Source organism: Stegodyphus dumicola, chromosome 1 (genome assembly GCF_044657685.1).
Source record: "Stegodyphus dumicola isolate Sdum_Otavi_A_Nest chromosome 1, ASM4465768v1".
In the NCBI taxonomy this organism is placed as follows: Eukaryota; Metazoa; Arthropoda; class Arachnida; order Araneae; family Eresidae; genus Stegodyphus; species Stegodyphus dumicola.
The window spans coordinates 119,878,885-119,950,973 of NC_140768.1; the positions used below are offsets into that span (position 1 = coordinate 119,878,885).

At 33.4% G+C, this 72,089-nt stretch overlaps 1 protein-coding gene and 2 long non-coding RNA genes across 3 annotated transcripts; 1 reads left to right on the plus strand and 2 right to left on the minus strand.

The window, feature by feature from the left end:
* Positions 1–4,370: 4,370 nt before the first annotated feature.
* On the minus strand, positions 4,371–8,055 carry LOC118203621 (uncharacterized). The gene has a single exon (XM_035375903.2). It carries the CDS (start codon positions 7,382–7,384, stop codon positions 6,338–6,340), a length of 1,047 nt encoding a protein of 348 aa, XP_035231794.2. The 5' UTR covers positions 7,385–8,055; the 3' UTR covers positions 4,371–6,337.
* A 10,122-nt stretch (positions 8,056–18,177) lies between these two features.
* On the minus strand, positions 18,178–25,186 carry LOC146999227 (uncharacterized). The gene is made up of 3 exons (XR_015039542.1): positions 25,007–25,186; positions 24,276–24,322; positions 18,178–18,904 (listed from the first exon to the last, which is right to left on the minus strand). It is a non-coding gene; the product is annotated as an uncharacterized LOC146999227 (long non-coding RNA).
* A 472-nt stretch (positions 25,187–25,658) lies between these two features.
* LOC146999228 (uncharacterized) lies at positions 25,659–32,451 on the plus strand. The gene is made up of 2 exons (XR_015039550.1): positions 25,659–25,755; positions 31,805–32,451. It is a non-coding gene; the product is annotated as an uncharacterized LOC146999228 (long non-coding RNA).
* Positions 32,452–72,089: the final 39,638 nt, after the last annotated feature.

Sequence of the window (72,089 nt, forward strand, 5' to 3'; positions counted from 1 at the left end):
ACCCTGGGAATACATAAAAGTATTTTGTCATCTCAGAGAACCAATAATTTTTTTTTTCATTCTAATCATCTTTTGTATATAAACACCTAGCATCCTCTGAAAAGTAATTTTTAAAAATGCATTAAAAATATATCAAATTTTTAAGCATGAAAACTGATTTAATTCTTATTATTTTAGGTAAAAATAACAGTAATAAAAATAAAAACTTAATTTAAACTTAATCCAAGTTAATCATAATATTTTAGGAGCCCTGTGGTTCTGCGTGTTTAAAGTCTTTTAAAAATTACGTAAGAACACAGCCATACTATTCTACAAAGCCGTATTATATTCCCCCCCCCCACCTCCAGCGATTTTCACCACCTAACCCGGTACTCACGCATCGTTAGCCAGCGGCAAAACGAAGCCCCGAACACATGGCAAATATTCCCTTTCTAAAAGCGAACCAGGTTGCCTATTCGCCGGGTTACCAGCTTTGAACGCTTATTGCCATTTTTGGCGATGTTTACATTTAACGGTTCCTTTGCGGAAGTGCTTCCTTTTATTTCTTTAATACATCATATAATATACTTAATAATAAAAATGGTACAACTCTAATATACGCCCTAATTTCACCAAATGTGGCGATATGTGTTCTGCGCTGGTTTTTGGCGTGATTGCGTGTTCTATGGCAACCCTGTTGACGTTGAAAAATCTTTCGTTGGAGCTCGTTGGTTCGCCTCTGTGTCTGAGAAGATGGGAGGGAAAGATAAAATGGTAGTTATTGAATTGAAGTTTGGCAAAGGGAAATATGATTGTGGCTATCCTGTTGAGGGGTAGCGGGTATTTTGAAGTGTGGAAAGAGGGTCTGGGAGATTATTTTTAATGGCAGTGCATGATAGAAGTAGGGATTTGTGATTTTATTTATTTGTGAACCTAGTATAAATTTTCTGGATAGTGTGTCTGGCTGTCATGTAAATACGATAGCGATTACGTGGCGGTATGAAATTTATATTTCTGCTTTTCGAAAACGCAATAATTCATGGTAAGTGCATTTTATTTTATCCTTGTTCTTATTTTGTAGAATGTTATGTTCATTGGTTCTTTAGTATGAATTTCTGTCGTTATTGTTGTTTTTTTAAATTGTTTGAAATTTATTTTAGTTTATTTTGTTATTTAGTGTCTAGACTGTACAATTCGTAGATGTTTTTTAAAGTTGAAACAGAACTCTGTGTACATGGTATTATTTGAAATTTATTGTTGTTATGTTATTTTATTAAAGCGAGGAGTGCAAAGATCGTAGATTCCTTCCTTGCCTAAATTGTGCAATTCGTAGAATTTTTTTAAAGTTTAAACAGGATGCTGTGTACATGGTATTCTTTGAAATTTATTGTTGTTATGTTAATTTATTAAAGCGAGGTCTGCGTAGTTTGTAGATTCATTCGTTGCCTACATTGTGCAATTCGTAGATGTTTTTTTAAGTTAAAACATGTCGATGTGTACATGGATTCTTGTCAAATATTTTTGGTTAGAAACTTTACGTTTTTGCTATCTAAATTTTTTGTTTTTGTTTCGGATTTTTAGCTAAATTGTGTGTTCAAAACGTAGTTTTTGCATGTACAAAAACCGTGTTTTTGGAGACATTTTAGGCTAAAAGTTCAAGATGTAGACAAAAAATTTAGATAGTAATATGGCAGCGTGAAGTTTCTCGCCAAAAATATTTGGCGACTTGAGGGCGCATATCATAGTAGTTCCATAAAAATCAGTATTTAAAATCACTGAAGTATTGCTTTGTTAATAACATTTGCATGTTTATGGTAAACATAGATGGTTTGGCAATCTTTTGCCAACATTGCACCTGATCAGTAATTTTTATTGTTATGCTCAGTACTTTTCAGATGTAATTTTATAACTGTGTTAACACGCATATGCATATATAAAACAGAAGCATGCAAATATAAATCATAAAACAAGGCAAGATTTTTTAATCAGATGCAAAACAGAGGAAGAATGATCTTGCAATAGTCTTCTTCAAAGAAATGAAATACAGTCAAAAGTCGTTAATTCGGACTCACATAATCCGGAATGATCTATAATCCGGACCTCAAAGCTAAAAACTTTCTGCGCATGCGACGCGTTGGCACAGGCGTTTTACGCGTGCGCGTAAGACCTTGACTACTGCGCATATGCGTGTGCGCAAGTGCAGAATACGTTTTCGCCTGCACGTTTAATGTATAACGGACGGTGTAAGCTAAAATTATCTAATTATCTATTTCAGTTAATGTTAATGATTGTGTTGTTCCTTAATCTTCGAATTGGATCCCGCTTATTATTTTTTGCAGACTGTAAGAGCAATTTTATAAAAGTAAACTTGAACTTTTGATTATGTCAAATAGAATTTCCAATGCTGGAACTTCCAAAGGATCTACAAAACGAAAGTATGTTTCGATGTCCAACAAACAAAAAGTGGAATTGCTGCATAAAATGGATAAAGACATGAAGAATGTGACAGAGAGGTTAGTGAAAATGAAAAAATTTCGATTGACAAGTTAGTCGGTATTCTCGGCACAGCAATTAACGGGACTTGAACAGCGGAACTTTGTAACTGAACAAGAAATTATGTCTTTTTATAGAATTAAAGAGAAAGTATTATCACATAAAATGAAGCAACTTAAACAACTTACATTGAGAGAAATGTTTATAAGTAAACAAATAAATATTAAGCTTTTTTTTTTTTTTTTTTGGTTGATCTTTACATTATGGTAACTTGGTGATTTTTTTGGCGAAAATTTGGCGACCAACTCTCCTACAGCAACCCTCTATTTTTTTTCCCCGTCGCCATTTTGTCTTCACGAAGTAAAGACATGTTTCTTTTCTTTTTATCTACTGAACACTTCTTCCAACAATCTACTAGCCGAATTACACTTATGCTAGAAATTTTATCAAACAAAACTGCTTAATCATGACAAATATTCACTGCAAAATTGGGAAAAAGTGCACAATACCATCCTCCTTACGCGTTTTTCAAAATAACACATACACATAAACCATGTACACGCCGACTTATTTTTACTTTAAAAAAATCCCAGAATTGCACAAAAATGGCATTGTGCACACTCTTCACTATATCCATGTACACTGCTTTTTTCTCATAAATTAGAAAAATTTCACGAAAATGACACTTTTCTCAATCTTTAAACCCGGTAAAAAGAACATACATGAAATTACCTGATCGCGAAAAAGTATTTACCCTTTCCAAATATGAGCATTTCCACATATAAAATAAATAAAATATCCAAAAACTTTTACCTCTAAATCACCTATTATATTATAAATGTCACCAACGAATTCATACCGCAACCATTACAAATACTTAGTGTCAGATATTTAATTTGTTTCCATGCACGTTTACTTCACCTAAAACATATACCAAATTCCTACAAACATAAAATTCACAAAATAACTATCATTTAATTAAAATATAATTAAATTCAAAAACACTACTTAAAATATAAATGAGCACATACATTAAATTAATAAAAATTACCTTACAATCCTAATTACTTTAAACTAAATCATTGCTAATAACAATTTTCCCAATAATACCAAATTCCTTTACTTCCTCCTTACATTTAGAACAATGCATAAAAATAATATCCTCAAATAATTAAAAATACTAACTTACCTAATCTTCTTCAGAATCTTGATTACGTGTCTGATACACTTTTCTTCTTTCTGTTTCAGTATCTTTAAAATCATACTTATATTTCACAGCGAGATACCAGGTAAAATAAATAACATAATAAAACATCTTTATTTCTCTCTCGCACAACCTTAAAGAAACATTTATTACTACCCTTTTCAATACCACTAAATAGCCATTTCGAATTCACTTTAGTTACGGCCATGGGATCCAAAAATTAACAAACACTGTTTCACACAACACAGAATAAAGCCAAATACAAAATTTCCAGATTTTTTCCTGATTAAAGAACAGTAATTCGTCCATTAATATCACATGACATATCCCATGATCTCTCATTTCCCTCACACAAAATAATGCGTAATCGGAACTGAGTACTGCTCACATTATTACCAAAGTCTCACGTAGAAACCTTTATCGCCTCCAAAATGTCGCCAAACTACCAGTTACCATATTGTAAAGATCAACCTTTTTTTTTTTTGTAAATTTTGATACCCTTTAGATCATAATTGTTCTTTATTTCATAAATTACGGTTTCATATTTTTAATTTTAGAATTTCTGCATGCCATCTTACGAGATTTAAACTGATGATCTATAATGCGGAATCGCCGAAGTCCCGACGAGTCCGGATTAACGACTTTTGACTGTATATTAAATAACAAAAACAATAAATATTAAAATAGTAGTAGATACTAAAATTAATATTTTTAATTAAAATGTAGCATCAAAAAATAGAATGATGTTATACAGCAGAAAATATTTTTGGTACTTACATACTATTGCTACGACCTTAGTATAAGTAGGCCTATTTTCATAATGTGCTATATGCTAGTAACCATGCATAAAACAATTCTTCAGTTCAGCTGCCATTTTTATATACTTGAATGATCATGCTGATGTGAAGACTAAGTTTGTGTCTTTTTTTTTTCGGGGGGGGGGAAGTGAAAACAGATCACTGTGTACATGGGAAGAATGTATGTATGTGAAGGAACCTTATTTGATAATCAAAAATTTTAATTGATAAGGTGTATTTTTTGATATGGTGATAACTTCAGATAAATACCTATAGTTTTGCTACTTTTTAAAGGAAAGTCACCAGAATCGCTTCTTTGCACCCGATAAGCAACTTTTACTGAACTAAATAACATGTTAATGTCATAATTTCTTTCTTCTGTCAAAAGTTGCCAAACTGCACGAAGGTTGTTGCCTTAATATATTAAGTACTAAATTTTGGAAGCACTTCCGCAGAGAACAGGGTAAATGTAAATATCGCCAAATTTGGTGATAATAGTTCAAACCTGGTCACCCAGTGGATTCACCCTATTCGCTTGTTCGAAGGTTGCAACCATTCCTCTTGCATTCATTTTGTTGAATTATCACTGTCATTGTTCGCATTTGTAGATTTATATTATTCTTCTCTTATTTATTATTATTTTTTCTGAATTTTTTAACAACAAATAGATAGAAATATTTTCATATAATTAAAGAAGTTTTCGTAGCCGTTTCTTGGTTCGAGATGAAAGGAAGAAAATATGGCGGGAGGGGTGAATGCTAATTTGTAACACGGCTGTTCACATTGTGTTCTTAATTATTAACAGCTGTAAGCACGCAGAACCATGAGGTTTCCAACTTATTTTTTATTATTGGTTATTGTCACCTAAAATTATGAGAATAAATCAATTTTTATAGCATAAAATTTTAACAAGATAATATATTGTTAATGCTTTTCTAACAATAACCTTTCAGAGGATGGCAGGTGTGACAGAAATAGATGATTAAATTGAAATAAAAATATAATATTGATTACCTAAGATGACAGAATAGTTCGATGCATCCCCATGGTCATCAAAATTAGCAAACCACTGCTGGTGTAAGGCATATATTGTTTTCTGTGCTACCTTGGAATTTAAGACAAATTTTTTTCTGTATATTACGTTTAACCTGTTAATTTCAGTATATTAATACTACCTTATATTTTTTAATGAATTTTTATTTCCGCTATAAATGCTTATATATTGTCTTATCCTTAATATATTCTTTTCTGTGCTAACTTGAATTTAATACAAATTAATTTTTGCATATCACATTTAAACGGTTAGTTTGACATCTACATGCCTATTATCTGTGAATTTTTACTACCATATGCTTAATATATTGTTTTGTCTGCTAACTTGAATTTGCATGCACTAAAAATCATGTTTACGGCTCGGCTCGAGCTTGGTGAGCTAAAATGCAACGGTGCCAAAGGGTTCTTTCCTGAAGTGCCAACAGGTTCTCTGTGGATGAAAACTCTAAATTTTCAAAAACATTTAATTAATTACTTTTTTATTTAAATATTTTAGGGTAGAAACTTTTTACATTTATCAAAAACCAAAATGAAAGTCATTTCAGTAAAAATAATAAAAATAAGCAATGAAATTTCTGAATATAATTCAATGTTCCTTAATTAAAAATCATGAAAAAATCAGTACTTAAATACTGCTGCAGCTTAAATATTACTGTAGCTTGTCTAAACTGAAGTTATTTTAACTTAGATTACATTACAATATTTACAAAATGGTTAATTTTATATCATTTCAATTTAAAATAAAATTAAAAAAAAAAACATTCAACTATCAAAAAACTGGAAACACTCTACAATTCCATCACCTATTTAGTTAACCACATAAAGAAGTCTTAAAGCCGAGTAAAAGGCTCTGGTGTGCCCAATATTGAGCACTTGTCCAATCTTGTGCATTATCTTTCTTATCAGTATGGATATGCATATGCGATTTCAAATAAGCTTTCTGTGAAAATGATTTACTACATACATCACATTTAAATGGTTTCTCACCAGTGTGAGTACGCATATGTAAAGTTAAGTAACTTTTACACGTGAATGTCTTATCACATATATTACACTGATGCGTTTTCTCACCAGAATGAATAAGCTTATGCTGCTTTAAATGGCATTTGCGAGCAAAGGACTTAAGACAAATGTCGCATTCGAATGGCTTCTCACCACTGTGGATAAGCATGTGACGCTCAAGGTGACCTTTCTGTGAAAAGGACTTATTGCATGTATTGCATTCATATGGCTTCACATTGGTGTGAGCAAGCATGTGCACCCTTAACTGACTCTTTAGTTTAAATGACTTGCTACATATATTACATGCATGTAATTTCTCACCCCCAAGTTTGTCATCCTCATGGATAATCATGTGCTTGTTTAAGTAATTTCTCGTCGAAAACGACTCATTGCATACATCACATGCATGTGGTTTTTCTCCAGTGTGAATACGCATGTGCCCTCTTAAGTGAGTTTTTCGAGCAAACGATTTACTGCATATTACACAGGCATGTGGTTTCTCACCTGTGTGTGTCAGCATGTGTGCTGTTAAGTCATTTTTGACTGCAAATGCCTTGATGCACATACCACATTTATGCGGTCTTTCTCCAGTATGTGAAAACATGTGAATTTTTAAGTGATGTTTCCAGACATACGATTTGCTGCATAGTTCACATTTGTGAGGTTTCTCACCAGTGTGGATAAACAGATGATTTTTTAATGCACTTTTGCTTGCAACAGATATGCTGCATATTTCACATTTATATGGCTTCTCACCAGTGTGGAAAAATGCATGTTTTTTTAATGCACTCACCTGTGCAAAGGGTTTGCTACACACAAAACATTTATATGGTTTCTCATCTCTGTTGCTATGCATGTTTTCCGAAGTTAATATTTATAGAAAAATGACTTATATATACAATATAATAGTTGCTTCTTCAATTCACTAATTGCATATGCATCACACACTGTTTGATTCGCTACAAAGAACTTCTCTATATAATAAAACGATGATGTACCTTGCAGATACATCGCTAATACAAATATATATATACTTTATTGTAGTTTTCTGTTATAAATATTAATAGTGGCTGGCTACCAGACACTTACATAAGTATCCATATACTTCTTAATCATATGTTTTCTATATTCTATGGATCTGTTATTTACTTCGCATTAGTCATTTATGGAAGTACGCATTTTTCAATACTTCATGCATATACATAAAAGGATTCAATTTTCTCACGCATTGAGAATCAGATTGCTTCTATACAGCTCTTGACTTGTCGGAACTTTTCAGAAATATTACTAACACGCAGAAACTGATTATTTACGACATTTTCAGGGCCTACATTTTACCACTTGTACGGTGAATATATGATATATAACTTTTCGATCATCTTTTACGTTGATTGGATGCACTAATGGAAGTTTTCACCAAAAATATTTCATATAAACTTCACACTCGTACAAAGCTCACTTTCATGGTAAAATCATAACAATCACGGCCAACTGCCACCACTCACCATAACAAAGGGAACAAGTGAATGTCTTATTTTGCACCTCTAAAGTCTTTTTTACTATAGTATGCACAAAAATGTATATTTTATGTTATCAAATTTTAAGAATGCTTATATTTTTAAAAACGGCTTTAAATATTCCGCGCAGGGGCAGAATGAATATTCCGTGGTCTTATGTTAAATCAAAGACATTAATATAAAGACATGCATAGATATTAATGTCAAAATCTATAATACTGCTTACTTAGAAACACGGCTTCTCTAAGTTTACTTTTTGGAGTAATTAAAACACGAACTGATAAATTAGTTGATAATTACTCACCTTATTAATGAATTAAAAAAATAGCTCTAATTAATAGCAGTTTTTTCCAATAAAAATTATCATTACTAGAAAAATATTTAAAAAGTAATCATCGAATAAAAGATTCTCACAGCAAATGAAATTAGAAATCTGAGTGTATATGCATAAAATTATATAATTTATTCATAGAGGAGATTAAGCATATTTGTATGATTTGTTTTCATTTTATTCCACAAGCTATAAAAGCTCAGATTCCTCTATTTTTTTATTGTCCACACTGGTGAGATACCTCACAAATGTGAATTATGCAGAAAATCATACATCTGGAAACATCCTTTAAAATTTCACATACTGGAGAAAGATCGCATGAATGTGGTACGTGCATGATTTATCTCCTAAGTAATAAGGTCGCCGCTTTTTCAGATGGCCCAGACTTTCCTTTTACTTTCGATAGGCAGACGCTTGTCATCGATAATGAAATGGCCGTCGTTTATCGATTACGAAGGTGTCTACGGCGGCTGTGTCTACCCGTACGACGTCGGACGTTTAGCTGAAACATGGTAAAAATGCTAAACGTACGACTAGTTGCGCAGAGACACTTTCGTGATTTCTGCGCATTCCGACCAGTCGTAAAGAGATGTTTGTTTACATTTGTGTTGATTATCGGAAGGGTGAATTGCTTTTCCGTGTAGTGCTAGAATATCAAGAAAAAGTTATTTTTTATTTCGTTTGATGACTAATTACTATCATTCTTGATAGATATCTAAAACATTAATTAAAATAAAGAACATTGAATATATCTGAATATTATTCTTGTTTTAAATTGCTAATGTTTGATCATTTTATACTGATGAGGAGTTTACACAAATAATCAAAATTTCTTGAAATTCTTATCAACAGATTTAAATAAATCACGCATGCAAACAGTAAAATCACATTCTTACGAAAGGAAATTGAAAAATTGTCTTAAAACCTTGTGTAATTTTTCTGTCATGCATAGCTAAATATTTCTATAAAATTGCATACAGAAGCATTTATATACATAAAGAGTGTGTTCAGGAGATGAATTAGAAATGTATGTGCATATGCTTGTATGTACCGATGTAGGTGTTCATGTAGCATATGTATATGTGTGTACATACGTTTGTGTGTGTGTGCACAGATATACATGCATACATACATTTTTTAGTCTGGTCTCGAAAAATGTCTTGCTGAAAAAGAATGTAAACAAACCACCCAGCTCCTTAAAAGAAAAGTTTAGAAATTTTTTATCATAATTTTGGTTTCTACAGCAAACTTTTGTGTGTGAGTTTGTTTTAAACTCTTAGAAGAACTCAAATTTTAATATAAAGACGTGAAAATTTTTTACCTTTTGATAGTGTACTTGATGATTTATTAAAAACACAATTGACTCTCTTATATTTAATATTGAAAAGAAGGAGGGTGATATGTACAAAATTATAATAAAGATAATTCTAAGGTATTTTTTATAAATATATGTGACTTCTGAATATAGAAAATAATCGCTTACAAATGACTTATGCAGTATTTGTTTTATTATCATATCCTGTCCTCATAAGCTCAAAAATAAAACTTTATACAGGAAAGTCATTTTACCTCCAAATATATTTTATGGTATTGAAGTATGATAACAGATGATTATTTTTGTTAGAAAAATTATTATGTTATGAATATTTTCCTGAAGATAATTATACATCATATTCAAGGATATTTATATGTTAATATATATACATTATATTCAAGTAATAGATGACATATTTATATATTCTATTTAAAAATAAATGGCAGCACTATGTCTTATCATTAACTTTATCAAAAGAACTTATAGGTTTAAAGCACCGAATTTCTAGTATAAGAACTGTACTTCAAATGTCCTTTTCTTTTCCCTTTTTTTTTTTTTTTTCCTGTAAGAGTTTTGCTTTATAATATTTACAGATTTGACATCTAAAAATGCTTGGCCTTTTTATCCAAATATCTAAATATGGAAGTCTGAAATAATGCAATATATTTGTATGTATATAGAGTAAAATATTAGTAAATTCTACATAACTACATTATTATTCTAAGATAATGTAATAAAAATATTCAGTTTAATGCAGATATGTGAATCAATTTATACATATAAATTTTAAGTGTATGACTTCTGTTGGATGTTCTAAGTAAACAATCAAAAAAATTAACCTTTTTACCAACTTATCTTGCACATATATACATTATTACTTTTTTTTCCTATAAGAATAAACTTAATCTAATATAATAATCTAAAAATAAATGATACACAACATCTATTAAGGCAGACCATTTTTAGTACAGTAATAAATAATACAAGCAATATAATTTAATACTTTCAGTTGTCAGAGAATGAAGTGAGTTTTGTGAAGCTATTTAATGAAAAAATCTGAAAACAATTTTTGGTGGTTCTAAAATACAAGTTCTAAAAGAATTAAAATATGTACATGAGATAAATGCCGCTCTTTTTGTTTTAACCCCTTTGAATAAATTTTAACCAATTTGATACTTTTTTTACTTCTTTTCAAAACCTTGAAATAAATGAGAAACTGATTTCAGGACCAACACATTTCAAGAAATATTGCTAACTGCAATGAATCAGCACACATGTATGACTTCATCAGAACCATCAGAATGTCTTGTATTACCTTTATTTATTTATTTAAAGTTACTAATGGATTTATATGTAGAAGAGCTGAGATTTCTAATACAGTTACACACTGGCATTTTTAATGATCTTTTCACTAATGATTTAAAATCTCTATATTTTTTTTATTATTTTTCAAATGAAAAGTTTTTGTTCATTTGTTTCCAAAATAACAGCTACTTCCTTAGTTCAATTATTATTTTTCTTAACTGGTTTGTCTGGTGAACTCCTGTGATTTTTTTTTTTTTTTTTTTTTTTTTTTTTTTTTTTTTGTGAATACATTTATTCTGTAATTTGTTGTTTTCAGTAGTTTTTTAATTTCTCTTTTGAAAAGTTTTCTGCATTTTAACTTAATAGCCTTGAAACTTATGATCAACATTCAAAATCTAACTTCCATTTTAAATTTCAATGTTTACCTGGATTCATAACAAGTGTATTATTTTTAAATTATTCAGACAACTTAAGAGCTCTGTGTCTTACATCTTCAAAGTGGTAGAAATTTCATTGTACAGCCTATGTACATTTTAGTTTTGTCATGTCATGCCATTTGTGAAATATTCCTTCTCTCTGCTTAATTTTATTCCATATATAGAGATATTCAGTAAGTTTAAGCATAATAAATTTGTAGAAGATAAATGTCTAAAATTCCATTTTCAGTTTCCTATGTAGACTTTTACATTTGCATTTAGTACAGCAATCAATTACGCATTGAATTCCAATATAAAAATATTTTTTATGACAGCCTTCAGATCATTCCTGAACATCATTCAAATCATCATCAGACTGCAGTATGAAATATACAAATACTTCTTCTGTTTTTGAAACAAAAAAGAATGATGACAAGGTCTAGTGAACATTGTGCATAGGCTATAAGCTGAAATTATTATTCCTGGAACAGCAATCTGGCAAATTTTAGTCTTGTGTGCTGCAGCGTTTTTATGCATAGCGGAATTTTACTGCTGAGATTGCTACACAATTTTATAGTTAATCGGAATTGTATTGGATTATTACGTCAAAAAAATGTGAGAACTATCTGTATAAGAGAAGATATGCCTTTTCAAAGGAACAATAAAAGGAAAACTGGCTCTGATTCTCTTTATACATGAGGAAAACAGCAAAATCTCCTCTGGAGCCAGCCTATTCGTCAAGATAAAACTCTGAGCGAATTACTAGCATTCAGCGGATTTACCTCTCGGCCGCTGGTGGGCCTAGTACAAGTTGAGTCAACAGGTTAGCGTAATAAACACCTTTTATCATGATATTATGTGACCTATAATCTATAAGCAATGCTCTTCATAAAAAATGTTAATTCCGTTTGCTTTCTGTATTCTGAACTTAGCTCTTGTTTATCTATTCTCTTGTTTTGAGATCTGCTCATCAAAACAGAGCAGCAGGTCAATTAAAGAAGGATATGCATGCAGTGCAATCATCTTCAGTACGATCTCAAGTCATAGTCACGTCTTTAATCCACCTAAAATCCAGTCCCAGTACTTCTCACTATTTGAGCAAAAGTATAATTCCTGTTGGAGTCTAAATTAAGATGAGCTCCGGTATTTCAATTTTCTACTGAACTATTTTCATTAATTAAATTGAATTATCTAATTTTATTTATTAATTTACATTTTATTTTTATTTTTTCTTTATTTTTATCTTTGTTGACGACCTTTCATAGTCCTTCTTCTTTTAGAAATTAAGTACTGACCACAATGCATTGAGGCATAAAATTGAACAGGCACTCGTATAATCCTATGACAAACATTCCACACTTGCTAGATAATGTGTTTCATATTGAGGACATCGAAGCACTGAGCCTACGCAGGCCAGATAGAGCTTAAGACACATTATTTTGATCACTGCAAAGCACGCAAGGGCTTTCTGCCTAAGAACAGGGATGCTTTTGCGGAGCACTTTTTAAAGGTTCGATTTGGTTTGTTTGATTTTAGAAAAGCACTTGAGGGCTATTTGTCTAAAGAAGAGCAAAGATTCTTGATGGCTTCATGATGGACGTTTCGAAGAAAACTAGCTGGCATTCACATTGTGCAAAAGAAAACATCAAAAACTCCCATGCGACCAGTCCGTTCGCTGGAATTTCAAACCAGTCGAACTAACAGTATTCACCAAATTTACTGGTAGGTTTATACTCAACAAGGGACATATTTTTGGAGCAGGTAGGTTGTGTAAGTGTCAGTAAATGACGTAGCCAGTCTTGGGCAATAAGCTATGAGTGGCGTTCTTTATCCTACTGAAATATCGTGCTTGGATTCTTTGTCAGGTATTGGTGTATATTGGTTGAGACAGATAGATTTTCGCATGTTATGTCTCATGTGCAAGCAGTAATTAGAATGGTGCAAAGCATAGTATAACATCGTCAACGTATTAGACAGTGAGAAATGTGACAACACTGACTAAGAAAGGAATGCAAAAGATACAAAAGCAGATTCGAAATGCATCTGTATTCTACTCAAATCAGAAGGTGAATTCCCATATGATAAGGGTAACACAAACGCAATTATCACTAGGGGATATAATCCTACTTAATTGTGATGCAGTCTCTCTACTGTATATTCATGCTCTGTACGAGATCGTCCACGAATTTCTGAGAAATTATGTTCAATTCTTCTTGCAGGGCTGATTACAGCTATGAAGGCACCATATATTAAGTTGGAGCATACGACAGCCTTCAGAATGCCTACGCTAAGACAGGTGCTATATCTTCACTCCTTAACAAGCTAGCGACAGTTGGTATACCCTGAAGTGTAGCATTATTGTTCGCGAAGAATCTTGGAAAAGATGCACGTGAGGAGAAGAACATTAGCACAACTGCAGTCAGTAGTGAATTAATCTTCTTCAGATGTATGGAGCTTCATATAGCGACCAAGCATTTCACTTCCACAAAGGGGCGCCAAATGGTCTCCAAACAAGATTTTCATCATATCACTGTGTTTTTTTCGGGAAGGGGGGCGCCAAAAAGGTATTTTGCCGCGGGCGCCAGTTATGCTCGCCACTCCACTGGAGCTACTCAGATCTTTTGTTTGCAACACTACAGAAGACACTGCCTCCGACGAGAAGGCATGAAAGTCCGCAAAGCGATCAAAACACCATGAGATTGTTTCGTAGTGATATCACTGTTATAGCTAGAGACGGGCGAGGGTGGACAACTGTCCCTGGGCGTAGTGTCACGGAAATGCCAAACTGACGAAGTTTTAGAATGAAACGGTTTCCATACTTAGAAAACAGAAGGGTGTATGAAATCTGCAGCTGTCTTTAGGCGCTGAAAACTATAGCCAAGTCTTTAGCCATATTGGATGTCCAGTAATAGATTGCATGCATCTTAGGATGTCACCCACTTTCACCACCACCAGATGATGAGAGTCATTAGCATAGATATCGCATCATCTAAAGACGGCTCTCCAGTGGCCGAGCGGTAAAGCCGATAAACTCGGGCCGGGCCTCGAATCCCGGCGAGCAGATTGGCTGCTAACTAAGCGTTTTCATGGTTTCCATATGTGTAACCTATATATAGTCCAATTTCCCTTAGAAAGTCTTTCACGAAGCCATCCCTTCCCTTAGACAGGTAGCCCTCGAATGTTTCACCATAACTAAATAAACTGAACCCAACTCATCATCTGTAAGAGAAGATATCAGTTCTTCATATCCTGGCGTGGTTGTTTGTGGAAAACCACTACCAGAGTTGGATTAGCCATTAAGGAAAGTAAGCAGGTGCTTAGGGCATCAGGTAAAGGCGGCGTTACTAAAAGGTGCTTAAAGATTCAAACAAAGAGTGCAAAGGGTCCACAAAAATAAAATTCTCACTGCAGATTTTAGAAGATACCTAGTGCACTTAATCCAAGCCCGAGAAAGAGGGAATGATGAGAAAGAGGCGTTATACTATAGATGTATGTGGAGGCAGCAAAATCTTTGAAGTGCTACGGGCATATAAAAGTCTAATTTGGCAATGAGCATTACTAAACATTCTGATAGCTGCTCCCTTTGTTCGAAATGTAATCCAAACTACTGACATGATGTGTATAGTGGCACTTTGGCCTTCTTTCAAACTTCCAGACAAAGTCGTCCAGATATTGTCTATAGAACTGTCACGCTGAGACTACAAATCGATGTTGTTAAAACCGAGTGTACCGTACAGTAGCTTCCGTTCATGTTTTGAGCATACACCATGCTTTATACCCTCTCCTACACCCCATAGATGTCATGCTACGTATATGTGCATGCTGTACAATACCGGACCCTAAGTGATCTCCTAATTGATCTTTTTGTTGCATCTTCTTGTTTGTACTAACAATACATTAATTTCTCCATTTCATTTGAAATTTTTATTATTTATATAATTGCAGAACTGATCAGCTATCGTGGATGACTTCTTAAATCGCAATATTTTACAGGAGCGGAAGCACGCTGTCCACTAGGAAGGTTGGGATTTATGCTACTGACCGGGAAATTCGCTTAGCTACATATAGGAACTGTGTGCAGCCAAAATAAAATAAGATACTAAGTCACTAATTTTCTCTTTCCTTACCGCTTGGCTTCGTGTTCTAATTAGAACCACGTTCGGCTGGCAATAGGGAAATCCAGAATGCAAATCCTGGGGCGGTCATTCGCTGATATTTTCTATTTCAAATAAATACCTAAAGGCTCAACCAACTAACCAAGTGGTTCCCAAACTAAAATGTGGTAGACGATAATTCTTCACCACCAGCAGGTGGCAATTAGGTTACCACCTCCCCAACTGCCTTTTAAATGGGGAAGAATGTACGGAATTTTCTTTTTTCTCAATGCATGCTTTCATGATGTAATTAGAAGCACTTCTGGATGGCAGTCTTTAAGCCCAGATTTCGAATCCAGGATAGGTCATTCTCAATATTTTTTTTTTTGGCTCCTAAATAAACCTAATATTATACATCACCGTTCTATGGTGCTCTACACTCATCTACAATAGCACAATCTCAAATAGAGCTACCAGTGCTTTAATATCGAGATTAGTGTACATAGTGACTCTGAAATTGCAGTTTCGATGGTAATGGTTCAGAGGCACATGTTCTACTGTAGTGTGGATTAGGTTAACATGTCTTTCTGGAGCTGTTTCCAAAGCAGAAGGGTGCTGATCATTCTACAGATTTAAGGCGAATGATAAGGCCTTTACCGAAGCTTATAAGTTGGGTAAATCAATGTCTACATGATCTTTTTTCTGATTACATACTTTTTGTTTTGTGTCATATGGGGACAAACTGTATACTAGTTTTTATGCCTGCTTTGAATCAGACACTAATTTTTGTTTGCAGCACCACTATAGGGTTTGCAGTCATACCCTGCTACATGACACTTGAACCATTAGCATCTATGTTCACATATTGCTCAATTGATTTATTAGTTATAGCTTATGTGCATACATTTCTTTGTCATATGTGTATGTATTTTAATATGAATCTTTTGTAAAAAATAAATTAGACTTGCATATATGCATAGGCAAGCTAGTTTGCTAAACGAAAATAAAATAAAATTAAAAACCCTGTTCCTTAGACCATATCAACTGGCTGTTTACCCAAGTCTCGTATATTGCTATAGCACCAGATGTTAAATTTAAATCGACCACTTCATTTGAAAGTTATAAAATGGACATTTGTATACTGTGTTATCTTTTAGTACATGCTCAGCTGTTGAAATTTTATGGCAAAGGTCATGAGGGATATCTGCTTAAAAGAAGAGATGCCCTTCTTTGAGCACTTTTTGAATGAAACTGACTTGTATTCATATTAAACATAGGGTAAACTGTAAAAACAGAGATGTAGCTAGCCCATTTGATAGAATTCAAACCTAAATTGTATCACCAGTATTCTGTGTCTTATCTATTCGAGAACCGACACCGGTGGGTATTCTTCTAAAGCAAGATTTTGGTTTATGTTTGCATATAGATATTACTTATGCAGTTGATCATTATCAGACATATAAAAATAGTGATATCATTAAATGAAATTTAAAAAAATAATAATTCCATTTTGCTACAAACTTCATACACAGGAAACAAGAGAAATAATGCTTTGAATTTTGCTCATCAGAAGAAGCATTAAATAATACAGCACTTTTGATGAGCACAGTTAATTGGTGTGTATATGTATTTTAATCAGTGAGCTGTTCTAAAAGATGTTTCATGGAATGGTCAGACTTTCTTAATTTCTCAACCAGACTAGCAGCATTGTTCATCTGACATGAGACAAACTTAAATTAAGATATACATAATTTTTAAAACAGGGCACATAAATTTCTATATAATGGCTAACATAAATTATATTTTATGTTAGCCATTATATAGAAAACTGGCTAAATAAACAGAAAATCTAAAAAATACAGCCTCCTATTCCACAAACAAAAAAAGGACAAATAATCTTAAAATGAACTCAATGATTGCAGACTATAGTAATATCAATTTATTCAAAATGAATGTAGATACAATATTTTACTTTTAAACATGTCAAGAAACTTGTAGTGATCATCCAGCTAATTCAGTTTGCTTTTAAAAAAGTGTGCATTGAAATTTAAAAAAAAAAAAAAAAAAAAAAAAAAAAAAACAAGAATTTAAAGAAAAAAGAACAAGAGCTTTCCATTATTAAAAACTGTTATGACCTAGAAGAAATCTAATCATATCCTTTCACATTACCATCCATGCACACCAATCACATAATCATCCAGCTAGTTGGAGAAAAATGGTTTTAGGTAATGAATTATTTTGCTTTTTTAATTCCCCTGATATGAAACTCAGCCAGATCAGGTTCATGAATTTAATTGTAAAATACGGGTATTGAGAAGCAACTGTCATTGGCGAAGGGCTTGGACATATTGTAGATGACAGTAGGAATCTGCCCCATAGTTATCCCTATGGGACGGACGGATAGAGGACTAATGTCAATTTCAAAAATATGTCTCTGCAATAATATTTTATTAAATTAATTATGTGAGGTTTGTTTGGTGCATTATGAAAAATGAGCACTATTTTTGAACAACTTAAGATACATAACAGTAAATTATCATCACATACATCACAAAAAAGAAATGTATCTCTTTGAGTGTGCATATAGTGAGCTTGGATATATATATATATAAAAGTATATTTTATTTAGTATTATAATATATTATTCTATTTCACATTTTTATGTTAAATGATAATTCTTAAATAGATAAGAATGAATGAATTTATAAAAACAATCATCTCAACCTTTATAATAAATGACACCTAAAGGTTTTCTCAAAATTTAATACAGTTATTCCCATACATGTTGATTTGGCATCCATAGTTGTTATGGCCAAACTATTATAATGCAAATAACAGAAGAAAAAAAAAAAATACAAAACGCATTTTAAATGAGAACAGGCCACATCATGCCAAAATAATTTGTACTAAAATTCCAATCATAAGAAAAAATATACAAGTATAAAATAAAAAAATTAAAAAAATATTGTTCTGACATCAAATACAAAACTGCTTACTTTGCTTATAGTACTTAACATTTTATTCAGGGTTAAATTAAAACATCAAAATTCTCAACATTAGAGATACAGAAAATATATTAAAAAAATGTATATGATGTAGTATACAATCTCAGCATGCACAATTTATCAATTAAATTTGACTTCCTTTATACGTATTTTTCAAATCATGAGAAACAGTTTTTGGCTGATTTTTGTGATGAAACATTAGAAGATATTTTCCAAGAAGGGATGCTTTAAGGCAAACTGGCTTGCATTCATATTACACGTGGAAAAATCATGACGACGCTTATGCAGGCAGTCCATTCACCAGGATTCAAGCTATTAGTGTTCAGCTTCTCACCAGCTTGTCCACTGGCACACAACAGCCTCTTGTAATACATTATCTGCAGACATGAAATCCTGTATTTATATGAAAAGAAAAAGTTATACATTCAATATTAATTACAAAACCCATTTTCATACATGCCTACTGACAAATTATAAGTAATTCTCAACTCATGATGAGTATTGGTCCAATAGTTCCATCATAAGTTCATACTGATGTAACTCGGGGACTTAATAAAATTATACCTTGGTATGTTTGATTATATTGTTATGAATAAGGCTTCTGTTTTACATGAAAATGGTTTAAGGAGGTATAAACTTATGTGACATTTATAAACAATTTATTTGCATACATTCACATGAATTTTATAAAATTAATACATATACATCCCTTTCATTAGTTGATAAGAACAAAAATATATACAAAATTCTTTTAATTAAAATAATGGATAAGTAACTGTTACTTATTTGAAAGAATTATTGTAAAATACAACTTAGTGAAAAATTATTATTCAGGTATGATCAGAATCCTATAAAAACAATGCATGTATGCATAAGCTGTTTATATTTTTCTGTAAAATAAACATTTGATCTGGACAACTGCATACTTTTATTTCAAGATGCTTTTTTAGTTAGGACTACCTAATATACACTAATGTTTGTGAAAATCACAACCATGAAGGAATTATGCACTTTGAACCAAACTTACATGAAATGTAAAGTGAATTAAGACATACAAATGATTAGAATTACAAAGGGATTATGCATGCATGAAACGAGAACTGGCAGTTGTAAAGGACTGTAAAGTTGTGCTGAAATCTGTTTATCATCCTCCGTCTGCAGTGAACATTTAATTTGTGCTCAGTATGCCTCGTCAACAGCAGAGGATGCCATACCAACAAGTTTGAACGAGGCCACATCGTCTGTATGCAAGAGGGTGGACTTTCATATCAAACAATGACAGCCCGCACGCAGCACAATGCCACAACAGTGATGCATGTTTGGAAGAAATGGACAGCGAGAACCAAACAAGGTGAAATCCTGGCAATGGGGCACACAACAGCACAGGACGACAAACACCTCATCTGCATGGCTGTGATGGATTGTAGAGCATCCTCTCGTATGTTAGTACAATATTGGAGCACGGTTACAAGTGTTCGTCGCTGTCTTCTGCAACATGAACTGCATGTAAGGGTTCCTCTACGCAGGATTGCCCTGTCGCTGAGTAACATATGCCTCCGACTGCAGTGAGCACTGCAACTCAGAGCTTGGCGTGCTCTGTGGCAACAAGTTGCTTTCTCCAACAAATCTTGCTACAATCTGGAGTATAATGATGACAGAGTATGCATTATTTGATGCATTCCAGGCACTATATTTTAGGGGAAAAAAATGCCTGTGCACAAGTCTTCTTTAAGGTACAACAGGTTTTGCATCTTCCCCAGATATGTTGCTCAATCAGCATGCCCAGGATTTCATCGGTCACCGACTCGCACGTACAGCTAGTGGGCCACACACTGAAACTGAACTTTCACATCAATTCAAAGCCATTCCCCAGGATTACATTCAGAACCTATACGATTCAATGCCACGATGTGTACAGGCTCTCGCTCAGCATGACAGAAACCCAAAGTACTGATTTTCCAACTTTCGTTTTTTTTTTTTTGTTTGTAAATGTGATCGTTTACTTGTATCACTATTGGTAATATGCGGAATAAATTTCATTCATTTCCGACAATTCCTTCATGGTGTTGCATTTTTCACAAACATTAGTGTGTCTACAGCATCCAGTGCCTGCTCAGCATCCTCTCGTATGTTACTGAAGATAAATGACTAACTGAAGACAATTTTTAATCTCTATTGAAATGCCCGTAATGATTCATTGCTAAGCACAGAATCTTAAATAACACTTGTCACTCCTAGCAATGCCTCATTCTGCCTCTAGTCCATCATCAGAAAACTCCATCAACCTGCTGTGGAGGAAGCTCCACGTTTATAAAATCATTGCCATCATCTTCAAAGGCAGAATTACAGAGGTTCTGGGAATCCCATATTATCTTTAAATTCTTTCAAAGCTTTTCTCAAGCCTTTTCTTGTACAATGCAATCATAAAATGCTTGTTAAAATTCTACTCAGTATCAACTGTAATCTCCAAATGCGGCTTTATGAATTTGTGTCCATCATCTATACAAATTACACTGACCAAAAAAAAAAAAAAAAAAAAAAAAAAAAAAGCATTATCTAATTTTTAAAATTATATTATCTTTCGGCTATGCCGAACTGGATGACAAAAGGGGCAATTCTCAGAACCCGCACATTTCCAGGAAACCCGTTATCGCTCAGATTGGGACCACGTGATCCTTCAGAAGCAGAACTTTCATCTGATTGGTTCATTTCTACCCCGGACAGAATTTCAGCTGAAACATTTTTGGCGAGGTTTGAAGAAATATCACATAGCCGCTACATTGTTTCTGTAGCTAGGTGGGATTCTTTTTTTTCTAAGTATCCTCTCATTTAAACCAGTGATACCAAAAACTTGTTTCTCAGGAAAGTCCCGTCTAGCAGGGACTGTTGATAGAAGTAAATAACCGCTTTAATCAACACTCACTAATAATATAGTAAAATCACAATGACCAAAATTAGCCTCAATCCACTATGTCTAATCCGTTTTCAAAACACATGTTTCACTTTTGTGATAAGAGGAGAGTGGAATGTGGAAATGAACATGAGCTCAGCATAAGAGCGTATAGGTAGTGATCACTTTAGGTTTTCTACAAATGACATTCAGTGGATGAGTTGAATGTTGCCTTTTTTTCCCTCCGAGATAGCTAGATGGTGTTACTAGGTGGCTTAAAGTACAGTCAAAAGTCTTTAATCTGGAATGATCTATAATCCGGACCTCAAAGCTACAAACTTTCTGCACATGCTTAAACGCATGCGCATATGCGTTTAATGTATAATGGACGGTATAAGCTAAGCTAAAATTATCTATTTCAGTTAATGTTGCAGATCGCGTTGTTCCTTATTCTTCTAATTGGATCCGGCTTATTATTTTTTGCAGACTGTTAGAGCAATTTTATAAAAAGTAAGCTTGAACTTTCGATTATGTCAAAAAGAGTTTCCGATTCTGGAGATATCAAAGGATTTACAAGCGAAAGCATGTTTTGATGTCCATCAAACAAAAAGTGGAATTGCTGCAAAAAATGGTTAAAGGCATGAAGAAAGTGACAGAGAGGTGATTTGTTTCTCTAACCATTCCGAAATCTGTTTATCAATTTCGCGCTGCTCTGCGGGAGAGGGGGGGGGTACGTTGCAGCGCACATTGAACTGGAAGTTGATCTGTCAGCACTATCCTCATCTTCAGGGCAGATGTTTTTATTTTATTCGGCTTATAATTCCTCACTAAATGCAGTATTTCATCTCGATGTCCTCCGTCTTTGATATGATTTAAATCAAATTCATCATTATAAATATCACGAATACACATGAAATAGTTTTCTGCTTACAATTTTCTAATTTCAACTATGCGTAATGTATGCTTTACACATGCGCACGTTGAAAGAAAAGTTTAATAAAGTAAACAAATAAATATTAAACTTTTTTTTTTGTAAATTTTGATACCCTTTAGATCATAATTGCTCTTTATTTCATATTTTTAATTTTATAATTTCTGCATGCCATCTTAAAAGATTTAAACTGATGAGCTATAATACAAAAAAACCGATAATCCGAAATCGCCGAAGAGTCCAAATTAAAGACTTTTGACTGTTTATGATAACCAAATGAGCACCACAGCATATAATGGGTTAATATATGACATAATTACACAGATTGGAATTTGCTAGCAAGTTTGCCCTTGAAACAGAAAAGAAAATTAAAAATCCTGCTCCAGAGGACATTCCAGCTGGCAACTTTATGAAATTTATAATTACTGTTACGAAATAATTTGATCCAGTTTTGTGAAATTAACAAAATATATGGCATTAATGAACTATACAATCATCTGATGCATATTTTAACTTTGAATGTCAAATCAGAATAGGGATTTTTTTTTTTTTTTTTTTTTTGTCACTGTGGCTGATTCTTACCTTTAGTCATAAAGATGATTATTATGATGCATGTTGCTTTATTGAAGACCTGCCAATGATGGATTACTATATCCCCCCCCCCACTTTACAGTGCTCAAATTAATACAAATATTTCCCTCATTTTCCACTTTTTCAATACATTATTAGAATGAGCTTTCTTATAGTTTAAAATGTATTTGTTGATGTGGTAATCGTTCTGTTACAAAGACAAAAATCCCATAAATACATACAAAGGTTACATTGAACCTTTCTTCTTGTAATTTTTTACCTTAATGCCAACTTAACACAAGAACTGTTGAAACACAGTGAAGCAAACACAAACTGACATTCATTCTATGATTTCAGCTGCATACTCAACTTCTCGCCTACGACTCTGCAGTTGTGCAATTCTAAGATGTTTCTTCAAGTAAAAAATTGGTCGATGTGTACGTGGATACCGAGGATGCGTAATTCTTAAAAATGCACCAAGCAGTGGGTGATTCTTCATTGTTTTTCTGGAAGTCCTGTTTTAGATATTTTTGCATGTTTACAGAATTAATTCAAATTTGTAACCAGCGATATGATGAGTTAGCGATTTTCTAAAACACATGAAAACTATCGATTTGGCGACTTGGCAATGTTTTTGAAACTCGCCAATCTGGACCGTAATATCTAGTTTTACCATATTGCTGTTGTGAAAAGACATGTTTGAAGATGAGTACAAGTTTAACAATTTAAAAATACTGTAATCCTAAAAACAAATCATATGGACCATGGCAGACAAAAAAATAAGAAAGGCACTGCAAAAGCATATGGTTAGACATGGCCAGAATCTCATAAAAAATAGCACACATTAGCTTCTTGGCAAAACATACTTTGGCTCAACTTCGATGTTAATGTTTCTGGTTAAGAAGAAGCAACATTAAAACTGATTTGCAGTAAATGCTGCCAAATGAACACATAAGTGAAATATTTGCTGATATTAAGAAAAATATTAATTTGTTCAGCTAGACATTTAGCACCAATGCTCATCCAATAACAACAACAAAATTATAAATTTGTTCACAGAATGTAATAAAAAATTGGGTAAATAAGTACATAAGCAGCAGCAAAAAAAAAAAAAAAAAAAAAAAAAAAAAGCACATCAATATCACTGCCACACCATACAATTACGTTTGAATAAGAAAATAGAGTTATGCGCACAGCATTGAAAGAATACCTTTGAAGTACACCATATTCATTTCTTACCCTGAATCGAGCAGAACAATGTAATTATTTAATCTGCAACTACATTCTGAAATTTAATAATACATACAAATTATATACATTTAATACACATTTTGTACCGAAATTAAATAATTACAAATATACTTTTTACTAACCTATACATGCAGAAATTCAGGGAAAAAAGATCGCAATCACCAGTTTGCTTTAAAAAAAATGAATTAACATAAATAATTACAATTGAAAGCTATTCATTTAAGCAAATAATGAATTATAAATTTTACCTTACAATCAAGAATGAGAATAGCCATATCATACCCACACCACACTGCATACAGGCAAGAGAACATTAACTGGGCTGAATAATAAAACAACCATCACAGCAAAAGTTACTGCTTCTTGCTGCAATTTTTAATTTCGCTACAAATAACAGAATAATACTAGAATTGCTTACAATAAGTGTATATAGAATGTTAGGCTTTTGGTATTAATATTACACGCTCTAGCTCGGCTGAAGTTAATATGTTAATGTTTCTGGCTAAGCATGTTCAACTAGATGCATTATTAAAGCTGATTTCCAATAACGTCTGGAAAGTTGAGCGGAGATAACCAAAATATTTGCTCAGCCAGATATTTAACATTACTATTAATACGATATCAAAGAGAACATGAAAAAATGAGTATATTTCTTCAAAAGAACACAGAAATACAAGAATATATTACATATCGCAGTATTTAATAAGAAAAATGGGTGAATAAGTACATAAACGACACGAATTTTTTTTCTTCCTTTTAACTGCACACACAAACCAATAAACTATATACAATTCATAAATAATTTTGTATTCAAAGTTAATTAAATATTTACAAACTCAAAAATAATTCTTACCTATACATTCAGCAGAAAACGAATTATGCCTATAATTGCGGTCTGTGCAAGAAAAAATATAATGATTAAAATTAATCAAAAAGACAATTAAATTAAAAAAAGACTATTCATTTAAGTGGAAAAAGCACTAGAATTTTAATTTATTTGAATTTCAACTTAAAATTTGGAACAATAGATATCACTCGCATACTTAAGACTACACCACCCCACCACGTTCGAGAACAAAATGGCGCTTGATTCGCATGGCACATTGGAGGCATGTTCATGCGCAGATGGTCTCTGCGCAACCAATCGTACGTTTAGCATTTTTACCATGTTTCAGCTAAACGTCCGACGTCGTACGGCCGTCCGACGTCGTACGGGTAGACACTTCCGTCTACGGCTGTGTCTACCGGAAGTGTCTACCCGTACGACGTCGGACGGCTAGCTCAAACATGGTAAAAATGCTAAACGTACGACTGGTTGCGCAGAGACCATCTGCGCATGAACATGCCTCCAATGTGCCATGCGAATCGAGCGCCATTTTGTTCTCGATCGTGCTGGTATGTTGTAGTGGTTAGTATACAAGTGTTATCTATTGTTCCAAATTTTAAGTTGAAATACAAATAAATTAAAATTCTAATGCTTTTCCCACTAAAATGAATAGTATTTTTTAAATTTAATTGTCTTTTTGATTAATTTTAATCATTATTTTTTTTCTTGCACAGACCGCAATTATAGGCATAATTCGTTTTCTGCTGAATGTATAGGTAAGAATTATTTTTGATTTTGTAAATATTTAATTAACTTTGAATACAAAATTATTTATGAATTGTATATAGTTTATTGGTTTGTGTGTGCAGTTAAAAGGAAGAAAAAAATTCGTGTCGTTTATGTACTTATTCACCCATTTTTCTTTAAATACTGCGAAATGTAATATATTCTTGTATTTCTGTGTTCTTTTGAACAAATATACTCATTTTTTCATGTTCTCTTTGATATCGTATTAATAGTAATGTTAAATATCTGGCTGAGCAAATATTTTGGTTATCTGCGCTCAACTTTCCAGACGTTATTGGAAATCAGCTTTAATAATGCATCTAAATAAACATGCTTAGCCAGAAACATTAACATATTAACTTCAGCCGAGCTAGAGAGTGTAATATTAATACCAAAAGCCTAACATTCTATGTACACTTATTGTAAGCAATTCTAGTATTATTCTGTTATTTGTAGCGAAATTAAAAATTGCAGCAAGAAGCAGTAACTTTTGCTGTGATGGTTGTTTTATTATTCAGCCCAGTTAATGTTCTCTTGCCTGTATGCAGCGTGGTGTGGGTGTGATGTGGCTATTCTCATTCTTGATTATAAGGTAAAATTAAAATTTATAATCCATTATTTCCTTAAATGAATATGTTTTCAATTGTAATTATTTATGTTAATTCATTTTTTTAAAGCAAACTGGTAAATGCGATCTTTTTTCCCTGAATTTCTGCATGTATAGGTTAGTAAAAACTATATTTGTAATTATTTAATTTCGGTACAAAATGTGTATTAAATGTATATAATTTGTGTGTATTATTAAATTTCAAAATGTAGTTGCAGATTAAATAATTACATGGTTCTGCTCGATTCAGGATAAGAAATGAATATGGTGTACTTCAAAGGTATTCTTTCAATGCTGTGCGCATAACTCTGTTTCCTTATTCAAACGTAATTGTATGGTGTGGCAGTGATATTGATGTGCCTTTTGTTGTTGTTGTTACTTATGTACTTATTTACACAAATTTCTTATTACATTCTGTGAACAAATTTACAATTTTGTTGTTATTGGATGAGCATTGGTGCTAAATGTCTAGCTGAACAAATTAATATTTTTCTTAATATCAGCAAATATTTCAGTTATGTGTTCATTTGGCAGCATTTGCTGCAAACCAGTTTTAATGTTGCTTCTGCTTAACCTGAAACATTAACATCGAAGTTGAGCCAAAGTATGTTTTGCCAAGAAGCTAATGTGTGCTATTTTTTATGAGATTCTGGCCATGTCTAACCATACGCTTTTGCAGTGCCTTTCTTATTTTTTTGTCTGCCATGGTCCATATGATTTGTTTTTAGGATTACAGTATTTTTAAATTGTTAAACTTGTACTCATCTTCAAACATGTCTTTTCACAACAGCAATATGGTAAAACTAGATATTACGGTCCAGATTGGCGAGTTTTAAAAAAATTGCCAAGTCGCCAAATCGATTGTTTTCATGTGTTTTAGAAAATCGCTAACTCATCATATCGCCGGTTCCAAATTTGAATTAATTCTGTAAACATGCAAAAATATCTATAACAGGACTTCAAGAAAAACAATGAAGAATCACCCACTGCTTGGTGCGTTTTTAAGAATTACGCATCCTCGGTATCCATGTACACATGGACCAATTTTTTACTTGAAGAAACATCTTAGAATTGCACAACTGCAGAGTCGTAGGCAAGAAGTTGAGTATGCAGCTGAAATCATAGAATGAATGTCAGTTTGTGTTTGCTTCACTGTGTTTCAACAGTTCTTGTGTTAATTTGGCATTAAGGTAAAAAATTACAAGAAGAAAGGTTCAATGTAACCTTTGTATGTGTTTATAGGATTTTGTCTTTCTAAGTAAGACAATGATTACCACATCAACAAATACATTTTAAACTATAGGAAAGCTCGTTCTAATTAATTTATTGAAAAAAGTGGAAAATGAGGGAAATATTTTTAATAAATTTCAGCACTGTAAAGTGGGGTGGAAATATAGTAATCCATCATTGGCAGGTCTTCAATAAAGCAACATGCATCATAATAATCATCTTTATGACTAAAGGTAAGAATCAGCCACAGTGACAAAAAAAAAATCCCTATTCTGATTTGACATTCAAAGTTAAAATATGCATCAGATGATTGTATAGTTCATTAATGCCATATATTTTGTTAATTTCACAAAACGGGATCAAATTATTTCGTAACAGTAGTATATAAATTTCATAAAGTTGCCAGCTGGAATGTCCTTTGGAGCAGGATTTTTAATTTTCTTTTCTGTTTCAAGGGCAAACTTGCTACCAAATTCCAATCTGTGTAATTATGTCATATATTAACCCATTATATGCTGTGGTGCTCATTTGGTTATCATAAACAGTCAAAAGTCTTTAATTTGGACTCTTCGGCGATTTCGGATTATCGGTTTTTTTGTATTATAGCTCATCAGTTTAAATCTTTTAAGATGGCATGCAGAAATTATAAAATTAAAAATATGAAATAAAGAGCAATTATGATCTAAAGGGTATCAAAATTTACAAAAAAAGTTTAATATTTATTTGTTTACTTTAATAAACTTTTCTTTCAACGTGCGCATGTGTAAAGCATACATTACGCATAGTTGAAATTAGAAAATTGCAACCAGAAAACTATTTCATGTGTATTCGTGATATTTATAATGATGAATTTGATTTAAATCATATCAAAGACGGAGTACATCGAGATGAAATACTGCATTTAGTGAAGAATTATAAGCCAAATAAAATGAAAACATCTGCCCTGAAGATGAGGATAGTGCTGACAGATCAACTTCCAGTTCATTGTGCGCTGCAACGTCCCCCTCCTCTCCCGCAGAGCAGTGCGAAAATTATAAACAGATTTCGGAATGGTTAGAGAAACAAATCACCTCTCTGTCACTTTCTTCATGCCTTTAACCATTTTTTGCAGCAATTCCACTTTTTGTTTCATGGACATCAAAACGTGCTTTCGCTTGTAAAACCTTTGATATCTCCAGAATCGGAAACTCTTTTTGACATAATCGAAAGTTCAAGCTTACTTTTTATAAAATTGCTCTAACAGTCTGCAAAAAATAATAAGCCGGATCCAATTAGAAGAATAAGGAACAACGCGATCTGCAACATTAACTGAAATAGATAATTTTAGCTTAGCTTATACCGTCCGTTATACATTAAACGCATATGCGCATGCGTTTAAGCATGTGCAGAAAGTTTGTAGCTTTGAGGTCCGGATTATAGATCATTCCAGATTAAAGACTTTTGACTGAACTTTAAGCCACCTAGTAACACCATCTAGCTATCTCGGAGGGAAAAAAAGGCAACATTCAACTCATCCACTGAATGTCATTTGTAGAAAACCTAAAGTGATCACTACCTATATGCTCTTATGCTGAGCTCATGTTCATTTCCACATTCCACTCTCCTCTTATCACAAAAGTGAAACATGTGTTTTGAAAACGGATTAGACATAGTGGATTGAGGCTAATTTTGGTCATTGTGATTTTACTATATTATTAGTGAGTGTTGATTAAAGCGGTTATTTACTTCTATCAACAGTCCCTGCTAGACGGGACTTTCCTGAGAAACAAGTTTTTGGTATCACTGGTTTAAATGGGAGGATTCTTAGAAAAAAAAGAATCCCACCTAGCTACAGAAACAATGTAGCGGCTATGTGATATTTCTTTAAACCTCGCCAAAAATGCTTCAGCTGAAACTCTGTCCGGGATAGAAATGAACCAATCAGATGAAAGTTCTGCTTCTGAAGGATCACGTGGTCCCAATCTGAGCGATAACGGGTTTCCTGGAAATGTGTGGCTTCTGAGAATTGCCCCTTTTGTCATCCAGTTCGGCATAGCCGAAAGATAATGTAATTTTAAAAATTAGATAATGCTTTTTTTTTTGGTCAGTGTAATTTGTATAGATGATGGACACAAATTCATAAAGCCGCATTTGGAGATTACAGTTGATACTGAGTAGAATTTTAACAAGCATTTTATGATTGCATTGTACAAGAAAAGGCTTGAGAAAAGCTTTGAAAGAATTTAAAGATAATATGGGATTCCCAGAACCTCTGTAATTCTGCCTTTGAAGATGATGGCAATGATTTTATAAACGTGGAGCTTCCTCCACAGCAGGTTGATGGAGTTTTCTGATGATGGACTAGAGGCAGAATGAGGCATTGCTAGGAGTGACAAGTGTTATTTAAGATTCTGTGCTTAGCAATGAATCATTACGGGCATTTCAATAGAGATTAAAAATTGTCTTCAGTTAGTCATTTATCTTCAGTAACATACGAGAGGATGCTGAGCAGGCACTGGATGCTGTAGACACACTAATGTTTGTGAAAAATGCAACACCATGAAGGAATTGTCGGAAATGAATGAAATTTATTCCTCATATTACCAATAGTGATACAAGTAAACGATCACATTTACAAACAAAAAAAAAAAACCCGAAAGTTGGAAAATCAGTACTTTGGGTTTCTGTCATGCTGAGCGAGAGCCTGTACACATCGTGGCATTGAATCGTATAGGTTCTGAATGTAATCCTGGGGAATGGCTTTGAATTGATGTGAAAGTTCAGTTTCAGTGTGTGGCCCACTAGCTGTACGTGCGAGTCGCTGACCGATGAAATCCTGGGCATGCTGATTGAGCAACATATCTGGGGAAGATGCAAAACCTGTTGTACCTTAAAGAAGGCTTGTGCACAGGCATTTTTTCCCCCTAAAATATAGTGCCTGGAATGCATCAAATAATGCATACTCTGTCATCATTATACTCCAGATTGTAGCAAGATTTGTTGGAGAAAGCAACTTGTTGCCACAGAGCACGCCAAGCTCTGAGTTGCAGTGCTCACTGCAGTCGGAGGCATATGTTACTCAGCGACAGGGCAATCCTGCGTAGAGGAACCCTTACATGCAGTTCATGTTGCAGAAGACAGCGACGAACACTTGTAACCGTGCTCCAATATTGTACTAACATACGAGAGGATGCTCTACAATCCATCACAGCCATGCAGATGAGGTGTTTGTCGTCCTGTGCTGTTGTGTGCCCCATTGCCAGGATTTCACCTTGTTTGGTTGTCGCTGTCCATTTCTTCCAAACATGCATCACTGTTGTGGCATTGTGCTGCGTGCGAGCTGTCATTGTTTGATATGAAAGTCCACCCTCTTGCATACAGACGATGTGGCCTCGTTCAAACTTGTTGGTATGGCATCCTCTGCTGTTGACGAGGCATACTGAGCACAAATTAAATGTTCACTGCAGACGGAGGATGATAAACAGATTTCAGCACAACTTTACAGTCCTTTACAACTGCCAGTTCTCGTTTCATGCATGCATAATCCCTTTGTAATTCTAATCATTTGTATGTCTTAACTCACTTTACATTTCATGTAAGTTTGGTTCAAAGTGCATAATTCCTTCATTGTGATTTTCACAAACATTAGTGTATATTAGGTAGTCCTAACTAAAAAAGCATCTTGAAATAAAAGTATGCGGTTGTCCAGATCAAATGTTTATTTTACAGAAAAATATAAACAGCTTATGCATACATGCATTGTTTTTATAGGATTCTGATCATACCTGAATAATAATTTTTCACTAAGTTGTATTTTACAATAATTCTTTCGAATAAGTAACAGTTACTTATCCATTATTTTAATTAAAAGAATTTTGTATATATTTTTGTTCTTATCAACTAATGAAAGGGATGTATATGTATTAATTTTATAAAATTCATGTGAATGTATGCAAATAAATTGTTTATAAATGTCACATAAGTTTATACCTCCTTAAACCATTTTCATGTAAAACAGAAGCCTTATTCATAACAATATAATCAAACATACCAAGGTATAATTTTATTAAGACCCTGAGTTACATCAGTATGAACTGATGGAACTATTGGAACAATGCTCATCATGAGTTGAGGATTACTTATAATTTGTCAGTAGGCATGTATGAAAATGGGTTTTGTAATTAATATTGAATGTATAACTTTTTCTTTTCATATAAATACAGGATTTCATGTCTGCAGATAATGTATTACAAGAGGCTGTTGTGTGCCAGTGGACAAGCTGGTGAGAAGCTGAACACTAATAGCTTGAATCCTGGTGAATGGACTGCCTGCATAAGCGTCGTCATGATTTTTCCACGTGTAATATGAATGCAAGCCAGTTTGCCTTAAAGCATCCCTTCTTGGAAAATATCTTCTAATGTTTCATCACAAAAATCAGCCAAAAACTGTTTCTCATGATTTGAAAAATACGTATAAAGGAAGTCAAATTTAATTGATAAATTGTGCATGCTGAGATTGTATACTACATCATATACATTTTTTTAATATATTTTCTGTATCTCTAATGTTGAGAATTTTGATGTTTTAATTTAACCCTGAATAAAATGTTAAGTACTATAAGCAAAGTAAGCAGTTTTGTATTTGATGTCAGAACAATATTTTTTTAATTTTTTTATTTTATACTTGTATATTTTTTCTTATGATTGGAATTTTAGTACAAATTATTTTGGCATGATGTGGCCTGTTCTCATTTAAAATGCGTTTTGTATTTTTTTTTCTTCTGTTATTTGCATTATAATAGTTTGGCCATAACAACTATGGATGCCAAATCAACATGTATGGGAATAACTGTATTAAATTTTGAGAAAACCTTTAGGTGTCATTTATTATAAAGGTTGAGATGATTGTTTTTATAAATTCATTCATTCTTATCTATTTAAGAATTATCATTTAACATAAAAATATGAAAAAGAATAATATATTATAATACTAAATAAAATATACTTTTATATATATATATATCCAAGCTCACTATATGCACACTCAAAGAGATACATTTCTTTTTTGTGATGTATGTGATGATAATTTACTATTAAGTATCTTAAGTTGTTCATAAATAGTGCTCATTTTTCATAATGCACCAAACAAACCTCACATAATTAATTTAATAAAATATTATTGCAGAGACATATTTTTGAAATTGACATTACTCCTCTATCCGTCCGTCCCATAGGGATAACTATGGGGCAGATTCCTACTGTCATCTACAATATGCCCAAGCCCTTCGCCAATGACAGTTGCTTCTCAATACCCGTATTTTACAATTAAATTCATGAACCTGATCTGGCTGAGTTTCATATCAGGGGAATTAAAAAAGCAAAATAATTCATTACCTAAAACCATTTTTCTCCAACTAGCTGGATGATTATGTGATTGGTGTGCATGGATGGTAATGTGAAAGGATATGATTAGATTTCTTCTAGGTCATAACAGTTTTTAATAATGAAAAGCTCTTGTTCTTTTTTCTTTAAATTCTTGTTTTTTTTTTTTTTTTTTCTTCATTTCAATGCACACTTTTTTAAAAGCAAACTGAATTAGCTGGATGATCACTACAAGTTTCTTGACATATTTAAAAGTAAAATATTGTATCTACATTCATTTTGAATAAATTGTTATTACTATAGTCTTCAATCATTGAGTTCATTTTAAGATTATTTGTCCTTTTTTTGTTTGTGGAATAGGCGGCTGTATTTTTTAGATTTTCTGTTTATTTAGCCAGTTTTCTATATAATGGCTAACATAAAATATAATTTATGTTAGCCATTATATAGAAATTTATGTGCCCTGTTTTAAAAATTATGTATATCTTAATTTAAGTTTGTCTCATGTCAGATGAACAATGCTGCTAGTCTTGTTGAGAAATTAAGAAAGTCTGACCATTCCATGAAACATCTTTTAGAACAGCTCACTGATTAAAATACATATACACACCAATTAACTGTGCTCATCAAAAGTTCTGTATTATTTAATGCTTCTTCTGATGAGCAAAATTCAAAGCATTATTTTTCTTGTTTCCTGTGTATGAAGTTTGTAGCAAAATGGAATTATTATTTTTTTAAATTTCATTCAATGATATCACTATTTTTATATGTCTGATAATGATCTACTGCATAAGTAATATCTATATGCAAACATAAACTAAAATCTTGCTTTAGAAGAATACCCACCGGTGTCGGTTCTCGAATAGATAAGACACAGAATACTGGTGATACAATTTAGGTTTGAATTCTATCAAATGGGTTAGCTACATCTCTGTTTTTACAGTTTTCCCTATGTTTAACAAGTCAGTTTCATTCAAAAAGTGCTCAAAGAAGGGCATCTCTTCTTTTAAGCAGATACCCCTCAGGACCTTTGCCATAAAAATTCAACAGCTGAGCATGTACTAAAAGATAACATAGTATACAAATGTCCATTTTATAACTTTCAAATGAAGTGGTCGATTTAAATTTAACATCTGGTGCTATAGCAATATATGAGACTTGGGTAAACAGCCAGTTGATATGGTCTAAGGAACAGGGTTTTTAATTTTATTTTATTTTCATATAGCAAACTAGCTTGCCTATGCACATATGCAAGTCTAATTTATTTTTTACAAAAGATTCATATTAAAATACATACACATATGACAAAGAAATGTATGCACATAAGCTATAACTAATAAATCAATTGAGCAATATGTGAACATAGATGCTAATGGTTCAAGTGTCGTGTAGCAGGGTATGACTGCAAACCCTATAGTGGTGCTGCAAACAAAAATTAGTGTCTGATTCAAAGCAGGCATAAAAACTAGTATACAGTTTGTCCCCATATGACACAAAACAAAAAGTATGTAATCAGAAAAAATATCATGTAGACATTGATTTACCCAACTTATAAGCTTCGGTAAAGGCCTTATCATTCGCCTTAAATCTGTAGAATGATCAGCACCCTTCTGCTTTGGAAACAGCTCCAGAAAGACATGTTAACCTAATCCACACTACAGTAGAACATGTGCCTCTGAACCATTACCATCGAAACTGCAATTTCAGAGTCACTATGTACACTAATCTCGATATTAAAGCACTGGTAGCTCTATTTGCGATTGTGCTATTGTAGATGAGTGTAGAGCACCATAGAACGGTGATGTATAATATTAGGTTTATTTAGGAGCCAAAAAAAAAATATTGAGAATGACCTATCCTGGATTCGAAATCTGGGCTTAAAGACTGCCATCCAGAAGTGCTTCTAATTACATCATGAAAGCATGCATTGAGAAAAAAGAAAATTCCGTACATTCTTCCCCATTTAAAAGGCAGTTGGGGAGGTGGTAACCTAATTGCCACCTGCTGGTGGTGAAGAATTATCGTCTACCACATTTTAGTTTGGGAACCACTTGGTTAGTTGGTTGAGCCTTTAGGTATTTATTTGAAATAGAAAATATCAGCGAATGACCGCCCCAGGATTTGCATTCTGGATTTCCCTATTGCCAGCCGAACGTGGTTCTAATTAGAACACGAAGCCAAGCGGTAAGGAAAGAGAAAATTAGTGACTTAGTATCTTATTTTATTTTGGCTGCACACAGTTCCTATATGTAGCTAAGCGAATTTCCCGGTCAGTAGCATAAATCCCAACCTTCCTAGTGGACAGCGTGCTTCCGCTCCTGTAAAATATTGCGATTTAAGAAGTCATCCACGATAGCTGATCAGTTCTGCAATTATATAAATAATAAAAATTAAGAATGAAATGGAGAAATTAATGTAACGTTAGTACACACAGGAAGATGCAACAAAAAGATCAATTAGGAGATCACTTAGGGTCCGGTATTGTACAGCATGCACATATACGTAGCATGACATCTATGGGGTGTAGGAGAGGGTATAAAGCATGGTGTATGCTCAAAACATGAACGGAAGCTACTGCACGGTACACTCGGTTTTAACAACATCGATTTGTAGTCTGAGCGTGACAGTTCTATAGACAATATCTGGACGACTTTGTCTGGAAGTTTGAAAGAAGGCTAAAGTGCGAGTATACACATCATGTCAGTAGTTTGGATTACATTTCGAACAAAGGGAGGAGCTATCAGAATGTTTAGTAATGCTCATTGCCAAATTAGACTTTTATATGCCCGTAGCACTTCAAAGATTTTGCTGCCTCCACATACATCTATAGTATAACGCCTCTTTCTCATCATTCCCTCTTTCTCGGGCTTGGATTAAGTGCACTAGGTATCTTCTAAAATCTGCAGTGAGAATTTTATTTTTGTGGAGCCTTTGCACTCTTTGTTTGAATCTTTAAGCACCTTTTAGTAACGCCGCCTTTACCTGATGCCCTAAGCACGTGCTTACTTTCCTTAATGGCTAATCCAACTCTGGTAGTGGTTTTCCACAAACAACCACGCCAGGATATGAAGAACTGATATCTTCTCTTACAGATGATGAGTTGGGTTCAGTTTATTTAGTTATGGTGAAACATTCGAGGGCTACCTGTCTAAGGGAAGGGATGGCTTCGTGAAAGACTTTCTAAGGGAAATTGGACTGTATATAGGTTACACATATGGAAACCATAAAAACGCTTAGTTAGCAGCCAATCTGCTCGCCGGGATTCGAGGCCCGGCCCGAGTTTATCGGCTTTACCGCCCGGCCACTGGAGAGCCGTCTTTAGATGATGCGATATCTATGCTAATGACTTCCATCATCTGGTGGTGGTGACAGTGGCTGACATCCTAAGATGCATGCAATCTATTACTGGACATCCAATATGGCTAAAGACTTGGCTATAGTTTTCAGCGCCTAAAGACAACTGCAGATTTCATACACCCTTCTGTTTTCTAAGTATAGAAACCGTTTCATTCTAAAACTTCGTCAGTTTGGCATTTCCGTGACACTACGCCCAGGGACAGTTGTCCATCCTCGCTCGTCTCTAGCTATAACACTATCACTACGAAACAATCTCATGGTGTTTTGATCGCTTTGCGGACTTTCATGCCTTTCGTCGGAGGCAGTGTCTTCTGTAGTGTTGCAAACAAAAGATCTGAGTAGCTCCAGTGGAGTGGCGAGCATAACTGGCGCCCGGGGCAAAATACCTTTTTGGCGCCCCCCTTCCCGAAAAAAACACAGTGATATGATGAAAATCTTGTTTGGAGACCATTTGGCGCCCCTCTGCGACGGCGCATCATACACCCCCTTTACGCCACTGAGTAGCTCAGCAATGGAGTTGAGCTTTAAGGATAGCAGCAGTCGCTGGCAAGACTAAACAGGGAAAAGGGGTGTCATCCAGTTTTCTAGGACAATAGATCAGCCGCTGCAATATTATATGAGGCGTTATCATCCCGGTTCAAGAATAAGATAACAGCTTTAATCTTCCGATATTTAGATTATCTAGCCATTCTGGAAGTCTAAATATCTAGATAAAGCAGAGATTACGCAGTCGTCCCTCTGAGATCATCGAAAGGAAACAGTTTGCAAGTGCTCAAATTTTCGTTTGTGGAATTGAAATGCTTGGTCGCTATATGAAGCTCCATACATCTGAAGAAGATTAATTCACTACTGACTGCAGTTGTGCTAATGTTCTTCTCCTCACGTGCATCTTTTCCAAGATTCTTCGCGAACAATAATGCTACACTTCAGGGTATACCAACTGTCGCTAGCTTGTTAAGGAGTGAAGATATAGCACCTGTCTTAGCGTAGGCATTCTGAAGGCTGTCGTATGCTCCAACTTAATATATGGTGTATGGTCTGGGGACTTTGGACAGCCCGTTGCTAGTACCTTTCAATGCTTTCATAGCTGTAATCAGCCCTGCAAGAAGAATTGAACATAATTTCTCAGAAATTCGTGGACGATCTCGTACAGAGCATGAATATACACTAGAGAGACTGCATCACAATTAAGTAGGATTATATCCCCTAGTGTTTGTGTTACCCTTATCATATGGGCATTCACCTTCTGATTTGAGTAGAATACAGATGCATTTCGAATCTGCTTTTGTATCTTTTGCATTCCTTTCTTAGTCAGTGTTGTCACATTTCTCACTGTCTAATACGTTGACGATGTTATACTATGCTTTGCACCATTCTAATTACTGCTTGCACATGAGACATAACATGCGAAAATATATCTGTCTCAACCAATATACACCAATACCTGACAAAGAATCCAAGCACGATATTTCAGTAGGATAAAGAACGCCACTCATAGCTTATTGCCCAAGACTGGCTACGTCATTTACTGACACTTACACTACCTACCTGCTCCAAAAATATGTCCCTTGTTGAGTATAAACCTACCAGTAAATTTGGTGAATACTGTTAGTTCGACTGGTTTGAAATTCCAGCGAACGGACTGGTCGCATGGGAGTTTTTGATGTTTTCTCTTGCGCAATGTGAATGCCAGCTAGTTTTCTTCGAAAAGTCCATCATGAAGCCATCAAGAATCTTTGCTCTTCTTTAGACAAATAGCCCTCAAGTGCTTTTCTAAAATCAAACAAACCAAATCGAACCTTTAAAAAGTGCTCCGCAAAAGCATCCCTGTTCTTAGGCAGAAAGCCCTTGCGTGCTTTGCAGTGATCAAAATAATGTGTCTTAAGCTCTATCTGGCCTGCGTAGGCTCAGTGCTTCGATGTCCTCAATATGAAACACATTATCTAGCAAGTGTGGAATGTTTGTCATAGGATTATACGAGTGCCTGTTCAATTTTATGCCTCAATGCATTGTGGTCAGTACTTAATTTCTAAAAGAAGAAGGACTATGAAAGGTCGTCAACAAAGACAAAAATAAAGAAAAAATAAAAATAAAATGTAAATTAATAAATAAAATTAGATAATTCAATTTAATTAATGAAAATAGTTCAGTAGAAAATTGAAATACTGGAGCTCATCTTAATTTAGACTCCAACAGGAATTATACTTTTGCTCAAAGAGTGAAAAATATTGGAACTGGATTTTAGGTGGATTAAAAACGTGACTATGACTTGAGATCGTACTGAAGATGATTGCACTGCATGCATATCCTTCTTTAATTGACCTGCTGCTCTGTTTTGATGAGCAGATCTCAAAACAAGAGAATAGATAAACAAGAGCTAAGTTCAGAATCCAGAAAGCAAACAGAATTAACATTTTTTATGAAGAGCATTGCTTATAGATTATAGGTCACATAATATCATGATAAAAGGTGTTTATTACGCTAACCTGTTGACTCAACTTGTACTAGGCCCACCAGCGGCCGAGAGGTAAATCCGCTGAATGCTAGTAATTCGCTCAGAGTTTTATCTTGACGAATAGGCTGGCTCCAGAGGAGATTTTGCTGTTTTCCTCATGTATAAAGAGAATCAGAGCCAGTTTTCCTTTTATTGTTCCTTTGAAAAGGCATATCTTCTCTTATACAGATAGTTCTCACATTTTTTTGACGTAATAATCCAATACAATTCCGATTAACTATAAAATTGTGTAGCAATCTCAGCAGTAAAATTCCGCTATGCATAAAAACGCTGCAGCACACAAGACTAAAATTTGCCAGATTGCTGTTCCAGGAATAATAATTTCAGCTTATAGCCTATGCACAATGTTCACTAGACCTTGTCATCATTCTTTTTTGTTTCAAAAACAGAAGAAGTATTTGTATATTTCATACTGCAGTCTGATGATGATTTGAATGATGTTCAGGAATGATCTGAAGGCTGTCATAAAAAATATTTTTATATTGGAATTCAATGCGTAATTGATTGCTGTACTAAATGCAAATGTAAAAGTCTACATAGGAAACTGAAAATGGAATTTTAGACATTTATCTTCTACAAATTTATTATGCTTAAACTTACTGAATATCTCTATATATGGAATAAAATTAAGCAGAGAGAAGGAATATTTCACAAATGGCATGACATGACAAAACTAAAATGTACATAGGCTGTACAATGAAATTTCTACCACTTTGAAGATGTAAGACACAGAGCTCTTAAGTTGTCTGAATAATTTAAAAATAATACACTTGTTATGAATCCAGGTAAACATTGAAATTTAAAATGGAAGTTAGATTTTGAATGTTGATCATAAGTTTCAAGGCTATTAAGTTAAAATGCAGAAAACTTTTCAAAAGAGAAATTAAAAAACTACTGAAAACAACAAATTACAGAATAAATGTATTCACAAAAAAAAAAAAAAAAAAAAAAAAAAAAAAAAAAAAAATCACAGGAGTTCACCAGACAAACCAGTTAAGAAAAATAATAATTGAACTAAGGAAGTAGCTGTTATTTTGGAAACAAATGAACAAAAACTTTTCATTTGAAAAATAATAAAAAAAATATAGAGAGATTTTAAATCATTAGTGAAAAGATCATTAAAAATGCCAGTGTGGTAACTGTATTAGAAATCTCAGCTCTTCTACATATAAATCCATTAGTAACTTTAAATAAATAAATAAAGGTAATACAAGACATTCTGATGGTTCTGATGAAGTCATACATGTGTGCTGATTCATTGCAGTTAGCAATATTTCTTGAAATGTGTTGATCCTGAAATTAGTTTCTCATTTATTTCAAGGTTTTGAAAAGAAGTAAAAAAAATATCAAATTGGTTAAAATTTATTCAAAGGGGTTAAAACAAAAAGAGCGGCATTCATCTCATGTACATATTTTAATTCTTTTAGAACTTGTATTTTAGAACCACCAAAAATTGTTTTCAGATTTTTTCATTAAATAGCTTCACAAAACTCACTTCATTCTCTGACAACTGAAAGTATTAAATTATATTGCTTGTATTATTTATTACTGTACTAAAAATGGTCTGCCTTAATAGATGTTGTGTATCATTTATTTTTAGATTATTATATTAGATTAAGTTTATTCTTATAGGAAAAAAAAGTAATAATGTATATATGCGCAAGATAAGTTGATAAAAAGGTTAATTTTTTTGATTGTTTACTTAAAACATCCAACAGAAGTCATACACTTAAAACTTATATGTATAAATTGATTCACATATTTGCATTAAACTGAATATTTTTATTACATTATCTTAGAATAATAATGTACTTATGTAGAATTTACTAATATTTTACTCTATATACATACAAATATATTGCATTATTTCAGACTTCCATATTTAGATATTTGGATAAAAAAGGCCAAGCATTTTTAGATGTCACATCTGTAAATATTATAAAGCAAAACTCTTACAGTAAAAAAAAAAAAAAAAAAAAAAAAAAAAAAGGGAAAAGAAAAGGACATTTGAAGTACAGTTCTTATACTAGAAATTCGGTGCTTTAAACCTATAAGTTCTTTTGATAAAGTTAATGATAAGACATAGTGCTGCCATTTATTTTTAAATAGAATATATAAATATGTCATCTATTACTTGAATATAATATATATATATTAATATATAAATATCCTTAAATATGATGTATAATTATCTTCAGGAAAATATTCATAACATAATAATTTTTCTAACAAAAATAATCATCTGTTATCATACTTCAATACCATAAAATATATTTGGAGGTAAAATGACTTTCCTGTATAAAGTTTTATTTTTGAGCTTATGAGGACAGGATATGATAATAAAACAAATACTGCATAAGTCATTTGTAAGCGATTATTTTCTATATTCAGAAGTCACATATATTTATAAAAAATACCTTAGAATTATCTTTATTATAATTTTGTACATATCACCCTCCTTCTTTTCAATATTAAATATAAGAGAGTCAATTGTGTTTTTAATAAGTCATCAAGTACACTATCAAAAGGTAAAAAATTTTCATGTCTTTATATTAAAATTTGAGTTCTTCTAAGAGTTTAAAACAAACTCACACACAAAAGTTTGCTGTAGAAACCAAAATTATGATAAAAAATTTCTAAACTTTTCTTTTAAGGAGCTGGGTGATTTGTTTACATTCTTGTTCAGCAAGACATTTTTCGAAACCAGAGTCAAAAATGTATGTATGCATGTATATCTGTGCACACACACACAAACGTATGTACACACATATACATATGCTACATGAACACCTACATCGGTACATACAAGCATATGCACATACATTTCTGAATTAATCTCCTGAACACACTCTTTATGTATATAAATGCTTCTGTATGCAATTTCATAGAAATATTTAGCTACGCATGACAGAAAAATTACACAAGGTTTTAGACGATTTTTCAATTTCGTTTCGTAAGAATGTGATTTTACTGCTTGCATGCATGATTTATTTAAATCTGTTGATAAGAATTTCAAGAAATTTTGATTATTTGTGTAAACTCCGCATCAGTATAAAATGATCAAACATTAGCAATTTAAAACAAGAATAATATTCAGATATATTCAATGTTCTTTATTTTAATTAATGTTTTAGATATCTATCAAAGAATGATAGTAATTAGTCATCAAACGAAATAAAAAATAACTTTTTCTTGACATTCTAGCACTACGCGGAAAAGCAATTCACCCTTCCGATAATCAACACAAATGTAAACAAACATCTCTTTACGACTGGTCGGAATGCGCAGAAATAACGAAAGTGTCTCTGCGCAACTAGTCGTACGTTTAGCATTTTTACCATGTTTGAGCTAGCCGTCCGACGTCGTACGGGTAGACACAGCCGTGTCTACCCGCTAGCTCAAACATGGTAAAAATGCTATACGTACGACTAGTTGCGCAGAGACACTTTCGTTATTTCTGCGCATTCCGACCAGTCGTAAAGAGATGTTTGTTTACATTTGTGTTGATTATCGGAAGGGTGAATTGCTTTTCCGCGTAGTGCTAGAATGTCAAGAAAAAGTTATTTTTTATTTCGTTTGATGACTAATTACTATCATTCTTTGATAGATATCTAAAACATTAATTAAAATAAAGAACATTGAATATATCTGAATATTATTCTTGTTTTAAATTGCTAATGTTTGATCATTTTATACTGATGCGGAGTTTACACAAATAATCAAAATTTCTTGAAATTCTTATCAACAGATTTAAATAAATCATGCATGCAAGCAGTAAAATCACATTCTTACGAAACGAAATTGAAAAATCGTCTAAAACCTTGTGTAATTTTTCTGTCATGCGTAGCTAAATATTTCTATGAAATTGCATACAGAAGCATTTATATACATAAAGAGTGTGTTCAGGAGATTAATTCAGAAATGTATGTGCATATGCTTGTATGTACCGATGTAGGTGTTCATGTAGCATATGTATATGTGTGTACATACGTTTGTGTGTGTGTGCACAGATATACATGCATACATACATTTTTGACTCTGGTTTCGAAAAATGTCTTGCTGAACAAGAATGTAAACAAATCACCCAGCTCCTTAAAAGAAAAGTTTAGAAATTTTTTATCATAATTTTGGTTTCTACAGCAAACTTTTGTGTGTGAGTTTGTTTTAAACTCTTAGAAGAACTCAAATTTTAATATAAAGACATGAAAATTTTTTACCTTTTGATAGTGTACTTGATGACTTATTAAAAACACAATTGACTCTCTTACATTTAATATTGAAAAGAAGGAGGGGGATATGAACAAAATTATAATAAAGATAATTCTAAGGTATTTTTTATAAATATATGTGACTTCTGAATATAGAAAATAATCGCTTACAAATGACTTATGCAGGATTTGTTTTATTATCATATCCTGCCCTCATAAGCTCAAAAATAAAACTTTATACAGGAAAGTCATTTTACCTCCAAATATATTTTATGGTATTCAAGTATGATAACAGATGATTATTTTTGTTAGAAAAATTATTATGTTATGAATATTTTCCTGAAGATAATTATACATTATATTCAAGCATATTTATATATTAATATATATATATATATATATATATATATATATTATATTCAAGTAATAGATTATATATTTATATTTTCTATTTAAAAATAAATGGTAGCACTATGTCTTGTCATTAACTTTATCAAAAGAACTTATAGGTTTAAAGCACCTAATTTCTAGTATAAAAACTGTACTTCAAATGTCCTTTCCCCCCCCCCCCCCCGTTTTTTTTTTTTTTTTTCCTGTTAGACTTTTGCTTTATATTATTTACAGGTGTGACATCTAAAAATGCTTGGCCTTTTTCATCCAAATATCTAAATATGGAAGTCTGAAATAATGCAATATATTTGTATGTATATAGAGTAAAATATTAGTAAATTCTACATAAGTACATTATTATTCTAAGATAATGTATTTAAAAATATTCAGTTTAATGCAAATATGTGAATCAATTTATACATATAAATTTTAAGTGTATGACTTCTGTTGGATGTTTTTAAGTAAACAATAAAAAAAAATTAACCTTTTTATGAACTTATCTTGCACATGTATACATTATTACTTTTTTTTTCCTATAAGAATAAACTTAATCTAATATAATAATCTAAAAATAAATAATACACAACATCTATTAAGGCAGACCATTTTTAGTACAGTAACAAATAATACAAGCAATATAATTTAATACTTTCAGTTGTCAGAGAATGAAGTGAGTTTTGTGAAGCTATTTAATGAAAAAATCTGAAAACAATTTTTGATGGTTCTAAAAGAATTAAAATATGTACATGAGATAAATGCCGCTCTTTTTGTTTTAACTCCTTTGAATAAATTTTAACCAATTTGATACTTTTTTTACTTCTTTTCAAAACCTTGAAATACATGAGAAACTGATTTCAGGGCCAACACATTTCAAGAAATATTGCTAACTGTAATGAATCAGCACACATGTATGACTTCATCAGAACCATCAGAATGTCTTGTATTACCTTTATTTATTTATTTAAAGTTATTAATGGATTTATATGTAGAAGAGCTGAGATTTCTAATACAGTTACCACACTGGCATTTTTAATGATCTTTTCACTAATGATTTAAAACCTCTCTATATTTATTTTATTATTATTCAAATGAAAAGTTTTTGTTCATTTGTTTCCAAAATAACAGCTACTTCCTTAGCTCAATTATTATTTTTCTTAACTGGTTTGTCTGGTGAACTCCTATAATTTTTTTTTTTTTTTTTTTTTGTGAATACATTAATTCTGTAATTTGTTGTTTTCAGTTTTTAATTTCTCTTTTGAAAAGTTTTCTGCATTTTAACTTAATAGCCTTGAAACTTATGATCAACATTCAAAATCTAACTTCCATTTTAAATTTCAATGTTTACCTGGATTCATAACAAGTGTATTATTTTTAAATTATTCAGACAACTTAAGAGCTCTGTGTCTTACATCTTCATAATGGTAGAAATTTCATTGTACAGCCTATGTACATTTTAGTTTTGTCATGTCATGCCATTTGTGAAATATTCCTTCTCTCTGCTTAATTTTATTCCATATATAGAGATATTCAATAAGTTTAAGCAAAATAAATTTGTAGAAGATAAATGTCTAAAATTCCATTTTCACTTTCCTATATAGACTTAAATGCATTTAGCACAGCAATCAATTACGCATTGAGTTCCAATATAAAAATATTTTTTTATCACAGCCTTCAGATCATTCCTGAACATCATTCAAATCATCATCAGACTGCAGTATGAAATATACAAATACTTCTTCTGTTTTTGAAGCAAAAAAGAAATCATTTGATGACAAGGTCTAGTGAACATTGTGCATAGGGTATAAGCTGAAATTATCATTTTTGGAACAGCAATCTAGCAAATTTTAGTCTTGTGTGCTGCAGCGTTTTTATGCATAGCAGAATTTTACTACTGAGTTTGCTACACATTTTTATAGTTAATAGGAATTGTATTGGATTATTACGTCAAAAAAATGTGAGAACTATCTGTATAAGAGAAGATATGCCTTTTCAAAGGAACAATAAAAGGAAAACTGGCTCTGATTCACTTTATACATGAGGAAAACAGCAAAATCTCCTCTGGAGCCAGCCTATTCGTAAAGATAAAACTCTGAGCGAATTACTAGCATTCAGCGGATTTACCTCTCGGCCGCTGGTGGGCCTAGTACAAGTTGAGTCAACAGGTTAGCGTAATAAACACCTTTTATCATGATATTATGTGACCTATAATCTATAAGCAATGCTCTTCATAAAAAATGTTAATTCTGTTTGCTTTCTGGATTCTGAACTTAGCTCTTGTTTATCTATTCTCTTGTTTTGAGATCTGCTCATCAAAACAGAGCAGCAGGTCAATTAAAGAAGGATATGCATGCAGTGCAATCATCTTCAGTACGATCTCAAGTCATAGTCACGTTTTTAATCCACCTAAAATCCAGTTCCAATACTTTTCACTCTTTGAGCAAAAGTATAATTCCTGTTGGAGTCTAAATTAAGATGAGCTTCGGTATTTCAATTTTCTACTGAACTGTTTTCATTAATTAAATTGAATTATCTAATTTTGTTTCTTAATTTACATTTTATTTTTATTTTTTTTCTTTATTTTTATATTTGTTGACGGCCTTTCATAGTCCTTCTTCTTTTAGAAATTAAGTACTGACCACAATGCATTGAGGCATAAAATTGAACAGGCACTCGTATAATCCTATGGCAAACATTCCACACTTGCTAGATAATGTGTTTCACATTGAGGACATCGAAGCACTGAGCCTACGCAGGCCAGATAGAGCTTAAGTCACATTATTTTGATCACTGCAAAACACGCAAGGGCCTAAGAACAGGGATGCTTTTGTGGAGCACTTTTTAAAGGTTCGATTTGGTTTGTTTGATTGGAAAGCACTTGAGGGCTATTTGTCTAAAGAAGAGCAAAGATTCTTGATGGCTTCATGATGGACGTTTCGAAGAAAACTAGCTGGCATTCACATTGTGCAAAAGAAAACATCAAAAACTCCCATGCGACCAGTCCGTTCGCTGGAATTTCAAACCAGTCGAACTAACAGTATTCACCAAATTTACTGGTAGGTTTATACTCAACAAGGGACATATTTTTGGAGCAGGTAGGTTGTGTAAGTGTCAGTAAATGACGTAGCCAGTCTTGGGCAATAAGCTATGAGTGGCGTTCATTGTCCTACTGAAATATCGTGCTTGGATTCTTTGTCAGGTATTGGTGTATATTGGTTGAGACAGATAGATTTTCGCATGTTATGTATCATGTGCAAGCAGTAATTAGAATGGTGCAAAGCATAGTATAACATCGTCAACGTATTAGACAGTGAGAAATGTGACAACACTAAGAAAGGTATGCAAAGGATACAAAAGCAGATTCGAAATACATCTGTATTCTACTCAAATCAGAAGGTGAATTCCCATATGATAAGGGTAACACAAACGCAATTATCACTAGGGGATATAATCCTACTTAATTGTGATGCAGTCTCTCTACTGTATATTCATCTCTGTACGAGATCGTCCACGAATTTCTGAGAAATTATGTTCAATTCTTCTTGCAGGGCTGATTACAGCTATGAAAGCACTGAAAGGCACTAGCGACGGGCTGTCAAAAGTCCCCAGACCATACACCATATATTAAGTTGGAGCATACGACAGCCTTCAGAATGCCTACGCTAAGACAGGTGCTATATCTTCACTCCTTAACAGGCTAGCGACAGTTGGTATACCATGAAGTGTAGCATTATTGTTCGCGAAGAATCTTGGAAAAGATGCACGTAAGGAGAACAACATTAGCACAACCGCAGTCAGTAGTGAATTAATCTCCTTCAGATGTATGGAACTTCATATAGCAACCGAGCATTTCACTTCCACAAACGAAAGTTTGAGCACTTGCAAACTGTTTCCTTTCGATGATGTTAGAGGGACGACTGCGTAATCTCTGCTTTATCAAGATATTTAGACTTCCAGAATGGCTAGATAATCTAAATATCGGAAGATTAAAGCTGTTATCTTATTCTTGAAACGGGATGATAACCCCTCATATAATATTGATGCGGCTGCTCTGTTGTCTTAGAAAACTGGATGACACCCCCCTTTCCCTGTTTAGTCTTGCCAGCGACTGCTGCTATCCTTAAAGCTCAACTCCATTGCTGAGCTACTCAGTGGCGTAAAGGGGGTGTATGATGCGCCGGTCGCAGAGGGGCGCCAAATGGTCTCCAAACAAGATTTTCATCATATCACAGTGTTTTTTTCGGGAAGGGGGGCGCCAAAAAAGTATTTTGCCCCGGGCGCCAATTATGCTCGCCACTCCACTGGAGCTACTCAGATCTTTTGTTTGCAACACTACAGAAGACACTGCCTCCGACGAGAAGACATGAAAGTCCGCAAAGCGATGAAAACACCATGTGATTGTTTCGTAGTGATATCAGTGTTATAGCTAGAGACGGGCGAGGGTGGACAACTGTCCCTGGGCGTAGTGTCACGGAAATGCCAAACTGACGAAGTTTTAGAATGAAACAGTTTCCATACTTAGAAAACAGAAGGGTGTACGAAATCTGCAGTTGTCTTTAGGCGCTGAAAACTATAGCCAAGTCTTTAGCCATATTGCATGTCCAGTAATAGATTGCATGCATCTTAGGATGTCACCCACTGTCACCACCATCAGATGATGGGAGTCATTAGCATAGATATCGCATCATCTAAAGACGGCTCTCCAGTGGCCGAGCGCTAAAGCCGATAAACTCGGGCCGGGACTCGAATCCCGGCGAGCAGATTGGCTGCTAACTAAGCGTTATTATGGTTTCCATAAGTGTAACCTATATACTGTCCAATTTTCCTTAGAAAGTCTTTCCCGAAGCCATCCCTTCCTTTGACAGGTAGCCCTCGAATGTTTCGCCATAACTAAATAAACTGAACCCAACTCATCATCTGTAAGAGAAGATATCAGTTCTTCATATCCTGGCGTGGTTGTTTGTGGAAAACCACTACCAGAGTTGGATTAGCCATTAAGGAAAGTGAGCACGTGCTTAGGGCATCAGGTAAAGGCGGCGTTACAAAAAGGTGCTTAAAGATTCAAAAAAAAGAGTGCAAAGGCTCCACAAAAATAAAATTCTCACTGCAGATTTTAGAAGGGAATACCTAGTGCAGTTAATCCAAGCCCGAGAAAGAGGGAATGATGAGAAAGAGGCGTTATACTATAGATGTATGTGGAGGCAGCAGAATCTTTGAAGTGCTACGGGCATATAAAAGTCTAATTTGGCAATGAGCATTACTAAACATTCTGATAGCTGCTCCCTTTGTTCGAAATGTAATCCAAACTACTGACATGATGTGTATACTCGCACTTTGGCCTTCTTTCAAACTTCCAGACAAAGTCGTCCAGATATTGTCTATAGAACTGTCACGCTGAGACTACAAATCGATGTTGTTAAAACCGAGTGTACCGTGCAGTAGCTTCCGTTCATGTTTTGAGCATACACCATGCTTTATACCCTCTCCTACACCCCATAGATGTCATGCTACGTATATGTGCATGCTGTACAATACCGGACCCTAAGTGATCTCCTAATTGATCTTTTTGTTGCATCTTCCTGTGTGTACTAACGTTACATTAATTTCTCCATTTCATTCTTAATTTTTATTATTTATATAATTGCAGAACTGATCAGCTATCGTGGATGACTTCTTAAATCGCAATATTTTACAGGAGCGGAAGCACGCTGTCCACTAGGAAGGTTGGGATTTATGCTACTGACCGGGAAATTCGCTTAGCTACATATAGGAACTGTGTGCAGCCAAAATAAAATAAGATACTAAGTCACTAATTTTCTCTTTCCTTACCGCTTGGCTTCGTGTTCTAATTAGAACCACGTTCGGCTGGCAATAGGGAAATCCAGAATGCAAATCCTGGGGCGGTCATTCGCTGATATTTTCTATTTCAAATAAATACCTAAAGGCTCAACCAACTAACCAAGTGGTTCCCAAACTAAAATGTGGTAGACGATAATTCTTCACCACCAGCAGGTGGCAATTAGGTTACCACCTCCCCAACTGCCTTTTAAATGGGGAAGAATGTACGGAATTTTCTTTTTTCTCAATGCATGCTTTCATGATGTAATTAGAAGCACTTCTGGATGGCAGTCTTTAAGCCCAGATTTCGAATCCAGGATAGGTCATTCTCAATATTTTTTTTTTTTGGCTCCTAAATAAACCTAATATTATACATCACCGTTCTATGGTGCTCTACACTCATCTACAATAGCACAATCGCAAATAGAGCTACCAGTGCTTTAATATCGAGATTAGTGTACATAGTTACTCTGAAATTGCAGTTTCGATGGTAATGGTTCAGAGGCACATGTTCTACTGTAGTGTGGATTAGGTTAACATGTCTTTCTGGAGCTATTTCCAAAGCAGAAGGGTGCTGATCATTCTACAGATTTAAGGCGAATGATAAGGCCTTTACCGAAGCTTATAAGTTGGGTAAATCAATGTCTACATGATCTTTTTTCTGATTACATACTTTTTGTTTTGTGTCATATGGGGACAAACTGTATACTAGTTTTTATGCCTGCTTTGAATCAGACACTAATTTTTGTTTGCAGCACCACTATAGGGTTTGCAGTCATACCCTGCTACATGACACTTGAACCATTAGCATCTATGTTCACATATTGCTCAATTGATTTATTAGTTATAGCTTATGTGCATACATTTCTTTGTCATATGTGTATGTATTTTAATATAAATCTTTTGTAAAAAATAAATTAGACTTGCATATATGCATAGGCAAGCTAGTTTGCTATATGAAAATAAAATAAAATTAAAAACCCTGTTCCTTAGACCATATCAACTGGCTGTTTACCCAAGTCACATATATTGCTATAGCAACAGAGATGAAATTTAAATCGACCGCTTCATTTGAAAGTTATAAAATGGACATTTGTATACTATGTTATCTTTTAGTACATGCTCAGCTGTTGAATTTTTATTGCAAAGGTCCTGAGGGCTATCTGTTTATAAGAAAAGATGCCCTTCTTTGAGCACTTTTTGAATGAAACTGACTTGTATTTGTATTAAACACAGGGAAAACAGTAAAAACAGAGATGTAGCTACCGCATTTCATAGAATTCAAACCTAAATTGTATCACCAGTATTCTGTGGTCTTATCTATTCGAGAACCGAAACCGGTGGAATTCTTCTAAAGCAAAATTTTGGTTTATGTTTGCATATAGATATCACTTATGCATCAGATCATTATCAGACATATAAAATATAGTGATATCAGTGAATGAAATTGAAAAAATAACAAGAATTCCATTTTGCTACAAACTTCATACACAGAAAACAAGAGAAATAATCCTTTGAATTTTGCTCATCAGAAAAAGCATTAAATAATACAGCACTTTTGATGAGCACAGTTAATTAGTGTGTATAGGCCTGTGTTTTAATCAGTGAGCTGTTCTAAAAGATTTTTCTTGGAATGGTCAGACTTTCTTAATTTCTTAACCAGATTAGCAGCATTGTTCATCTGACATGAGACAAGCTTAAATTAATCTATACATAATTTTTAAAACAGGGTACATAAATTTCTATATAATGGCTAACATAAATTATATTTTATGTTAGCCATTATATAGAAAACTGGCTAAATAAACAGAAAATCTAAAAAATACAGCCTCCTATTCCACAAACAAAAAAAGGACAAATAATCTTAAAATGAACTCAGTGATTGCAGACTATAGTAATAACAATTTATTCAAAATGAATGTAGATGCAATATTTTACTTTTAAATATATCAAGAAACTTGTAGTGATCATCCAGCTAATTCAGTTTGCTTTTAAAAAAGTGTGCATTGAAATGAAAAAAAAAAAAAAAAAAAAAAAAAAAAAAAAAAAAAAACAAGAATTTAAAGAAAAAAAGAATAAGAGCTTTTCATTATTAAAAACTGTTATGACCTAGAAGAAATCTAATCATATCCTTTCACATTACCATCCATGCACACCAATCACATAATCATCCAGCTAGTTGGAGAAAAATGGTTTTAGGTAATGAATTATTTTGCTTTTTTAATTCCCCTGATATGAAACTCAGCCAGATCAGGTTCATGAATTTAATTGTAAAATACGGGTATTGAGAAGCAACTGTCATTGGCGAAGGGCTTGGGCATATTGTAGATGACAGTAGGAATCTGCCCCATAGTTATCCCTATGGGACGGACGGATAGAGGAGTAATGTCAATTTCAAAAATATGTCTCTGCAATAATATTTTATTAAATTAATTATGTGAGGTTTGTTTGGTGCATTATGAAAAATGAGCACTATTTATGAACAACTTAAGATACTTAATAGTAAATTATCATCACATACATCACAAAAAAGAAATGTATCTCTTTGAGTGTGCATATAGTGAGCTTGGATATATATATATATAAAAGTATATTTTATTTAGTATTATAATATATTATTCTTTTTCATATTTTTATGTTAAATGATAATTCTTAAATAGATAAGAATGAATGAATTTATAAAAACATCTCAACCTTTATAATCATCTCAACCTTTATAATAAATGACACCTAAAGGTTTTCTCAAAATTTAATACAGTTATTCCCATACATGTTGATTTGGCATCCATAGTTGTTATGGCCAAACTATTATAATGCAAATAACAGAAGAAAAAAAAAATACAAAATGCATTTTAAATGAGAACAGGCCACATCATGCCAAAATAATTTGTACTAAAATTCCAATCATAAGCAAAAATATACAAGTATAAAATAAAAAAATAAAAAAAATATTGTTCTGACATCAAATACAATACTGCTTACTTTGCTTATAGTACTTAACATTTTATTCAGGGTTAAATTAAAACATCAAAATTCTCAACATTAGAGATACAGAAAATATATCAAAAATGTATATGATATAGTATACAATCTCAGCATGCACAATTTATCAATTAAATTTGACTTCCTTTATACATATTTTTCAAATCATGAGAAACAGTTTTTGACTGATTTTTGTGATGAAACATTAGAAGATATTTTCCAAGAAGGGATGCTTTAAGGCAAACTGGCTTGCATTCATATTACACGTGGAAAAATCATGACGAAGCTTATGCAGGCAGTCTATTCACCAGGATTCAAGCTATTAGTATTCAGCTTCTCACCAGCTTGTCCACTGGCACACACAACCTCTTGTAATACATTATCTGCAGACATGAAATCCTTCTGTATTTATATGAAAAGAAAAAGTTATACATTCAATATTAATTACAAAACCCATTTTCATACATGCCTACTGACAAATTATAAGTAATCCTCAACTCATGATGAGTATTGTTCCAATAGTTCCATCATAAGTTCATACTGATGTAACTCAGGGTCTTAATAAAATTATACCTTGGTATGTTTTATTATATTGTTATGAATAAGGCTTCTGTTTCACATGAAAATGGTTTAAGGAGGTATAAACTTTGTGACATTTATAAACAATTTATTTGCATACATTCACATGAATTTTATAAAATTAATACATATACATCCCTTTCATTAGTTGATAAGAACAAAAATATATACAAAATTCTTTTAATGAAAATAATGGATAAGTAACTGTTACTTATTTGAAAGAATTTTTGTAAAATACAACTTAGTGAAAAATTATTATTCAGGTATGATCAGAATCCTATAAAAACAATGCATGTATGCATAAGCTGTTTATATTTTTCTGTAAAATAAACATTTGATCTGGACAACCGCATACTTTTATTTCAAGATGCTTTTTTAGTTAGGACTACCTAATATACACTAATGTTTGTGAAAATCACAACGAAGGAATTATGCACTTTGAACCAAACTTACATGAAATGTAAAGTGAGTTAAGACATACAAATGATTAGAATTACAAAGGGATTATGCATGCATGAAACGAGAACTGGCAGTTGTAAAGGACTGTAAAGTTGTGCTGAAATCTGTTTATCATCCTCCGTCTGCAGTGAACATTTAATTTGTGCTCAGTATGCCTCGTCAACAGCAGAGGATGCCATACCAACAAGTTTGAACGAGGCCACATCGTCTGTATGCAAGAGGGTGGACTTTCATATCAAACAATGACAGCTCGCACGCAGCACAATGCCACAACAGTGATGCATGTTTGGAAGAAATGGACAGCGAGAACCAAACAAGGTGAAATCCTGGCAATGGGGCACACAACAGCACAGGACGACAAACACCTCATCTGCATGGCTGTGATGGATTGTAGAGCATCCTCTCATATGTTAGTACAATATTGGAGCACGGTTACAAGTGTTCGTCGCTGTCTGCTGCAACATGAACTGCATGCAAGGGTTCCTCTACGCAGGACTGCCCTGTCGCCGAGTAACATATGCCTTCGACTTCAGTGAGCACTGCAACTCAGTGCGTGGCATGCTCTGTGGCAATAAGTTGCTTTCTCCAACAAATCTTGCTACAATCTGGAGTATAATGATGACAGAGTATGCATTATTTGATGCATTCCAGGCACTATATTTTAGGGGGGAAAAATGCCTGTGCACAAGCCTTCTTTAAGGTACAACAGGTTTTACATCTTTCCCAGATATGATGCTCAATCAGCATGCCTAGGATTTCATCGGTCAGCGACTCGCACTTACAGCTAGTGGGGCACACACTGAAACTGAACTTTCACATCAAGTCAAAGCCATTCCCCAGCATTACATTCAGAATCTATACATTTCAATGCCACGATGTGTACAGGTTCTCGCTCAGCATGACAGAAACCCAAAGTACTGATTTTCCAACTTTGGTTTTTTTTTTTTGTTTGTAAATGTGATCATTTACTTGTATCACTATCGGTAATATGCGGAAAAAATTTCATTCATTTCCGACAATTCCTTCATGGTGTTGCATTTTTCACAAACATTAGTGTGTCTACAGCTTCCAGTGCCTGCTCAGCATCCTCTCGTATGTTACTGAAGATAAATGACTAACTGAAGACAATTTTTAATCTCTATTGAAATGCCCGTAATGATTCATTGCTAAGCACAGAATCTTAAATAACACTTGTCACTCCTAGCAATGCCTCATTCTGCCTCTAGTCCATCATCAGAAAACTCCATCAACCTGCTGTGGAGGAAGCTCCACGTATATAAAATCATTGCCATCATCTTCAAAGGCAGAATTACGGAGGTTCTGGGAATCCCACATTATCTTTGAATTCTTTCAAAGCTTTTCTCAAGCCTTTTCTTGTACAATGCAAACATAAAATGCTTGTTGAAATTCTACTCAGTATCAACTGTAATCTCCAAATGCGGCTTTATGAATTTGTGTCCATCATCTATACAAATTACACTGACAAAAAAAAAAAAAAAAAAAAAAAGCATTATCTAATTTTTTAAATTACATTATCTTTCGGCTATGCTGAACTGGATGACGAAAGGGGCAATTCTCAGAACCCGCACATTTCCAGGAAACCCATGTAGCTAGGTTACCATTTTCACTTACTACAAAGACAATGCCAAACAATAATCGATTATCGCTCAGATTGGGACCACGTGATCCTTCAGAAGCAGAACTTTCATCTGATTGGTTCATTTCTACCCGGGAGAGAGTTTCAGCTGAGACATTTTTGGCGAGGTTTGAAGAAATATCACATAGCCGCTACATTGTTTCTGTAGCTAGGTGGGATTCTTTTTTTTCTAAGAATCCTCCGATTTAAATCAGTGCTACCAAAAACTTGTTTCTCAGGAAAGTCCCGTCTAGCAGGGACTGTTGCTAGAAGTAAATAACCGCTTTAATCAACACTCACTAATAATATAGTAAAATCACAATGACCAAAATTAGCCTCAATCCACTATGTCTAATCCGTTTTCAAAACACATGTTTCGCTTTTGTGATAATAAGAGAGTGGAATGTGGAAATGAACATGAGCTCAGCATAAGAGCGTATAGGTAGCGATCACTTTAGGTTTTCTACAAATGACATTCAGTGGATGAGTTGAATGTTGCCTTTTTTTCCCTCAGAGATAGCTAGATGGTGTTACTAGGTGGCTTAAAGTACAGTCAAGTCTTTAATCCGGTCCTCAAAGCTACAAACTTTCGGCACATGCTTAAACGCATGCGCATATGCGTTTAATGTATAATGGACAGTATAAGCTAAGCTAAAATTATCTATTTCAGTTAATGTTGCAGATCGCGTTGTTCCTTATTCTTCTAATTGGATCCGGCTTATTATTTTTTGCAGACTGTTAGAGCAATTTTATAAAAAGTAAGCTTGAATTTTCGATTATGTCAAAAAGAGTTTCCGATTCTGGAGATATCAAAGGATTTACAAGCGAAAGCATGTTTTGATGTCCATCAAACAAAAAGTGGAATTGCTGCAAAAAATGGTTAAAGGCATGAAGAAAGTGACAGAGAGGTGATTTGTTTCTCTAACCATTCCGAAATCTGTTTATCAATTTCGCGCTGTTCTGCGGGAGAGAGGGGGGGGTATATTGCAGCGCACAATGAACTGGAAGTCGATCTGTCAGCACTATCCTCATCTTCAGGGCAGACGTTTTTATTTTATTCGGCTGATAATTCCTCACTAAATGCAGTATTTCATCTCGATGTACTCCGTCTTTGATATGATTTAAATCAAATTCATCATTATAAATATCACGAATACACATGAAATAGTTTTCTGGTTGCAATTTTCTAATTTCAACTATGCGTAATGTATGCTTTACACATGCGCACGTTGAAAGAAATGTTTAATAAAGTAAACAAATAAATATTAAAATTTTTTTTTTTTTGTAAATTTTGATACCCTTTAGATCATAATTGCTCTTTATTTCATATTTTTAATTTTATAATTTCTGCATGCCATCTTAAAAGATTTATACTGATGAGCTATAATACAAAAAAACCGATAATCCGAAATCGCCGAAGAGTCCAAATTAAAGACTTTTGTCTGTTTATGATAACCAAATGAGCACCACAGCATTTAATGGGTTAATATACGACATAATTACACAGAATGGAATTTGCTAGCAAGTTTGCCCTTGAAACAGAAAAGAAAATTATATATCCTGCTCCAGAGGACATTCCAGCTGGCAACTTTACCAACTTTACTTACCTGTTACGAAATAATTTGATCCAGTCTTGTGAAATTAACAAAATATATGGCATTAATGAACTATACAATTATGTGATGCATATTTTAACTTTGAATGTCAAAACAGAATGAGCATGTTTTTTTTTCACTGCGGCTGATTCTTACCTTTAATTATAAAGATGATGTGATCTCTTATTACGATGCATGTTGCTTTATACAAGACCTGCCAATGATGGATTACTATATTCCCCCCCTACTTTACAGTGCTGAAATTTATTAAAAATATTTCCCTCATTTTCCACTTTTTCAATACATTATTAGAACGAGCTTTCCTATAGTTTAAAATGTATTTGTTGATGTGGTAATCATTGTCTTACTTACAAAGACAAAATCCCATAAATACATACAAAGGTTACATTGAACCTTTCTTCTTGTAATTTTTTACCTTAATGCCAACTTAACACAAGAACTGTTGAAACACAGTGAAGCAAAAACAAACTGACATTCATTCTATGATTTCAGCTGCATACTCAACTTCTCGCCTACGACTCTGCAGTTGTGCAATTCTAAGATGTTTCTTCAAGTAAAAAATTGGTCGATGTGTACATGGATACCGAGGATGTGTAATTCTTAAAAATGCGCCAAGCAGTGGGTGATTCTTCATTGTTTTTCTGGAAGTCCTGTTTTAGATATTTTTGCATGTTTACAGAATTAATTCAAATTTGTAACCAGCGATATGATGAGTTAGCGATTTTCTAAAACACATGAAAACTATCGATTTGGCGACTTGGCAATGTTTTTGAAACTCGCCAATCTGGACCGTAATATCTAGTTTTACCATATTGCTGTTGTGAAAAGACATGTTTGAAGATGAGTACAAGTTTAACAATTTAAAAATACTGTAATACTAAAAACAAATCATATGGACCATGGCAGACAAAAAAATAAGAAAGGCACTGCAAAAGCATATGGTTAGACATGGTCAGAATCTCATAAAAAATAGCACACATTAGCTTCTTGGCAAAACATACTTTGGCTCAACTTCAATGTTAATGTTTCTGGTTAAGTAGAAGCAACATTAAAACTGGTTTGCAGCAAATGCTGCCAAATGAACACATAAGTGAAATATTTGCTGATATTAAGAAAAATATTAATTTGTTCAGCTAGACATTTAGCACCAATGCTCATCCAAGAACAACAAAATTATAAATTTGTTCACAGAATGTAATAAGAAATTTGTGTAAATAAGTACATAAGCAACAAAAAAAAAAAAAAAAAAAAAAAAAAAGGCCCATCAATATCACTGCCACACCATACAATTACGTTTGAATAAGAAAATAAGAGTTATGCGCACAGCATTGAAAGAATACCTTTGAAGTACACCATATTCACTTCTTACCCTGAATCGAGCAGAACCATGTAATTATTTAATCTGCAACTACATTCTGAAATTAAATAATACACACAAATTATATACATTTAATACACATTTTATACCGAAATTAAATAATTACAAATATAATTTTTACTAACCTATACATGCAGAAATTCAAGGAAAAAAGATCGCCAGATCGCAATCACCAGTTTGCTTTAAAAAAATGAATTAACATAATTACAATTGAAAACCTATTCATTTAAGCAAATAATGGATTATAAATTTTACCTTACAATCAAGAATGAGAATAGCCATATCACACCCACACAACGCTGCATACAGGCAAGAGAACATTAACTGGGCTTAATAACAAAACAACCATCACAGCAAAAGCTACTGCTTCTTGCTGCAATTTTTAATTTCTCTACAAATAACAAAATAATACTAGAATTGCTTACAATAATTGTACATAGAATGTTAGGCTTTTGGTATTCATATTACACGCTCTAGCTCGGCTGAAGTTAATATGTTAATGTTTCTGGCTCTGCGATTTAGCCGCATGTTCAACTAGATGCATTATTAAAGCTGATTTCTAATAACGTCTGGAAAGTTGAGCGCAGATAACCAAAATATTTGCTCAGCCAGATATTTAACATTACTATTAATACGATATCAAAGAGAACATGAAAAAATGAGTATATTTGTTCAAAAGAACACAGAAATACAATAATATATTACATTTCGCAGTATTTAATAAGAAAAATGGGTGAATAAGTACATAAATGACACGAATTTTTTTCTTCCTTTTAACTGCACACACAAACCAATAAACTATATACAATTCATAAATAATTTTGTATTCAAAGTTAATTAAATATTTACAAACTCAAAAATAATTCTTACCTATACATTCAGCAGAAAACGAATGCCTATAATTGCGGTCTGTGCAAGAAAAAAAATAATGATTAAAATTAATAAAAAAGACAATTAAATTAAAAAAGGCTATTCATTTAAGTGGAAAAAGCATTAGAATTTTAATTTATTTGAATTTCAACTTAAAATTTGGAACAATAGATATCACTCGTGTACTCACCACTACACCATGCCACCACGTTCGAGAACAAAATGGCGCTCGATTCGCATGGCACATTGGAGGCATGTTCAAGTGCAGATCGTTTCTGCGCAACCAGTCGTACGTTTAGCATTTTTACCATGTTTGAGCTAACCGTCCGACGTCGTACGGGTAGACACCCCTAATTTGGCTTTGAATTTCAACTTAAAATTTGGAACAATAGATATCACTCGTGTACTCACCACTACACCATGCCACCACGTTCGAGAACAAAATGGCGCTCGATTCGCATGGCACATTGGAGGCATGTTCAAGCGCAGATCGTTTCTGCGCAACCAGTCGTACGTTTAGCATTTTTACCATGTTTGAGCTAACCGTCCGACGTCGTACGGGTAGACACCCCTAATTTTAAGTTGAAGTTAAAATTCTAATGCTTTTCCACTTAAATAAATAGCTTGTTTTAATTTAATAGTCTTTTTAATTAATTTTAATCAATATTATTTTTTTTTCTTGCACAGAGGGCAATTATTCGCCATAAATCGTTTTCTGCTGAATTTTTGAATGTATAGGTAAGAATTATTTTTGATTTTGTAAATATTTAATTAACTTTGAATACAAAATTATTATTAAATTGTATATAATTTATCGGTTTGAATGGGCAGTTGAAATAAAAAAAAATTCGTGTCGTTTATGTACTTATGCACCCAATTTTCTTATTAAATATTGCGAAATGTGATATATCTTTGTATTTCTGTGCTCCTCTTGAACAAATATACAACTATTTTTTTTTAATTTTTTTTTGTATGATTTCTGTTGTATCAGATGAAGAGTAATGTTAATTATCTCGCTGAGCAAATAAATAAAATATTCTGTAAACTATCCTGCTCAGCATGCACCATTTATTATTAGATATCACCTTTAATAATGCTTCTAATTGAGCATGTTTACCCAGAAACATCAACATTGTGTCCTCAACCGAGCCAGAGCGTGTAATATTAAAATCAGAAACGTTATATGTTTTGCTGTAAACAATGCTAGTATTATTATTCTGTTATTTGTAGCGAAATTAAGTAACGAATGTACAAAATTGCAGCAATAAACAGTGGCTTTCGCTACGATGTGCTTGTTCTGTCAGTATTAATCCAAATTAATGAATTTTGTATGATTGCTGCATTTTTTATTGCTTCATACGTAGGCTGCTAATTTTTAATGACTGAAGATAGAGAAATGTTAGACGAGATCATTAAATTCTCTCCTTAAAAAAGTTATACAACAAGATTCTATTTGCAGCTGTGATTATTTTCAGTTTAAATAAGTGTGACGAGAGATTTTACCGTCTCTTGACACAATGCCATGTCAAATATTATAGTTGCATTTTTGTAATTGCCTGTGTGTGGTAGTACAGGTAGTTATGCATGTAATTCACAACATTGTTGGTGTAGTGTGTAAGTCAATGTAGACATGCCTAACATCATCATCATTTGTTTCCCAATTGCAGAGTCGTAGGCGAGAAGTTGAGTATGCAGCTGAAATCATAGAATGAATGTCAGTTTGTGTTTGCTTCACTGTGGTTCAACAGTTCTTGTGTTAAGTTGGCATTAAGGTAAAAAATTACAAAGTGAAAAAAGGTTCAATGTAACCTTTGTATGTATTTATGGGATTTTGTTTTTATAAGTAAGACAATGATTACCATGTCAACAAATACATTTTAAACTATAGGAAAGCTCATTCGGTTGAACTTTGGATTATGGTAACTTGGCGGTTTTTTGGCGAAAATTTGGCGACCAACTCTGCTACAGCAACCCTCTATTTTGTGAATCTTTAAACTTGGTAAAAAGCACATACTATATGAAATTACCTGATCGTGAAAAAGTATATACCCTATCCAAGGATGAACATTTCCACCTATAATATAAATAAAATATCCAAAAACTTTTACCTCTAAATTATCTATTATAAAAGTCACCAACAAATTCATAACAAAACATTAAAAATTGTTACAAATACTTACTGTCAAATATTTAAATTATATCAATGCACGTTTACATCCACTCAAACTTATACCAAATTGCTACAAACCTATAATTCACAAAATAACTATCATTTAATTAAAATATAATTAAACCATGTACACGTCGACTTATTTTTACTTAAAAAAACATCCCAGAATTGCACAAAAATGGCATTGCGCGTACTCTTCACTATATCCATGTACACTGCTTTTTTCTCATAAATTAGAAAAATTTGACAAACATGCATGAAATTTTTTTCAATCTTTAAATTCGGTAAAAAGGACATACGAAAAAGTATATACCCTTTCCAAAGATGAACATTTGCACGTATAAAATAAATAAAGGTTGATCTTTGGATTATGTTAACTTGGCGATTTTTTGGCAACCAACTCTGCTACAGCAACCCTCTATTTTTTTTTCGCCGCCATTTTGTCTTCACGAAGTAAAGACACGTTTCTTTTCTTTTTATCTACTGAACACTTTTTCCAACAATCTACTAGCCGAATTACACTTATGCTAGAAATTTTATCTAACAAAACTGCTTAATCATGACAAATATTCACTGAAAAATTGGGAAAAAGTGCACAATACCATACTCCTTACGCGTTTTTCAAAATAACACATACACATAAACCATGTACACGTCGACTTATTTTTACTTAAAAAAACATCCCAGAATTACACAAAAATGGCATTGCGCACACTCTTCACTATATCCATGTACACTGCTTTTTTCTCATAAATTAGAAAAATTTCACGAAAATGCATGAAAATTTTCTCAATCTTTAAACCCGGTAAAAAGAACATATATGAAATTACCTGATCGCAAAAAAGTATATACCCTTTCCAAATATGAACATTTCCACATATAAAATAAATAAAATATCCAAAAACTTTTACCTCTAAATTATCTATTATATTATAAACATCACCAACGAATTCATACCGCAAACATTACAAATGGTTACAAATACTTAGTGTCAAATATTTAAATTATTTCCATGCACGTTTACTTCCACTGAAACGTATATACCAAATTCCTACAAACATATAATTCACAAAATAACTATCATTTAATTAAAATATAATTAAATTTAAAAACACTACTTAAAATATAAATAAGCACATACATTAAATTAATAAAAATTAGCTTACTATCCTAATTACTTTAAACTAAATCATTGCTAATAACAATTTTCCAATAATACGATATTATTTACTCCTTACATTTAGAACAATGCATAAAAATAATATCCTCAAATAATTAAAAATACTAACTTACCTAATCTGGGAATTTTTCTTCCATATTTCCTCCGCTAAATAGAAAGCAAAATTCTCTTCATCACAATGCCTAAATAGCCATTTCGAATTCACTTTAGTTAGGGCCATGGGATTCAAAAATTAACCAACATTGTTTCACACAACACAGAATAAAGCTAAATACAAAATTTCCAGATTTCTCCCTTTTTCCGATTAAAGAACTGTAATTCGTCCATTAATATCACATGACATATCTCATGATCTCTCATTTCCCTCACATAAAATAATGCGTAATCGGAACTGAGTACTTCCGGTACTTCTCACATTATTACCAAAGTCCTAGATAGTAACCTTTATCGCCTCCAAAATGTTGCCAAACTACCAGTTACCATATTCCAAAGATCAGCCTAAATAAAATATCCAAAAACTTTTACCTCTAAATTATCTATTATAAACGTCACCAACGATTCTATAACAAAACATTAAAAATGGTTACAAATACTTAGTCTCAAATATTTAAATTATTTGCATGCACGTTAACTTCCACTGAAACGTATACCAAATTATCTATTATAAACGTCACCAACGATTCTATAACAAAACATTAAAAATGGTTACAAATACTTAGTCTCAAATATTTAAATTATTTGCATGCACGTTAACTTCCACTGAAACGTATACCAAATTGCTACAAACATATAATTCACAAAATAACTATCATTAAATTAAAAAACACTACTTAAAATATAAATAAGCACATACATTAATAAAAATTAGCTTACAATCCTAATTACTTTAAACTAAATCATTGCTAATAACAATTTTCCAATAATACCATATTAATTTATTTACTCCTCACATTTAGAACAATGCATAAAAGTAATATCCTCAAATAATTAAAAATACTAACTTACCTAAGCTTCTACAAAATCTTGAGTGCATGGCGGATCACAAGATGTCCATTTTTACCAGATTTCTTGCACCGCCATTCAAACTTATCTTGTAACAGACCTATTTAAGTGTAATTGAACTATTTTATTCACGCCATGAACTGTAACCGAACTATTTTATTTAAACGCCATCTCGTGGCGATATGAAAAAACGTCAGTCGACCTCCAGCCGCCATGATGATAGATTACTATGTTATGTTATTCTCAATGTTTGATGTTCCATTTCGTTTATGTTTCATTTTTATATATATTTCTTTTGTTTGTAACCGTTCCTGTGTGCTCTGTTAATAAATCCTTTTAAAGCTAGCCGGCATTAGTGTCTATTGAGGAACGGCTACATCACATTGGCGCCCAACTAAATTTGAATCCAAAATGGCGCAACAAAATGTTTAGAATTTCTGTTTGGCTTTAACAAGCTCTTACTCCCGAATTTAACTTTTAGTTGCTGGAGATCAGCTCAGTTTCTTTTCAGGTGTGGACTACTGGTCAAATATTCTGGAAACCAATTCTGGAATTAAAATTGTCTGCTAAACTGCTAATTGCTAAATTGTGCTGCTAGCACATCGAATCATCAACTGGACAATTTCAACGGAAAAGATAAGTTTCGTTTACATTATCGTTTAATCTGAGTTTAAAGTTCTTTTAAACTGATTATTTATTATAAGCTGCTTCTTAAAGCAAATGTAAATTCTTTACTGAAATCTCATTTATTGATACTACATAAGAGTATTAAACGAAAGCAAACAGCTTTCTGTTAACCAAACGTTATTTCTTGAATTGTAATTTGTTATTTTAAAATGTTAATTCGCATAGTAAATTAATTTGTGAATAATATTGTTTCACTGAATACATGTTTTGATGTTAAAGTTTGAATATATTCATGGACGTTGTTCATTAGAATTTATTAGTTTCGATTCTGATATACAGCAGCAGATGTTTTCCCCCCGCGGAAATGTTTAGACTAGCGATGATTTATGATGTGTTTACGTCAAATCTTTTATTATTTTTATTTCCTTTGAGTGCTGTTGTTCCTTATTAAATGTTTTATTCTACATAAAATAAAATATTGTACTTGTTGATTTATCTTTCGACGAACATTTTGAGAAAATGATTACAGTATAATACTTTAAGAAAATGCGATTGTTTTCCTTTAATAAATGCATGTCTTGAAAATATTTCTTGAAGCGAAAGAAAATAATTATGAATAAAATCGAATGACTATTTAAATAAAGTAAAAGAGTTACTAAGTGTGTGTTGCTTAATCAGCTTAATATTTTGTTAAGATTAAGATTTCGAAGAATTCAGCTTAAATATAAAAGCTTATGGTAAGACATTTATGTATGTTTTGTATGTTTTGCTAAGTAGTAAACAATTTTTGAGCAATTTATTATATGTTATTTTCTTGATACAAGTTGAATTTATGAGGGCATTTTATGATATTTTTACGACTCCGAAATAATAAACTTTGTGAGTATTATTGTTTACATTTATAAATACTGTTTAATAGTGGTATATAAATGTACGAATAACATTGTTTACATTCATACATGCTGTTTAATAGGGGTATATACATTTTACTTAAAGGTATAATTATTAATTCTAAAATACTGTATTGTGAATAAAATCGAAATAACAACAAATTCAACTTCATCTTTTCCCTCCCCCCGACCTCTCATATAATTATGGCTTACCTTGCCAAAGCACGAAAAGAGGATTTAAAAACTCTCGCTGCAGAACTGGGTTTCACTGTAAACGACACTATGCGAGTAATAGATCTTAAAGATCTTATTGTCAATTCTGACACTTATGATGAGGCTTTTACCAGGAATCTTCTGGAAACTTTAATCGAAAGACAACAAAAACAACGTGAAAGCAACGATCTGGAGACACGTCAAAGAAAAGAACAAGAACTTTTATTAGAATTGGAACGTTTAAAATTAAACCTGGCAGCTGCTAGCTCAAACCCTAACTATGCCGCCTTTGCTTCAAATGCAGCTATTGGAACAAATATTCAACACCTAATCCCTAAATTTACAGGAACTTCTGACATTGCAACCTACCTGCAAATTTTTGAAAGACAATGTGAGAAAGTTAATATAAAACAAATAGATTACATCACTCATCTCCTACCTCTTCTGCCTATAGACATTTCGCAAATTATTTTAAGAGAACCAAAAGTCAAATTAGAAGATTATTCTTACATCAAGAAGATTCTGCTACAAAGATTCAAATTAAATGCTGAATCATTTCGAATTAAACTTACTACACACCAAAAACACCCTGGGTCTTTATGGAAAGATTTTACTTACGAATTAAACAATTATCTCGAAGAGTGGCTCCATAGTCTCGATGTTACAGACTTTGAATCACTCAAAGACTTGGTCCTGACGGATCAGCTTAAAAGAAGAGTCAGTAGTGACGTTAAGGAGCATTTTATTGATACTTGGGGAAAAATAAAGAGTTAATTAGTACAGAAATTGGATGATTATGAAGCAGTACGTGTTAAAAATACGAACTATAAAACTGAACTTCCTGGCAGGCGGAACTATTCTTACAAATCGACTAATCCATCCAAACACAAAGTGGAAAATCGAACAAGTGACATACAGGGAACTCATAAAACCTTTTTAAATCGTGTTCAGCAACAAACAGAGGAAAAGCGACCTCCTTTAACATGCTATGGGTGCGGAAAAACTGGTTTTATCAAGTCTAAATGTCCAGGCTGTAACCCCCCCAAAAACTTCAAATTCATCAAATTTTGGCACTATCCAAATCCGATCCTGTTTATCTTCCACTCGGACTGCTGTATTTCCAATTAGTATTGGTGGTGTTTCCGGTACAGCTTTCGCCGACACTGGTGCTAGTCACTCAATTGCAAGTGAATCCCTCTATCATATTCTGCAAAAACAAGATGCAGTATTTGAAAAGACAACACTACAGGTGTCTTTCGCTGATGGTTTGGTATCTGAAAAAGAGGTACTTCGCACCGAACAAATTATTCTTCTCGAAGGCAGAGAGTTCAAAACTCCGCTCCTTGTGTTGCCTGATGCCAAAAATAACTCGACTCTGTTAGGAATTGACTTTCTTCAAAAAGCTAAAATTGTTTTAAATCTTGCTGAAAATAGGTGGAACTTTTCTGATGAACCTCGAAGAAAATATAGCTTCGTGAAACCTCATCAATCCCAAGTACTGGAAGAAACCCCAGTTGTTGTAAACAACTGCCGACTACGAGAAAATGAAGGACAGCAATTAACTACAGCCCAACGGCTTGCAACTGATGCATTGCTTAACAAATATCACACTGTCTTCAAAGTAGGGGGAGAAGCCACTAATCAAAAGCCATCTGGTTTACTTCAAACTCCAGTCTATGCTCAACGTTTTGAGACCTTGTCAATTGATCTTTTCGGTCCCCTTCCTGAAACACCGTCTGGTGAAAAATGGATTTTTATTGTGCAGGACTGTGCTACGAAGTGGACAGAACTATTTGCTTTAAAGGAAGCCACGGCCAGAGAATGTGCCACTATTCTTTTGGAGGAAGTTGCCCTCGATTTGGGTTACCCAAGAAAATAATAAGTGATAATGGTACCCACTTTACTAGTGCTGTTATGCAACAACTATGCTATATCTTGAACATTGATCAAAGTCTTACTCCTTTCTATCACCCACAATCTAACCCAGTTGAAAGGAAGAATAGAGATCTGAAACCACGTTTAGCAATACTTGTTGGTAACGACCATCAGTCATGGAAGGATAAACTGCCATTAATAAGGTTTGCTTTGAATACAGCCAAATGTGATTCAACTGGACATTCTGCTTCTTTTCTTCAATTTGCACAAGAGTTACGAACCTTAGATGATGTAAAGCATGATATAAAAGCCGTAATTGAGAACGATAATTTTGTTCCCGAAATTACTCCATATTTGAAACGTTTTGCAAGAAATGTACAACAGGTACGAGAAAGAGTCGAATTGCATCAAGATAAACAGAAACGTTATGCTGACAGAAAACGAAGAGAAACACCGAAATTCGTTCCTGGAGATAAAGTTTGGGTCACCCTCCACCCAATCAGCAAAGGTCCACTGAAGAAAACTGCTAAATTCATGCCGAAGAGAGATGGTCCTTATGTGATAGTGACTACAAGATCTCCAACCACTTATGATATTGCCGATCCTCATGAACCAGACAAAATTCTCGGCAAGTATCATGTTTCAGCCTTGAAACCATATGCAGATCGAAATAAGCAAAGCTCAGCTCGTGTAATTCCAGTGGTTCCCTTAAAGAAAAGAGGACGCCCGAAACGTGTAATACCATCTGAATCTGCACCTGTTGCACAAGGTGCTGGTGACGCAAAATCTACTTCTCGTCAAACTGGAGCCCGTCCATCTGATTCTCCGCCCGCTGCACAAAGTAGACAAATGTCAGTTCCTGACTTCTTGCCGAGACGTCTACGAAGTCAGAGGGGGAGGATGTAACAGACCTATTTAAGTGTAATTGAACTATTTTATTCACGCCATGAACTCATGAACTGTAACCGAACTATTTTATTTAAACGCCATCTCGTGGCGATATGAAAAAACGTCAGTCGACCTCCAGCCGCCATGATGATAGATTACTATGTTATGTTATTCTCAATGTTTGATGTTCCATTTCGTTTATGTTTCATTTTTATATATATTTCTTTTGTTTGTAACCGTTCCTGTGTGCTCTGTTGATAAATCCTTTTAAAGCTAGCCGGCATTAGTGTCTATTGAGGAACGGCTACATCACAATCTGTAATATCCTTCCTTTCACACAATCTCATTTCATACCCACATGTTCGACATTCATACTTATCCGCAATTAAGCAATTCTTTTCAATTACACATAAACGCAATAAAAATTTCGTATTTACTTTATATACGGCCATGGGATCCAAATATTAAACAACACTGTTTCACAGAACATAGAATGAAACTAATGCTGTACAGCAGATATTTTTACAAATTTAACCCCTTTTCCGATTAAAGAACAGTGATTCGTCCATTAATGTCACATGACATATCTCATGATCTCTCATTTTCCTCACACAAAATGCGTAATCGGAACTGAGTACTTCTCACATTATTCCCAAAGTCCTAGGTAGTAACCTTTATCGCCTCCAAAATGTCGCCAAACTACCTGTTACCATATTCCAAAGATCAGCCGCTCGTTCTAATAATGTATTGAAAAAAGTGGAAAATGAGGGGAATATTTTTAATAAATTTCAGCACTGTAAAGTGGAGCGAATATAGTAATCCATCATTGGCAGGTCTTGGATAAAGCAACATACATCGTAATAAGAGATCACATCATCTTTATGACTAAAGGTAAGAAGAATCAGTTGCAGTGAAAAAAAAGAAAAACATGCTCATTTTGTTTTGACATTCAAAGTTAAAATATGCATCTGATGATTGTATAGTTCATTAATGCCATATATTATGTTAATTTCACAAGACTGGATGAAATTATTTCGTAACAGTAGTATATAAATTTGATAAAGTTGCCAGCTGGAATATCCTCTGAAGCAGGATTTTAAAATTTCTTTTCTGTTTCAAGGGCAAACTTGCTAGCAAATTCTAATCTGTGTATTTACATCATACATTAACCCATTAAATGTTGTGTTGCTCATTTGGTTATCATAAACAGTGAAAAGTCTTTAATCTGGACTCATCGGGACTTCGGCGATTCCCAATTATAGATCATCAGTTTAAATCTAGTAAGATGGCATGCAGAAATCGTAAAATTCAAAATATGAAACTGTAATTTATGAAATAAAGAACAATTATAATATAAGGGTATCAAAATTTACAAAAAAAAAAGCTTAATATTGATTTGTTTACTTTATTAAACATTTCTTTCAACGTGCACATGCGTAAAGCATACATTACGCATAGTCGAAATTAGAAAATTGCAACCAGAAATCTATTTGATCTGTATTTGCGATATTTATAATTATTAATTTGATTTAAATCATATTAAAGACAGAGTACATCGAGAGGAAACACTACATTTAGTGAGGAATTATAAGCCGAATAAAATAAAAACATCTGCCCTGAACATGAGGATAGTGCTGACAGATCAACTTCCACTTCATTGCGCGCCGCGACGTACCCCCTTCCCGCAGAGCAGCGCGAAATTGATAAACAGATTTCGGAATGGTTAGAGAAACAAATCACCTCTCTGTCACTTTCTTCATGCCTTTAACCACTTTTTGCAGCAATTCCACTTTTATTTGATGGACATCGAAACATGCTTTCGCTTTGTAAATCCTTTGGTATCTCTAGAATCGGAAACTCTTTTTGACATAATTGAAAGTTCAAGCTTACTTTTTATTAAATTGCTCTAACAGTCTGCAAAAAATAATAAGCTGAATCCAATTAGAAGATTAAGGAATAACGCAATCTGCAACATTAAATGAAATAGATAATTTTAGCTTAGCTTATACCGTCCGTTGTACATTAAACATGCGTTATACCCTGCTAGACGGGACTTTCCTGAGAAATAAGATTTTTGGTAGCAATGGTTTAAATGGGAGGATTCTTGGGAAAAAAAAATCCCACCTAGCTACGGAAACAATGTAGCGGCTATATGATATTTTTTCAAACCTCGCCAAAAATGTCTCATCTGAAACTCTGTCCCGGGTAGAAATCAACCAATCAGATGAAAGTTCTGCTTCTGAAGGATCAAGTGATCCCAATCTGAGCGATAATCGATTATTGTTTGGCGTTGTCTTTGTAGTAAGTGAAAATGGTAACCTAGCTACATGGGTTTCCTGGAAATGTGCGGGTTCTGAGAATTGCCCCTTTCGTCATCCAGTTCGGCATAGCCGAAAGATAATGTAATTTAAAAAATTAGATAATGCTTTTTTTTTTTGTCAGTGTAATTTGTATAGATGATGGACACAAATTCATAAAGCCGCATTTGGAGATTACAGTTGATACTGAGTAGAATTTCAACAAGCATTTTATGTTTGCATTGTACAAGAAAAGGCTTGAGAAAAGCTTTGAAAGAATTCAAAGATAATGTGGGATTCCCAGAACCTCTGTAATTCTGCCTTTGAAGATGATGGCAATGATTTTATATACGTGGAGCTTTCTCCACAGCAGGTTGATGGAGTTTTCTGATGATGGACTAGAGGCAGAATGAGGCATTGCTAGGAGTGACAAGTGTTATTTAAGATTCTGTGCTTAGCAATGAATCATTACGGGCATTTCAATAGAGATTAAAAATTGTCTTCAGTTAGTCATTTATCTTCAGTAACATACGAGAGGATGCTGAACAGGCACTAGAAGCTGTAGACACACTAATGTTTGTGAAAAATGCAACACCAGGAAGGAATTGTTGGAAATGAATGAAATTTATTCCGCATATTACCAATAGTGATACAAGTAAATGATCACATTTACAAACAAAAAAAAAAAAAAAAAAAAAAAAAAAAACCAAAGTTGGAAAATCAGTACTTTGGGTTTCTGTCATGCTGAGCGAGAACTTGTACACATCGTGGCATTAAATCGTATAGGTTCTGAATGTAATCCTGGGGAATGGCTTTGACTTGATGTGAAAGTTCAGTTTCAGTGTGTGCCCCACTAGCTGTAAGTGCGAGTCGCTGAGCGATGAAATCCTAGGCATGCTGATTGAGCATCATATCTGGGAAAGATGTAAAACCTGTTGTACCTTAAAGAAGGCTTGTGCACAGGCATTTTTTCCCCCCTAAAATATAGTGCCTGGAATGCATCGAATAATGCATACTCTGTCATCATTATACTCCAGATTGTAGCAAGATTTGTCGGAGAAACCAACTTGTTGCCATAGAGCATGCCACGCACTGCGTTGCAGTGCTCACTGAAGTCGGAGGCATATGTTACTCAACGACAGGGCAGTCCTGTGTAGAGGAATCCTTGCATGCAGTTCATGTTGCAGCAGACAGCGACGATTACTTGTAACCGTGCTCCAATATTGTGCTAACATACGAGAGGGTGCTCTATGATCCGTCACAGCCATGCAGATGAGGTGTTTGTCGTCCTGTGCTATTGTGTGCCCCATTGCCAGGATTTCACCTTGTTTGGTTCTCGCTGTCCATTTCTTCCAAACATGCATCACTGTTGTGGCATTGTGCTGCGTGCGGACTGTGGTTGTTTGATATGAAAGTCCACCCTCTTGCATACAGATGATGTGACCTTGTTCAAACTTGTTAGCATGTCATCCTCCGCTGTTGACGAGGCATACTGAGCATAAATTAAATGTTCACTGCAGACAGAGGATGATAAACAGATTTCAGCACAACTTTACAGTCCTTTACAACTGCCAATTCTCATTTCATGCACGCATAATCCCTTTGTAATTCTAATCGTTTGTATGTCTTACCTCACTTTACATTTCATGCAAGTTTGGTTCAAAGTGCATAATTCCTTCATGGTTGTGATTTTCGCAAACATTAGTGTATATTAGGTAGTCCTAACTAAAAAAGCATTTTGAAATAAAAGTATGCAGTCGTCCAGATCAAATGTTTATTTTACAGAAAAATATAAACAGCTTATGCATGCATGCATTGTTTTTATAGGATTCTGATCATACCTGAATAATAATTTTTCACTGAGTTGTATTTTATAATAATTCTTTCGAATGAGGAACGATTACTCATCCATTATTTTAATTAAAAGAATTTTGTATATATTTTTTTCTTATCAAGTAATAAAAGGGATGTATATGTATTAATTTTATAAAATTCATGTGAATGTATGCAAATAAATTGTTTATATATGTCACATACGTTTATACCTTCTTAAACCATTTTCATGTGAAACAGAAGCAGAGTTGTAGCTAGGATTTTCAGCGCCCATGGACAACTGAAGATTTCGCGCTCCTGCTGCTTGCCAAGGATGGAAAACATTTA

Coding starts and splice junctions, on each gene's coding strand:
- LOC118203621 (XM_035375903.2), bottom strand. CDS start 7,384: ATGCATAGCAACAGAGATGAGAAACCATATAAATGTTTTGTGTGTAGC.